We start from the raw sequence: 72,089 nt of genomic DNA on the forward strand, positions 1-72,089 counted from the left end.
ATAAATGTTGCTCCAGTAGCCTCTGTCTGGTCTGCCATATTCCCCTCACCCCAAAGTCCTTCCTTTAAGGACCCAAAAAGGGAGTCGGTGGAATAGCCCATTCTCTCGTTATTTTGTCCACCACTTAGGCCTTATAACTAGGGCCCTACCAAATGCACAGTTCACTTTGGTCAATTCCATGGCCACAGTAGTGTGTATTTGGTTGTTGTGGGGATAACCAAAAAACAGCTAAAACTGTCTGGGCTAACTCAGTGTGTGGCAATAAATGGCTTCTTTTAAGGTTTACAGCTCTCTGTGTCTCGAGTGATTTCTTCCTAAAACTGTTGCCCCCAAGGATATAACACACAGGGTCTTAAAACTGGTGAATTTCACAGTGTTGTAACCATGGGGGTCCTGATCCAAAAGGTGATGGTGGGGGGGATGGGTGTCCTAAAGCTGTTGTAGGGGGGTTGGAGGATTGCCATACTCACTTCTGTGTTGCCTTCAGAGCTGGGCTCTGAAGGCAATAGCTGTGGAGTTTCCTGCAGCTGGAAGAGGCTCCCGGAGGCAGGGCCGGCCCCAGCATTTTTGCCGCCCCAAGCGGCCAAAAAAAAAAAAAAAAAAAAGATTGGCGGCAGCTCTACCGCCTCAGTTTCATTCTTTGGCGGCAATTCAGTGGCAGGTCCTTCCCTCCGAGAGGGACTGAGGGACCCGCCACCGAATTCCGGGATGTGCTGTCCCTTTCCATTGGCCGCCCCAATCACCTGCTTGCTGCGCTGGTGCCAGCCCTGCCCAGAGGTGGAGATAGGTCCAATCTCCCCAGTGCTGCTGGGAGTGCCCCAACTGGGGGCTCCTAGCTGCTAGTCAGGACCAGTGGTGGGTTAATGCATGGGCCCATGGGGTCCATGCCCAGGGTCCCTGGACAATTTGAAAAATTGGCACCCCAGCCCTGGCAGGAGCCATGGGGGGGGGAGGGGCAGTAGTCCGGAGCTCAGCTCCGGGGCTGCTGCAGCGCACAAGTGAGGGTGTACCCCCTTACTTCTGCGCTACCTGTGGAGGTGGGTCTGATCTCTCCCCCTAACAGCCATTCAGAGGAAGGACAAGTCCTGTCCCTCCCGAGCCCGGCTGATTTTGGGAGATCAGATTTCATGGGGCAGGGCTTGGTAGGGCCCTACTTATAGCTGACACACCAATTTTGCTTCATTGATGTCTGAACCCACATTTTCTGGTTCATCAAGCATGCGTTTAAACACAATCCCTGAGTTATATCAGTAAGCCATATTGTTTGGACTACTTTAGTCTTTCTGGTTCCCTTTTGTATTTTTTCCCTATCAACATTTGTTATCTTGGTCAGTGATTCTCAGCCAGGGGTCTGGGGCCTCCGTGGGGGGGGGGGGGGAAGGCTGTGAGCAGGTTTCAGGGAGTTCTCCAAGCAGGGCTAGTGTTAGACTTGCTGGGGCCTTAGAAAGCCAAAGCCCCACCACATGGGGCTGAAGCCGGGGGCCCTGAGCCCAGCTGTCTAGGGCTGAAGCCAAAGCCTGAGCAGCTTAGCTTTAAGGGGGCCCTTGTGACATGGGGTCCCCAACAATTGCCCTGCTTGCTACCCCCTAATGCTAGCCCTGGCTTTTATATGCAGAAAACTAGTAGTTTTGGCACAGGTGTGTGTGCCACCTAATATACTTGGCTCCCACTGAGCCCGCCCATTACAACAGCCTGGGCTTTCTCACCTTCTCCTTGCTGTGCCAGGCCCTCAAGCCTTCTCTGGCATACACAGGTAAGGCCACACCCAACTGCAAACAGAGACTGAAATCAGCTCTATATGGGAGGATTCAGCTCGGGGATTACCCAGCACTCATGTGCACACCTCCTTTGGAGTGTAAGCCCAAAATAATATTGTCTTGAACTGTATAGAGAGATCTGTGCAGCACAAGCTCATAAAAATCACACCCCACACACCCCGCTCAATGCACAGCTTTTTGCCCCTCCCCTATGAATTGCACAAACTGGATTCTGAAATAAACAAAAAAAGAAGTTTAATAACTACAAAAGGTAAATTTTAAGTGATTACAAGGGATAGCAAACAGATCAAAGCAGATTACTGAGCAAATAAAATACACAAGCCATGCTTGTTACATTAAAGAAATTGGCTACAAATTTCTCATCCTAAATGTTCTTTTATGCAGGTTGCAGAGTTTCCTGAAGGTAAACTACACCACTTGCAGCTTAAATCTCCAGGTATACCCATCACAGGCTGACCTTTCTCAGTCTGGGTCCCAGTCCTTCTCCCCAGATCAGTCTTAAGTATTTCTAGCAGTCATCCTAGGCTGGGATTCAGTGAAGAACCAGTGACAATGGCAATTGCGACAAATTACAACATGGTTTTACCAAAGGCAGATCATGCCAAACCAATCTGATCTCCTTCTTTGAGAAAGTAACAGACTTATTAAATAAGGGAAATGCGGTGGACCTAATATACCTCGATTTCAGTAAAGCGTTTGATACGGTACCGCACGAGGAATTATTGGTTAAATTGGAAAAGATGGGGATCGATATGAAAATCCAGAGGTGGATAAGGAACTGATTAAAGGGGAGACTGCAGCGGGTCATACTGAAAGGTGAACTGTCAGGTTGGAGGGAGGTCACCAGTGGAGTTCCTCAAGGTTTGGTTTTGGGTCCCATTTTATTTAATCTATGTATTACTGACCTCGGAATAAAATGTAGGAGTGGGCTGATAAAGTTTGCGGATGACACAAAGTTGGGAGGAATTGCCAATTCGGAGAAGGATCGGGATATTCTGCAGGGAGACTTGGATGACCTTGTAAATTGGAGTAATAGAAATAGGATGAAATTTAATAGTGAAAAGTGTAAGGTGATGCATTTAGGGATGACTAACAAGACTTTTAGTTACAAGCTGGGGACGCATCGGTTGGAAGTAACGGAGGAGGAGAAAGACCTCGGAGTCCTGGTTGACCGCAGGATGACTATGAGTCGGCAATGTGACATGGCCGTGAAAAAAGCCAATGCGGTCTTGGGATGCATTAGGCGAGGTATATCTAGTAGAGATAAGGAGGTGCTGCTTCCGTTATACGAGGCACTGGTGAGACCTCATTTGGAGTACTGTGTGCAGTTCTGGTCTCCCATGTTTAAAAAGGATGAACTCAAACTGGAACGGGTACAGAGAAGGGCCACTAGGATGATCAGAGGAATGGAAAACCTGTCGTATGAAAGGAGACTCGAGGAGCTCGGTTTGTTTACCCTAACCAAAAGAAGGCTGAGGGGGGATATGATTGCTCTCTTTAAATATATCAGAGGGATAAATACCAGGGAGGGAGAGGAATTATTTCAGCTCAGTACTAATGTGGACATGAGAACGAATGGATATAAACTGGCTGTGGGGAAGTTTAGGCTTGAAACTAGACGAAGGTTTCTAACCATCAGAGGGGTGAAATTTTGGAACAGCCTTCCGAGGGAAACAGTGGGGGCGAAAGACCTCTCTGGCTTTAAGATTAAGCTAGATAAGTTTATGGAGGGAATGGTTTGATGGGATAACGTGATTTTAGTCAAATCAACAGCGTGCCATCACTGGTAAATAGTATCAATGGTCAATGAGGGTCTGTCTGGAGAATCTTGCCTACATGCTCGGGGTTCTACTGATCGCCATATTTGGGGTCGGGAAGGAATTTTCCTCCAGGGTAGATTGGCAGAGGCCCTGGAGGTTTTTCGCCTTCCTCCGCAGCATGGGGTGGGGGTCGCTAGCCGGAGGATTCTCTGCGACTTGAAGTCTTGAAATCACAGGATTTGGGGACTTCAACAGCTGTGTCAAAGGAAAGGGATGGGTCAGCTTTTGTGGCCTGCATCATGCGGGAGGTCCGACTAGATGATCATAATGGTCCCTTCTGACCTTAAAGTCTATGACCCTGATTAACTCACTCATCAGCCTTAAATAGAATTTACATATGGCAGGAATCTTTTGATTACCAGTCTGACCCCCTCTTAATTGAAAAACACTGAAATCCCAAGATGGGAGTCTAGTACCAAGTAACACGATCACCTGACCCTGTAGTGTCAAAGCAGCAACTCAGGAAGCTTCTCAGGAAGGTGGGAGATTAATATCTTCAAAGTCTTATTGTTCTTCCTAATGGCCTATTCACACTGATTGCCTACTGTCTGGTGGGCGTTTCCCAGATGCAAATACTTTTGCAACTGAAACAGAGATTATATTCCTAATTTCAGACACAGCAAAGATACATGCATACAAATAGGATAATCATATTTGGTTAAATCAGAATCTTTCCAAGGATATCTCACAAGACCCATCTTGCATCAAATATAACTTAGTTATGTGATATTCATATCATAAGCATATTTCTATGAAGAACATGGGGTGTAGCGTCACAGTGGGCCATGGAGTTTTTATAGCCTATTGTAGTGGGCCTCAGAAAGAAAAAGGTTGAGAACCCCTGATCTAAGTTATTTTTACTCACTTTTTATAGTTAATTTGTTAGCTCAATTATCACAACAGGCCCTATCTAGTTGCAGGCATCAGCCATCTGGGATACTTACTAACACAGCAATTAGGAGACAGAATGTGTCCCATTCTCTCTCTGGGATGATAAGCAGGGTTTTTGAATTAGAACAGATTAGAACTGGAAGTTGTAGCTGAGCCTTCAAGTGATGGATAATCTTTCAGGCAAACTGCTTCTATGGCCTCTCATGGGAGTTAGGTCAATAGTGCAGTGTGGAGCAGTCACTCCCCAGACTAGGGAAAGCCCTATCTCCACAAGGTCTGATTGATCGGGGAGGAGCCAGCCCAGATCATCAGCTGGGTAGAGGACTGAAAAGAAATCCTACACCTGACTTCCTGCTGCTGATTTTCCTGTCACTAGAAGAGGGGAATATCACTGCAAGTCCTGAGCTCTAGCCAAGTAGAGAAAGGGGGCAGACCAGCTGATGCTCATTGGAAGAGAGGCATGTAACTTCAGATCAGGAATCTGGAGATCTGGTAGACAGAGCTGTGGATGGGGAGAGAGGGGGAGAGAGAGAGAGAGAACAGGAAAGTCTGTCTCAATTCCCTGTTCTAAGCACTCATGGGAAGAAGGGATTCCGTGGGCAGCAGTGGAGGACACATGAAGGCACTGGTGGCTACTGCAGAGTCTGAGTTTGGCACTGGGGTGCAGGCCCAGAGAGCAACCTGATTTCCCCCCTCTGAGTCTGCCCCATGCTGAATGTGAGGCTCACCAAAAGCAAAGCTAATCTCCACCCAGCTGCTATGGAGGCAGATGTGCTGGTGGGAGTCTGGAGAAGGGGATGTGGCCAGTCCAGGCTACACTGTAACACCAAACCACCTCCAAGTACTGCAGATAGGAGAAGAACAGCCCAAACATCCCTCACTTTGCGGGATGCTGAGGTGACAGGAAGAGGACATTGTGGCAGAGCCCAGTGGTGAGCAGGATCCCCTTTCACTTAAACTGGTTCTACAGCTTCCCACAGGAGTTACATCAGTAGTGCTGCACAAATGAAGGTGCTGATAACCATCAAGTGGCCCCTACTCTTCTTACTGGACTGGAGAGAGCTGCTGAGAACCAGGCTGTCAATACAGGTAAACTAGTTGTAGACTTATTTGTACAGTTGGCTGTCTGGGAGCCTAATAATACATACCTCTCTCTTCTGCACTTAGGTGGTAGAGCATATCTGGGTGGGGTGTGGCTGCAGCACTTGCTGTTGAGTGGATGTCAGCTATTGGTCAGCTTTGACCAGGGAATAAGAAGCCCATTTTTACAGCTTCAGTTTTCTGTTTTCTCATTGCAAAGTCGGGATGTCACCATTATTGTTTGGTGCCATCTGCTGTTGGATATTGGAGATTTTGTTCCTCTCCCTCAATTGTGGCCCTTTTTTGCTACTGAAAACTTGTTTATAGTTCTGAAAACAGCCATAATTGTAACAACACTGGGCTTGGAATCATGTTAAAGTTACTTACAAAGTACACAAATCAGATGCAAAGCTTATGTCTAGGTCCCCAAAGATATGCTTGCACTATGTTTTCATGTGTCTCTGGCCATCTTTTGTGTGGGTGCTGTGCTGTCTCTTCACCTATCAGTGGCCTGCATCCACCCCTGCTGCTGTGAGGCTCTGAACATGCCAACAGGATTAGGTCCCGCTAGACAGATAACCATTTCCCTGACGAGTTTGAAAATCCCACTTCAGCACCTCCACAGCTTCAGCTTCAGCCAAGGCTCTTAGTTATTTGTTAGCTGGGAGGGAACTTTGTGAATGCCAACCAACAGAAACTTAGGCAGCTAGGGGATTTAGGTGCCTTGGGGGTAGGTGGTAGGCAGCAGCTGAACAGTAGTTTTGAAAAGGTCAGTGGTGCCTAAACGGTGGACTTAGCTGCCTACATATCTGTGGGGATCTGGTCATAAGCTTTGTTCCTGATTTGTATGCTTTTTAAGTAACTCTAACATGGAAATACAGTACAAGCATAAGTAGGAGAAAGTGATGAAGAGGGTTTCAACTGCTAGGGCATAGGCTACGTAAGTGGCTGACCTGGCTCAGTTTCCTAATGCCAGTAGGGGATTCACAGTTGTGCATCCTGAGTGGATGGAGACATCTTTCTTTAGCCTATCAACCAGGTGGACCAGGTCAGGCACTTAAGCACCTAAACTCCTTTTCTCTCCTTTCCTGGCCCCTCCCTAGAGCATTTCACTCCTGGCTGGCTTTGGCAGCTCGACACGCAGCTTGCTGGCTTTTGAATGTCCAGTCACCTAACTCTCCCCATGTGTTGTGTTGAGATCCTGGGGCTGAAGATTCCACTAGGTGCAGGCCAGCTAGGGTACCTGTACACTGCAGCTAGGAGCGAGTTTCCCAGCCTGGATAGACAGACTCACACTAGCAGGCAGTGTTTTCCCCAGGAATTAAAATGGTGTGTGTGTAAGAATTTACATGGTGGGGCTGAGGTCCAATGGGGGGTGAGACCATGAGGGTGAAGGTGGGATGTACGGCACCATAGTAAAAACTGAAAAAAGTGTTTCACAACCATTTTATTAGATTTAAATCATGGTTTCAAATCATCATACACATTAAAATTGGCTACTCAAGCATTTTATGAAGCATTACATCTACTCCTTCTTTGGTTTCTTACTATAATTTTTCACAACTCTGTTAATGAACTTCTTGAATGCAGGACATTCATCTTGGGTGGCCTCTCTATTCTGTCCTGATCACATGACAGCCCCATTGCTGGTAGTGCCTCACTCTACTCAATTGTTGGAATTTTATAGGACAGGCATCTGTAAAAGCTAGGCAGAAGTTGAGTAGACTCCAGAAGTTGCTGTTGTAGATTTGTAAGAATCAAGTCTGTGTACTTATTCGGCTGGCTTAAACACTTCTTGTTCTCTTCACTTAAGGATTCAATACACAGTAGAACCCCAGAGTTATGGACCTCTTGGGAATAGAGGTTGTCTGTAATTCTGAAATGTTCATAACTCAGAACAAAATGCAGCTCTGATTCCAGTAGTTCACACTCTAGGCCAGGTTCCAGAAGCAGCTAGGCAGCTTCCTTACAGGCAGCTTCTTTCCGGGGCAGGGAAAGCTTGTCCCAGTCCCAACAGAGGGGATGTGGTGAAAACAGCCTGTCCCGCTCCCAGCAGGCGGTGTGTGAAAATAGCACACACACACACATCTAGGGGAGATGGGGTGAAAACAGCACCCGCGACTTATAGGAAAGCAGCACAGACTCCAATGCTGCTCCTGCTCCAGCTGCCTTGGGCTGGCAGCGGGGGCTCACAGCTTTGCCTGCAAATCTCAGTGTCTTCAACTCCTACCTGTAAGTGGGTGCCCCACGCATAGGGGTGAGGGTGGGGGTAGGAGTGGGGGTAGGCAGCCCAGATGTGCCTACCTTTAAGATGCAATATAGGCACAGTACAATGTTTGCTTTTTTTTGGTCTCCGTTGCTGCCTGATTGGTTACTTCTGGTTTCACATGGTGTCCAATTGACTAGTCAGTCTGCAACTCTGGTGTTCTTATCTTTGAGGTTCTACCATAAGTGGCATCATTAGTCAACTTCTGGACTGAAGTCTTTGCTTCTTCCAGTATGTTTTCAATAGCTATCTCTCTGATTGATCCAAGTATAACCTCTATTGCTGAACAAAGATTTACTACTTCTGTAGCAGATGCTTGGATGGCATTGTTTAATGACCCAAGTGGTTTCAACAGTAGACTTACAAGAGAGAAAATGGCAATAGTCTTCTCTGAATGCAGTAGCAAAAGTAGTCCACCAGTCTCAGTACTTAAATCCATCCCATCTTGGTAGATACTTTCCATAGCCAATAATAATGGTTGCAGTAATTTTAAGAAAACAGTCAAAGATCACTCATGAGAACGACAGCAGGTTTTCCCAGGTTAGACTAATTTGAACTTCAGTCCCAGTGTATCTTCTATTTACCACTCAAGAAAAAGATCTTGGTGTCATTGTGGATAGTTCTCTGAAAACATCTGCTGTGCAACAGTGGTCGAAAAAGCTAACAGAATGTTAGGAACCATTAGGAAATGGATAGATAAGACAGAAAATATCATAATGACACTGTGTAAATCCATGGTACACCCACATCTTGAATACTGTGCACAGTATGTGGTTGCCCCATCTCAAAAAAGATGTATTGGAATTGGAAAAGGTACAGAGAAGGACAACTAAAATGATTAGGGGTATGCAACAGCTTCTGTATGAGGAGAGATTAATAAGGCTGGGACTTTTCAGCTTGGAAAAGAGGCGACTAAGGGGAATATGATAGAGGTCTAAAAAATCATGACTTGTGTGGAAAAAGTAAATAAGGAAGTGTTATTTACTCCTTCTCATAACACAAGAACTAGGGGTCACCCAATTAAATTAATAGGCAGCAGGTTTAAATTAAACAAAAGGAAGTACTGCGTCAGACAATGCAGAGCCAACCTGTTTAACTTTTTGTCAGGAGATGTTGTGAAGGCCAAAACTATAACAGGACTCAAAAAAGAGCTAGATAAGTTCATGGAGGATAGGGCTGGAGCACCTATGGAAAAAAATTAGTGCATGCTTAGCACACACCAGCAGCCAGCGCCTCCCACCCACTGGAGGTCCTGCCAATCAACTCCTCTTCCTCCCTCCCAGTGCCTCCTACCCGCTGCAATCAGCTGTTCCATGACGTGCAAGAGGTTCTGAGCAAAGGGGGAGCAGCAGGACCAGGGTGTGCTTGGGGGCAAGAAGAGGTGGGCCAGAGCAGGAGCTTGGGGAAGAGGTGTGGTTGGGGACTTGGGTAAGGAGCGAGGTGGGGCCTGGGGCAGAGTGAAGGCGGGGCCTAGGGTGAAGCACGGGTTGGGGTTTGGAGGAAGGGTGAATGGGGGCAGGGCCTGGGGTGGAGCAGGGGTTGAGCACCCCCGGGGGAAGGAGGAAGATGGCACATGTGGAGAAGTCAAATAGCGCTTGTGACTTAGGCAGAGCCCACACCACCAAGCAAAACAGCTGTCCCTACCCTCTCTCTCTCTACTGGGATTTGGCATCCGAACCCCCTGCTTAGCGAGTGCAGTTCAGTTGAGGGTGACCCCTCAATCAGGACAAGCTAAGCACAGTTCTGCTGCCCTTTATTCATACAGTAAGGATTACATTTTGTTACCCCTGCATTCAATACCAAAGTGATTTGTAACCAAACACCAGCCAAAATTGATCACTTGGGCAACACAGCTCTGGCTGCCAGATACCTACACACAATAGATGTGTTCATGTAAATACAGTCTGGTCTTGAAGCCTTTCCCCTCCACCCTCTGGCTCATCACTAGCTGTCAGGGGAGCATTCATTCAGACCTTGCTTACACATCATAATTCAAATTATTAGATTGGCCATCAGCACTGACATTGGCATAAAAAACACAGCTGTGTGAGGAAGCTAGTCTTTGTTCATTATTTCCATACCTATTATGCTTTTTCAGGTACAAGTATGTGATAGTGCCTTCAGTGGCTGGATGACCTAGTGACTAGATTGTTGGGGGGTGGGGTGCGGTATAATGGAATGTGGGCCCTCCCTCTGCACCAGGTCCCAACCCAGGGCCCTGTGTAGTTCAACCTCTAAACAGGGGAGATGTGTCTCCCTCCTGGCTGGGGTGAGGGGTCAATACCCATTTCCCTGGGCTACTTCCTACTAAAGTCTCTTTAGTTTGGAGCATGGCTCCACTAGTCCAGTTACCCCGCAGTTGGGTCTTATCTGCAGGTTCTCCTTGGCAGGGGAAGGCTTACTTGCCTCCAATGGCTGCACTGGCTGGCAGGTCACTGCTCTGTCCCTTCAGGCAGGCAACCAGAGCTCCTGCCTCCTCGCCAGTCAGCCCCCAACTGAGCCAGGCTCCCTTCTTTTCTCCCCCCTCCAGACCTAACATTGGCTACAGATATAATGGGGTAGGGCTAGCTGAACCCACAGGTTTTCTTTAACCCCTGCAATGCTAGGTGGCAGTTTCTCTGCTTCTTCACAAAATATTTTATCATATACTGTATATGCTTTTAAAGTGTGTATTAATGTTTCAATTTCAATTCAAATTTCCACCCAATGACTACATTGGCAACACTGCACGTAACCAGTTGACCACTGGGGGATGCTGGGGAAATTCAGGGGGCATATAGGGATCTGTTTCACCACACACCTTGTCTTGTTTGGGGGGTTTTTTGCGTCAGTGTTTTGTGCGCTATGGAAATACATTATTCCAGGGAAAGCAGAGAAATACTAGCATGAAAGAATGAGCTTATGTGAAAGCAGATATACATACAATACAAGGGAAATGTAAGAGCTATGGGAGCATATAAAAAGGCAACCACAATAAACCACAAGAAAAGTTGAAGACTTCAGGTCATACATCTCTGCAATGTTCTTATTCTAGGCCTGAATGGATAACAGCTAAATTATATATTTGGCTTTAGTCATTATCATTTAGCTGTTTGATAAAAGTCCTATCCTCACGGAAACCCTCTTTTATACATCTCAGGATATTTTCAATGTTCACCTGAGGCAGAACTAATAGGAAGAGTTTCAGTCTGGGACTGTGTCACACCAATATTTGTGCTGGTACTGGATGGCTCACTCTAAGAAAGATTACTACTATTTGAAATCTATATGACTAGTTTTGATGTCAATGGCGCTACTTGTGCTTGAAGTTAAGCACATGCTTAGATGCTTTGCTGCATTGTGGCCTCAGATCCTAGTATTTTCTGGGAAGTTTGCTTCAACAATGGTATACAATTGCCATATTCTGGCAAGAACAAGGGAGGGATGTCTCCGTTCCCTGGAGAAGGGGGGACCCTTACTTTCCTAAAAGGAAAGGACTAAAAGGGGTATAACCATAATATTATTATTTATTATTTGCTGAATTAGTCTAAGGCAGAAACGATTACCAATCATTCCTTTTATACAAAGAAGCAGAAGATTAAGTCTAGAACAATAATCTCAGGCAAAAAAAATCTCAAAACACTCCAAATTCATAATTTGAGCATCAATACTGAGATATATTCAGAAATTTAATAACATCAATATTATGTTAATTGGATGGCCAAATTAGGTGATCAAATATTCCAGCTTGCTACCCATATCCTAGTATACTGGCCCATGTGCCTGTACAGTTGAGATCACCAAGAACCTGTACAATGCAATTCACTATGTAACTCTATTATGCTAGGTGGTGCTAGTAGTTTATGAATCAGAGGCCAGGATGTGCCAGTGACAGAAGCACTGACTTCAGTTTGGCATTGTCTGTTCGCTGGCAACAGGTTCAGATATCATTAAGCAGTGGAGTTTCTTTGAGAAGTGCTTCAGGCTTCCCGTGTACAAAAGGGGGCTGGGGAAGGTCACTCTCTGTGTGAGTTCAGTTACAGTTTACAATATGTGATGTATACAAGGTTTTCTGGCAAAAATCAACCAATCATTCCTACTCCAGGTGTGGTGCACCCGCATCCTGAATGCCCTCCAATATTCCAGATCCAAGGGCATAAAATCAGAGCAGTCCCAACCACGGCCCAGTTCCTTCTAACAGACTGTGGGTGTGAGACAGAACCCCTGCATTATCCATGTCTCCGCACAGTGAGTGAATGTTTTTTCTCTCTAGTGAGTTATTAGTGTAATCATATTCCCTCTGAATTAGCTACAATGCTTCTAGATATAGAAAAAAACAATCCAGGATTTAGCCTACTCAGTAACTGTGAGATTAAAATACTGGGTGACTTTGTGGTAACTGACTAGTCAGAGTCACTCTTGCTGGCCCCTACTAGGAAGCATTTGGTCCCAGGTCCATTTATATCTATCACCTCAATGTCAGTGCAGGATACTGCAGGACCTTTCAGAACTCCAGAAAGAATGGCTCCACCTGTTGAGGAGAGATACTCTCTCTTCCTCTGCATCTGAAAGGCATGGAGCAATGTCTCTTACATATATGCCATACTCCTCTTCCCATGAGCCAGGTTACTCAGAAAGTCAATGCTGAGGACATGCCTATAAAAGGGGGCATTGGAAGTCTCAAGAGGAACCTTTATGGTATTCTCCGTGGCCCGTTACACCACACCCATATCTCATGCCTTCCTAGCCATTTTTGGCTCTATGGGGGACCCAGAAGAAAGACACCATCCACTACTCCTGCCTCTAAACTCAGGTATTTTCCCACCATAGACCTCAGCTGATCTGGTATACACCACAAAGATGATGGGCCGGAGACAGGTACAGCCTATTTCTATGGCAATTTCTTCACTCTTGCCTGATGAGGTTAGTATGCCAGCTGTCCCACCTCAGCCAGACAACTATAAGATCTGGAAGCTTCTCCAACGGATGTCTGATAACCTGGAAATTCCAGTAGAGTTTAGTTAGTTAGTAAATGGCACTAGCATTTAGGGCAGCAACGAAGCTCTTCCACGCCTGTCCATTTATGGCAAGTCTTTCAATGGCTTTCCAGCTGTGCCCCAAGTTTTTCAGTTCAGCTTCCACAGCTCTTTGCCATGTTGTTTTTAGACAGCCTTGTTTTTGCTTGCCTTCAGGTGTCTATCTTATTGCTACTTTGGTGATGGAATCAGTTTCCATCTGAAACATATGGCCAATTGATTTCCAACACCTTCTGGTAATGATGATGCTCAGATCTTCTTGGTTGCACTATGTGAATAGGTCTTGATTTTAAATTGTTCTGGACTAAAAGATATGGGGGATTTTTCTGAGGCAGGTTGTATGGAATGAAGACAGTTTGGCATGTCAGACTGTCATTCCACAGCATTCTGCACTATAAAGTAGTGTTGAAAGTACGCAGCTCTGATAAATCTTGAGTTTGATTTTTGGTGTTGTATTTTGCTGATTTCCAGACTGAATTTAAGCTCCTGAGAGCGTTCTTGGCTTTCCAGATGTCCTGACTTGTTCCACCATCCTGGCTGTTGGTGCTGCTCAAGTATGTGAATGTTTCTACATTTACCAGAACCTGGGAATGAGAGACAGGGAATGGATCACTTGATGATTACCTGTTCTGTTCATTCCCTCTGGGGCACCTGGCATTGGCCACTGTCGGAAGACAGGATACTGGGCTAGATGGACCTTTGGTCTGACCCAGTAAGGACGTTCTTATGTTCTTATGGTGAGCACATGATCCTCTATGCATACTGGTGATGGTGAGACAATATTAAAGGTCTTATTGCAGTTGATTTTCAGTCCAAATTGCTGGCTGAATGTGTTGAGTCAGGTTGTTTTTTCTTGTATATGGTGTTGGGTATGTGATAGGAGATTGAGATCATCTGTGAAGTCCAGGTCTTCAAGGAATAAGAAGGGTGTTCATCTAATGCCTCTAGGCATGTCTTCTGTTTTACACCACATTGTCCTGTCGATGATAATGTTGAAAAGGATTGCAGACATGACACACCCCTGACATACTCCTGTTTTGACTTCAAAACTGAGTTCACTGTGATCAATATTGTATGTAAAGTTGGAATAGATGCTTTTGATTATGATGATTATACGGAGAGGGATTCCATATATCTGCAGAATGCACTGTAGGCTGGTCCTGTGAATTCTGTCAAAAGCCTTCTCAAAGTCTATGAAGTTTATGTAGAGTTGCCATTGCCATTCTAAGCACTGTTCTATTATGTTTCATAGAGTGAAGATCTGGTCTGTGCATCCACGCTCTTTCAGAAAACTGGCTTGCTCTTTTCTGAGAATGCTATCAACTGCATCTTATATACATTGGACTATGATCTTACACAAAAGCTTGCTTGGCACAGATAAAAGTGTGTGATACCAGTAGAGGGTGCTGGAGAAGTGCTACTTGGTGTTTATTATTATTATAGCATTCTGTAGGTGCACACAGCAAGGAATTTGAGATAGCTAAAATTTGTAAAAGATTCATATAGCAAGTGAATGACAAGGAAGTATAGACAAGGATGCTTAAAAATGGGAGGGAAGGCTGTATGCTGCACTATAAGTGGGAAGGGGCAACATGAAATGAAGTACAAAGCCAAGTGTGGAATATAAGATAAAGAGAGTGGTTAGCAGCAGGATTTGGGAGGAGACTAGGAGTTTGGGATGTAGCAGTATAAGGAAATGTCATAACCTGAGAAGAAGTTATAATTTGTAAGACTGAGAATAAGGAGCTTCACTTTGTCTCTTTGAAGAAAAAGAGATCAAGTTAAAGAAGGGCTTTAAACAGGGGTGCAGTGGTTGACATGGTCACAGCAGCAGGAGAGCAGAGGCTGCCAATTGGAAGGGACAAGTTTTGAATGTGGGGGTCAGGGAGCTTGCAGCTGTCAACGTGGTGGGTAGCTGTGTGATATTTCACTTCTTCGATGTGTTCACTAAAGGCAATAGGATTTTCTTTTAATTGAAAGTGAGGATTAGAGAGGTGTGTGTGCATTCACATAGTTTAGTGTCATGATAGTAGTAAACTACTAGCAGTTTGGAGATTGGTATTGTGTTGAGCATATGTATTGATTTCTTTCAATCTTATTGTTTTCATTCTTGGGAGGAAATACAACTTGAGCAATGCAAAGTTAATGATTTTGTGTGTATACAATTAGAGAGGAATAAGTGACACTCCTTACAAAGCTTAGGTGTGAGGGGAGAGAAGCTGAATACAGTCCTGGAAGATGGACAAGCGTGGGGAGGCCTCACAGTCATAGGGAAGTGAGGCAGAGGAGTTTGGAGAAAAGGCAAATGTTATTACAAACTAAGGGCCTAGTGCTTCTTTAGGTGTTAGATGGCTTTTAAAAATCTTTATGGAAGTTTCCAACAATCCTTAGAGCTGGGAAGTGAGATATTAATCACATCCTCTGACCAGGAGTGCTGCCAGCTTTTCCGCCGCCCTAGGCGGTGGAAGGTCCCGCCCCGAAATGCCGCCCCCCACAAAGGCAGCGGAACGTCCCGCCGCCGAAATACTTGTTGCTTTTTAATTACTATAATTACTGCTTAGTACATCTACCTTTAGTCTTAGTGAAGTTCGCTGGTTTGAAAAAACAACTAGTTTAATTATTAAAACATGTTTATAGGCTAAAGAGTAGCAAAGATAACTTACTGCTTTTAAGTTACAGGAATAATTTGACATTCTCTGAACAATTGACTGGTATGAGAATCAGGGTATTTTATTCCACCATATCTTTACAGAATCTTCCTTAAGAAAATCAAATCCCTCTGCATGCATTAGTAAAATATTATAATACAGTTAAAGATGTTTCATTAGGGAAGTTTCTGGGGGCAAAGCCTAGCAGTAACCAAAGCACTATATCACAGAAGGTCTAGCTTTGGAGCACAGAATTCACTAGATTTCCTGTAAAAATTCAAAGCCCTTCTTTTCCCAAGAGACAAAAATAGTAATTTTCTCCCTGTTTCCACCAGTAAGAAATTGGAGGGGGAACAAATTGGAAATAATGTTATATCTGCATGGTTGACATCTTCAAACCACAAACCCTGAAACTACAGTAGGCAGGTGTTCATGAGCATCTATTAAGCCACATTGCTTATACAACAACCACCCTCTTTTCAGACCCGGGACTACTTCTAAATTTCAAAAAGTCAAATCTCTACCCAACTCACATAATTTTATTCATGGGGTCCATAGTGGATGGGATAGCAAGGAAAAACTTCCTACCAAAGAACAGATTTTTAAAAATAGTGCAATATTTTTTAAACATTCAAATATGTTAAACTCAGAAAATAATTTTCTTCCTGGATCTCATGGTGGTGACTACTAATATGACTCCATTTGTGCATCTCAAAATGAGGTCAATGCATCTTAGAATGTCTCCGGTCTACAGACCAAAACTGGACAATCTTCCTGAGTTAATCAGCATACCTTCAGGCATTCAGATTGTTGATGTGGAGGTCAGTCAAAGCAGTTTTCCTCTGTGGAGTTCAATTCAATCCCCCTTCATCATCAGTGCAGGGAACTTCAGATGCATCAAATAATGGGGGGAGGGGTCATAGCTGAGTCAGTTTACAGTTGACAGATCTACCGACCAGACACCCAAAGTCCAATTACTGTGGAGGTGGGAAGGCACCAGGTCATCACATGCGCCAGTCCTTACTCAGCGTGAGCTGACTCTTACCTGCATTGGGCAGCTGCAGTTTCCAGCTGCGGCTCCAGGCGAGACCCGCCCAACCCAGGCGGGGGGAGGAGAGGAGAAAAGCAGTGACTGACAGGCTTGGGGGGGGAGAAGAGGAGCAGATGGAGGCGGGACCTTGGGGGAAGAGGCGAGGCAAGGCCGGGGGCGGGGGGGGGGGGAATCTAACACTCTTGCTGGAGTGTCCGATTTTTAAATATTACCAAATTGGCAACCCTATCCTGCACTCTTTCAAAAGCTCTTATTGAGATTCTTTTTTTGTTTCAAAGTTTGAATATTCTGAATCCACGTGGGCCTCTCTACTCTTTCTTTTCCTCCTGTTCTTTCTTTTCTACGTATATTTCTCCTGGTAAATGGTAGAAATTAAAAATATTTTAACTGGCCAAAAATTTAACTCCATTCAAGTTGATGTAGAAAGCCAAACAGATGTTGTTTTCCGATAGCATTACATAAGGGTCAAAGCCATGGCTTCTTGTGCAAGTTGATATGATCACATATCAGTTTATAATTCATTGTTCATTGCTTCTATGGAACACACACAATCTGTTTTAGAACTAGAGTTATAACAGATTCCATCCATTTTCTGTCAGTGAATCAGATTCAGATTATAATCCAATTAATTTTACTATATTATTCAGTTTTAGAGTCGTCATCACTGTCTTACAAGGATTTGCTCACTATGGCTAGGTCTACACTACCCGCCTGAATCGGCGGGTAGAAATCGACCTCTCGGGGATCGATTTATCGCGTCCCAACGGGACGCGACAATCGATCCCCGAATCGACGCTCTTACTCCACCAGCGGAGGTGGGAGTAAGCGCCGTCGACAGAAAGCCGCAGAAGTCGATTTTGCCGCCGTCCTCACAGCGGGGTAAGTCGGCTGCGATATGTTGAATTCAGCTACGCTATTCACGTAGCTGAATTTGCGTATCTTAAATCGACTCCCCCCTGTAGTGTAGATGTAGCCTATATTGTTTAAAAGAGAGAAAATTGATAGTGTACATTTGTCTCTCTCCCCTTTCAGGTGTAACATGTGGAGCTCCATCTGAAATTACCAATGCTGATATTGTAAATAATGAGGAGAGAAAGTATCTGCCTAATGCGAGAGTGCAGTATAAATGTCATGAAGGTTTTCAAAGTATGGGATTGAATTATGTAACCTGTCATGGTAGCGAATGGTCACAACCACCAATTTGCAAAGGTAGAAGTTTGTATTTTAATTAATATAGGTAAGACCGAGTGCATGTTGGTGAGCTGGGAACATAGAATCATAAAAATTTAGGGCTGGAAGCAAACTTGAGAGGCAATCTAGTCCATCTGCACTGAGGGAGGATTAAGTATACCTAGCTAATCTCTGTTAGGGAACCTCTTCTTAAAACCTCCAATGATGCAGATTCCACAGCCTCACAAAGTAACCTGTTTTGGGACTTAACTTTCCCTATTGTTAGAAAGTAGTTAGGGTGGAACATTTACCTTTACAAGGTCCAGACTCCAACTATTCCTGCCACACAAATTGTGGTACTGGCATCCTTCTTGGCACTGACATGTTCAGTGTCGCTGGGAACTGAGCCTTTGTCAGTAGTGCCAGAGTCTTGAATCTCTATTTTCCAGCAAGTCCCTTCATCAGAAAAGCCTCAGTGCTTCCTCTGGTACTGTCCATCTTATGTTGGTCCACGTCCTGCAGTTTATCTTCTCCACCTTGGCATTCCAATGCTGGCTCTTCTTTAGACTAGAAGTCAGATCCTGCATATTGGAATCCCCTTACAGGAGATCTGAAGCATCTCAGGATTCCTTATTGGTACTGTGCAAGTTAACGTGCTGGCACCATGACTCTTACATGAGCAGATCTAGACATAGCTTCCTTTGGAGTTGGGCCATGGTACTGCATCAATCCAGGAAGTATTTCTCTAGTCTCCATGTGATCTTCACATAGTCAGCACTCTGCTAGGTCTCTATCAGGGTGCCATTCTCTAACTGGCACCGTTTTGTGTACCAGAACCATTACACTGCAGCTGAAAGAGGTTCTTTTTCCAGTTTCTGGTCCTCCAGCTATGGATGTCCATCAGACAGTGGAGAAGATGGAATATTTAATGCTTTCACTCAACACTTACTCATTATTGCCAGATGAGGCTGCTGTTTCAGAATCATCTTTCCCTGTTCCAGACGATTACAAAAAGTATGAGAAATTTTTGAAAAAGGTAATTACCTCTCTGGGATAGAAACTGAGTTGGTCCAGGATAATCCACACCAACTAGTGGCTATTTTGCATTTTTCAGGACCTGAGCACTCAGGAAGTAAATGCTACTTTTACTTAGTGAGGATGTGTTCTGCTGTTCCTTATGCTTCACTCCCTGGAATCTCTGGACCTATTGAGTGGGCAGCTACAGGTCTTTGTGCTCTCTCTCTCCTTCTGGGAGTGTTTACCTCTCTAGAACTGCTGAGGAACAGTTGAATAAAAACAGCTGTTGTTTGATATTTGGCTGACCCAGCCATAATAGATTCATCACATCCCTACTGTCCAACTTTCCCATATTAACTAAGCAGCATTTGCTTTTGTCTGCCAACTTGTGGCCATAACTGAGAGCAGACTTAACTGTGAAAGTTACTAGTGACCCCCCCTTTAACAGCTAGTAGCCTTATGTCAACCAGTGGCCATTAGGGGGAAGCAGATACCTTAGTACACAGTAGCCTGAACTTTTGAACTGTCTTCTCTCATTTGCCTTGAGGCAGAGGGAACTAGCTCCAAGCCGGTTTTCACTGACCAGATAGCAGAAGCACGGGTCTGGCAACCACCAATCAAGTATTAACATGGCAAGGGCCTTTGTCTGAATGTGTATAAAGGATCTGTAAAATGTGTGTAAGACAGAGTTTTTGTACCAAGGTGCAAAGCTCTCCTTTCTTCGGCAGAATAAAGCAACTCTTCCTTATTCCTGTCTAGCTGTTATTGGCTCTCAGCTAGGTGAACCTGATATTTTGGTGACATAACCAATGAGTGTAGACCCCATCTGGTGTCTGAACTCCCTGAGTATGCTTCCTGAACTTTGTCTTTCCTGGAACTCATACTGCTGGGACATTGACAGCCATTTTACCAGCTAAGCCAAGCCATTAAGAGCTGTAGTGAGCTGATTCAGATTAATGTTGCTCTTTGTATTTTACATTTTCCTCCCCTTTGGGGAGTTTCATGCAGGAGCCAGTCCCCCACATCACCAGGACTCAAGATGGGGCTGGGGAAGTGGTGGTAATCTCTTAATCTCTACCTCCTTGGTATACCAAAGTGAGATGTTACTCACAGGAGATCCTGCAGATGATCAAAACATGATTGCCTCACAGTGTGGTTCTCGTATACCTTTGGGCAGGGCTGGGTTAAGGCACAGGTACAAATAGGAACCTACTCTCTGGCTCCCAGAGTCCTATGTTGACATCAGAATTTCAACTTTTATTTAAAAAAATATTGGTTCTAGTCCACATGGTTTTGAAAAAGAGCTCGAAAGTGAACAACTGAGCATAACCGATTTTGTGATGTCTGCATGAGTCTGCAGCAAGAGCCATTAGAGGCACAGACCAGGCCCTTTGGGTAGTAGATTGAAGAGGGAGAAAGTACTGGCTAACTCCCAAATGCCATCCAGTCTCTGTTGATTGTGGAGTTCTGTAATCCTCATTTTTGTTATTGTACATGCTTTGATCAGCAGTGAAATAGTTGGGCATCTGAGCCAACACTGTTTAGCTTCACAAGACATTCATACCTCAGAAATATTGTTTCAGGCCAAGTGCAGAATCAGCCAGACATATTGGCATCACCAATAGAATAAAGTTTGGTTAGTCAAACATGAAACGTTTTGAGGAAACTTGATGATGATGACAAATCCCCACCATTGTTTGACTTTTATTTTCATTCCATTCATCTTAACCCAAAACAATTCACCAGAGGCTAGCACTATTGTCACCTCCCTGAAATTTAAAGTGTTCTGCTAAACAGGCCTGGTAAAAATTAGAGGATTTGTACACAACTAATAGAATACCATAGGTGATATAGTTAACCTGAGGTCCTTCATGGGAATGCGTAAGTGTTCCTGTATCTCTTTTCAGATATGAGATGTGCACCCTCACATAATCTAGCATAAAACAGGAGTAATTCTACTGATGTTGATGGAGTTAATTTGGTGTTAAACCAATACAAGTGACTTCAGAATTGGGCCCATAATAAGAAAAACACCACAGTTGTATAACTCATCACAGTTTTTTCTTATTATAATTTTTTGTATCCACCTAAGCAAACTGGCAGGTCTGTCCATTGGCCAGACTCCCAGCTAACAAATGCAGATCCCTTCATTAGATTAAAACTTTTGAATTTGTATTTTCACTCTTGACCCTGATTCAGATTCGGGTTGTGAAAAGGCCACGGTGTTTCCATTATCATTAGCATGTGTGGGCCCACACTTTGCAGCAGCCTCTAAAATTAAGTACAGAAAGGGATAATATATGCATTAATATATACTTACAGTAAAATAACAATTTTTACATATCAGCACTATCAATGAATTGTGATGAAGCAGGACAAAATCTATATAGGCTTTCATTCCTTTGTTCTGAATATTTATTTCCCTTAATAGACTCTTGTGAAGAACCTTGCTGAGAACTTTCCAAACATCCAAGCAAATTCTACCTTCTGGTTCCATTTATACTGTGTTACCAACTCTTTCTAATAATCATAAATGAACAGAGAATCACATCTGCTGGATTCATAAGCCCAGAGGTGGGAATCTTGTATTTGCAAGAGGACCTAATTTAACCATAAATACATCTAATTTGACTTCTCCATTAAAGGCTAATTATTTTCTAATGTGCTGTGTTCTTCTTCTAGCACAGGGGTTGGCAACCTTTCAGAAGTGGTGTGCCGAGTCTTCATTTATTCACTCTAATTTAAGGTTTCACGTGCCAATAATACATTTTAAGGTTTTTAGAAGGTTTCTTTCTATAAGTCTATAATATATAACTAAACTATTGTTGTATGTAAAGTAAATAAGGTTTTTAAAATGTTTAAGCAACTTATTTAAAATTAAATTAAAATGCAGAGCCCCCTGGACCCATGGCTAGGACCAGAGGAATGTGAGTGACACTGACAATCAGATCTCGTGCCGCCTTCGGTATGCGTGCCATAGGTTGCCTACCCCTGTTCTAGCATGACAAATAAGGCAACAGCTATCTACCCTGATCTATTAAATCATTGTTTTCTGAGGACTAAAATAATGAAACTCTGTTAAAATACAAGGTAATTCATTTCAAAGGTGTCAGCTGTACAATGCACACTTTTTATAGTTATTTTTTTCTGTATTTACCAAATATAAGCCTTTGAAGTATTGATCTTCTGTTTCAAGTTTGCTCGTGTCAGGGCTGGATCCCCACTTTGAACTTTAGGGTACAAATGTAGGGGCCTGCATGAAAACTTCTAAGCTTAACTACCAGCTTAGCTCTGGTTCGGCTGCCACCATTTCAATGGATTCCCTTCCTGGGAAGTCTTGAAAAACCTTCACCAAATCCCTGGTGAAAACAAATCCAAAACCCCTTGGATCTTAAAACAAGGAGAAATTAACCATTCCCCTCCTTCCTCCCACCAACTCCTGGTGAATCAAGATCCAAAACCCCCTTGGATCTAAAACAAGGAAAAATCAATCAGGTTCTTAAAAAGAAGGTTTTTAATTAAAGAAAAAGGTAAAAATCATCTCTGTAAAATCAGTATGGAAATTAACCTTACAGGGTAATCAAACTTAAAGAGCTCAGAGGACTCCCCTCTAGTCTCAGGTTCAAAGTACAGCAAACAAATATAAACACTCTAGTAAAAGGTACATTTACAAGTTGAGAAAAACAAAGGAAAACTAACACGCCTTGCCTGGCTATTTACTTACAAGTTTGAAATAGGAGAGACTTGCTTAGAAAGATGTGGAGAACCTGGATTGATGTCTGGTCCCTCTCAGTCCCGAGAAAGAACACACTCTCAAACAAAGAACACAAACAACAGCCTTCCCCCCCCCAAGATTTGAAAGTATCTTGTCCCCTTATTGGTCCTTTAGGTCAGATGCCAGCCAGGTTACCTGAGCTTCTTAACCCTTTACAGGGAAAAGGATTTTGGAGTCTCTGGCCAGGAGGGGTTTTATAGTACTGTACACAGGACAGCTATTACCCTTCCCTTTATAGTTATGACAGCTCGTTTTTCTCCGAGCTCAGAATATCCCAAAGAATAGTAATTTAATTAAGTAAAACATACCTTTATTAAACTTGGGATATACCATATTACCTGAATTACAAAAGCGGTGGGATTCTGGCGGGATTTGAAGGAGGGAAGTTGTTCTAGGACTAGGAAAAGAAGGTGACTCCACATTCATTATGTCAATATCTACATTGAGAGAGAAACCACTGAACCCATTACTTAGTATAGAATCATAAGACTGGAAGGGACCTCGAGAAATCATCTAGTCCAGGCCCCTGCACTCATGGCAGGAGTAAGTATTATCCTAGACCATCCCTAACAGTATTTGTCTAATCTGCTCTTAAAAATCTCCAGTGACAGAATTTCCACAACCTCCCTATGCAATTTATTCCAGTGCTTAAGTATCCTGAGAGTTAGGAAGTTTTTTCCTAAACTGTCCTTCCTGCAGTTTAAGCTTATTGCTTCTTGTCCTATCCTCAGATTAAAAAGAACATTTTTTCTCCCTCCTCCTTGTAACAACTTTTTATGTACTTGAAAACTGTTATCATGTCTTCTCTTTTCCAGACAACACAAATCCAATTTTTCAACCTTCCCTCATAGGTCGTGTTTTCTAGATCTTAAATAATTTTTGTTGCTCTTCTTTGCACTTTCTCCAGTTTGTCCACATCGTTCCTGAAACGTGACACTCAGAACTGGACACAATACTCCAGCTGAGGCCTAATCAGCGCGATGTAGAGTGGAAGAATTACTTCTCATGTCTTACTTACAACACTCCTGCCAATACACTAGGGCTTTATAAGTCTGTGTGTCACATAAAGTGGCTGAGCCAATGTAGTTGCCTTCATGTATGGTGATGGGAAAACAACAGGTGGGAAAAATGCAATTCTGTGGAAAAATAATCTAAATACAGATAATAGGAAGGGATAGTGACCCTTGCCCATTATTTCCAGGATCCAATGGTCTGGAGTTAACCAGTTTCAGGCCTCCTAAAAGCAAAACGTATGGTTCCCGAGGAGAAGGAGAAGAAGGTAGATTGTGCAGTTCCAAGGGGCTCTCAACTGCACCATCAAAACTGCCGATGCCAGGTCAAAGCATGGTTGTGGTGGAGGAGGAAGGGGCAGAAGGTGTCCCTCAGCTTTGCTGGCTGTAATAATAAAAGGAAGCTTGTCTCTGCCTGGAATAATTGAGGCTTATATATTACTTTCTCCAGGTGGCCAGGGTATATATCTATAAGGAACACAACATGGCCATTGAATAGTTTAAAGTGTTCAAGGCATCATCTTTGTGCTTTTTGAAGAGGTTGCAGTCTTCCAAAGGTATTGTCATGACTAGGATCTGGACCGTCTGACCAAGTGGTCAGAGCAGGAGTCAACTTTGATCCGATACCAGGAGGCCAGGGTCTGAGGGCAAATGAAGAGTCAAGTGCTAACAGATGGGGTAGGTAGGATTACTAGGAGATCCACAACAGATATCACAAGGGAAGCAGTCTAAAGCAGGAGGAACTTGTTGCACAGACTACTTTCTGTTCCTGTGCTTGGATTATTTCTGGCATTCTGGAAGGTCCTGCAGTGGCATTAAGAAGATGGATAGAAAGGAACTGGGGCCAAAAGCTTCCTTGTAGAGGCCAGCAATGGGGACTCCAGCTGGTCAGATACCACAAAGTCACTCAGTATTTTGATTCTCAGGGCTACTGAGTAGATTGGGGCTAAGATTGTTTCTTCCACCTCTGGAAGCATGGTAGAGACCACAGAAGAAATCTGATTACACTAATAACTATAACACTAAACTAACTAGAGCGCAAAGAATCCATTCACTGACTGTGCAGAGACATGGGCGCTGCAGGGGTTCTGTCTCACACCCACAGGCTGAAAGAAGGAACTAGAGTGTGGTTGAGACTGCTCTGGTTTTATGCCCTTGGCTACAGGACATTGGAGAGCATCCAGGATGCAGGCGCACCCAACTTGGAATACATGTGATTAGCTGATTTTTCCCAGATAACCTTGTATACATTCTGTACTGTAAACTGTAATTGAACTCAGCGAGAGAGTGACCCCCCCCCCCCCCCCCCCGCCCATTTGGTAAATGCTCTCTAGAAGCTTGAATTGCTTCTCAAAAAAACCTCACTGCTTAATGATATCTGACCCTCTGACCAGTGAATAGCCAGTGCTAAACTACATGGGTGCTTCTGCCATTGGCAGATCCTGGCCCTTGATTCATAAGCTGCTAGCACCACCTATCAGAATAGGGTTACATAGTGAACTGCATTGTACAGGTGCTTTGTGAGCCAGTGGATCCCAATTGTATGGGGATGTGGGCCAGGACACTAGGCTATCAGTAAAACATTAGCCCATGTGATCACCCAACTTGGCCATCAAATTAACATAACGTGGATGTTATTAAATTCAAAGACTGCAGTATTGCTCCTCAAAATGAGAGTTTTTAGTGTTTTGAGATTTTTTTTGCCTTAGATTATTATTCTAGACTTTATCTTCTGCTTCTTTCCATAAATTGAAAATGTGATAATTTCTGTCTTAGATTAATTCAGCAAGTTATAATGTACTCAATACCCTCTTTTAGTCTTTTCCTTTTAGGGAAGTAAGGTTCCCCCCTTCTCCAGGGAATGGAGACATCCCTCCCTTCTTCTTGCCAAAGTATGCTTCAGTTTCAGCAAGGGAAGACAATTGCCAAACTTCTCAGAAAATGCTTGGCCACACTCCAGCAAAGTGTATAAGCATGCACTTAACTTTAAGCACAGGTAGAGCCATTGCCATCAAAACTAGCCATGTAGATTTCAAGTAGTAATAATCTTTCTTAGTGAGCCACTCAACAGTAGCAGCAATATCAGTGGGACACTGTCCCAGACTGAAACTCTTCCTCTTAACTCTGCCACAGATGAACGCTGAAAATATCCTGACATGTAAAAAAGAGGGTTTCCATGAGGACACAACATTTATCAAAAAGCTAAAACACAACCTTGCCTGTTGAAGCCATTCCGTTTTCTATTAAACAGTCAGGGGACTACAGCACCATTGAGAATGATTCTATGGCCCAGTGGTTAGCAATTCACCTGATATATATGAGTCTCAAGTCCCTGTGCTAATGAGCATTTTAATTACTTAATTTGTTAGACAAAGTGGAACAGCTGAATAGGAGAGCTTGAGAAAGACATATGCTAATATGCCATTGTCCTGTAGGGCAATCAACGGGGGCAACCTGAGTTTAAGTCCCTCCTCCACATCAGTATTTGGACTTAAGGCTCCTCCTACAGAATGAATGCACGCCTGGGTATAATGGCATCACCACCTAGTGGTGTGAGCTTTACAAAAAAGAGCTGACCTGACTTGGGTGCCTAACTCCAGGAGAGAGTTCACCCCTGTCAATCCTGTGTGGAGAAAGGTGCCCAACTCCCACTGAGGAGCAAGGCTTAGGCCACACCCTTGTCCTTGGCATTCCCCACTGGCTGGTTTAGGTGCCTCCTTGTTCAACATGCTGGCTTTTGTGAATCCCAGTCTAAGGGTATGTCTACATTTGAGCTGGGAGCTGTACCCATGGTAGAGCTGCCCAACCTAGCACCTAAAAGTAGCAGTGTGCAGCAGCAGCACCAGCAATAGCTTGGGTTAGCCAGCCGACTAGGTAGCTGAAGGTCTGGCAGAGTCGGGGAAACAAGGCTACGCTAGTGCCTGTGTGGTGATAGTTTGAGCAGAGCTAGGGCAGATATGGCTATGCAAGCTGGGAATCACACCTCCAAGCTCAAATGCAGCCCTACTGTTAGGTGCCTGACTCTCCCCAGCCCTTGGATAGGAAGCCTGGGTATTTAAGTTAGAAGTAGGGAATCCACGAGGGAGATCAGTAACATTACCACTGCAATAATGTGAACATTTGCAGCCATCACACAATTTTGGGGAAATGTGTGTGTCTGTGGGGGGAGGGGGGCGTTGGCATTATTCAGCTTTAGCTGCCCCGGGTCTAGAGTGTGGTTTAGACACATAGTATCCCATCAATGTTCACTGTCTCTTTATTAATTTGTCATTCTCACGTATATGGATTCTGATAAATTCATCTCTATCACACCACTGGTCTAGTTTGTTGCATACAGTAAAAGGTAAGAATAGTCAGTTTGTTCACACACTACCCAATGCATGCATCATGTTGCTGTTTAATGGGCTGCAGGCTTTCATCTTTGTCTCCCTTTCAACAAATCCTAAAATTCCCTCTCACTTTTCTTCAGGTTGGGTTGTTAGTAAAAAACACACTCAAACAACAGATTTTTTTTTTAAATTGCTAAATGAAATATACAACTCTTTAATTTTAAAAAAGAAATAAGACACCATAAGTTTAAATTGTCATCAGAGAAGTGAATATTTTCTATACAACTGTGTTAGATGTCTGGATAATATTTTGGTTGCATGGACTAAAACATTTAAAAGAACGATGACCAACTGCTCATAGGGATGGGCGGAACTCAAAACGGTCTCAATCCATAAATAAACCTCTGGATGTAGCAATTGGGCTACAAGCCTCCCAAGATAAAGGTTCCTTGTAAGACTTCTAGGAGTTCCTGATTTGGGCCAGAGAGAAATATTGTTACTTTCTGTTTCAGCAAGCAGGAAGTGTGTAATTCAGGACGTGCGGCCAAGTGTACAATTTCCCTTAAAGCTTCCTCTTCCAATTTTCATAAAATAGCCGTAGTTTGGAACTTTTTGCCAATCTGTTGTTACTATTTTATGATTAGTTTAATATACATTGTGACAAAAGAAGTAATTACATGTATCAGTTCAGACAATCTAGGTTAAAATACTGACAAAGAGCATAATGGGTGAACATTACAAATAACTGGTTAATGACTTCTGCTCCTCAGATCTGGGTTAAAATTATTTGTTTGATGCTTCTTTTTATTCATTCTGAAGTACCTGTCAGAGAGAGAACAAATACCGGAAAATTAATTTAGTACGTCAATTTTTTTGAAACAATATTACATACAGATCCCCTATGGGTTTCTCACAGGAACAGACTATTGATTTCAGCACAACGCCTTAACATTCACCCTGGGTAATTTTAGCCATCCTTGGAAACTAAATGGAAACAAACTTAATCAAATGTAATTGCAGTAACTCCTGAACTGCAATGGATCAACTACTGTTCATATTAAAAGCAAATATTTTATGTTATGTGGAACTTAAAAGCAGGATAGAAAACCATGCGTTGATTTAATACATATTACTGTATTTTATCAGCATCCATTGTGTAGCTACTAGCATTGGAAATTGATGGAATTTTTGAAGCAGAGATCTTCATTCTGTTTCATCCTATGACTCCTTATCAGCTTCTTCCAGCCAGCCCTCTTCATATATATGCACGAATGATTTGCTTTGTCCCCAGTGCTATAAAGGGGGCATCATTTCTCAAAACACTTTATCAGAGGTGGTGTGGGAATTATCACAATAATATAGGAGCAAGCCTATTATGGGAGGAAGATCAGCAATTACACCTCTTCTATAGCAGAAGACAGGATAACTAGAATGAGGTAAGACAAAATAGATCATTCCATTAATAGATTTTTGATAGTATTGTTGTATTGGAGGTTGGTTAGCTCACAGTAAGTGTGTCTTTAATCTATAGATAGTCACAGACCTCAGTGGGTATCTCTACACAGCAATGTACGCTAAGGTTAGTGAGACTCGAATCAGCTGACCCGTGTCAGGGAACCCTCGGCTTGAGCATCTACACTGCATTTTAACTCTAGGTTAAGGATTTTCTGACCTGTGCTTGAACTAGGACTTTGGCATCCACACCATAGTACACAGATCCAAGTCAAAATAACCCTATCCCAGAGTGTCTAGCACCTCCTCCCCCCTGTCCCCTGCCCTCTGTTGACACTCTAGCCTTATGAATATGTTGCACTGTGAGAAAACTCTACTACAAACCCAGTTTCCTAACTGTGATGGTGCTATTGAAGGGCGTCCAGGAAGTCTGCACCAAAATCTGGCTGTGGTCTTGTGATCAGGAAGCAGCTCTCTTTGCAAAAAGCTTCTTCTGATCTGCGGGGTACTGCAGGGGACAGAACCCCAAGAGAAAGGACACTAGGGTCTGGGAGGGTCACCAGGGCTAGTGGCAAGTGAGACACCCGCCTGCAGAGGGCGCTCCACTGAAAACCATGCAGGATATCTGGTAGTGTGATTTCAGACTGATGTTCAGCAGACAATGGGTTAATGCTGAACTGAGCTGCTGCCATTTTCAAAGGCAGGTGTGGATTACATTTGCAATAGGGTGCAATAGACTGCATCAGAGATTATAGGCATCCAGAGGACTGAGGAAGATGCCCCAAGGAACTCTGGGATACATCCAGAGGACTTCCAGAACCTGAGTCAAGCTGGGGCCATATGCACACAAGAAAGCAATAGGGCTTGATTCCTGAGTCTGAGCATAGCAAGGGCCCAAACTGTCTAGCACTGCAGGGTCCTGCACCTTAAGTATGAGATCTTGGTTAACACAATTGCTGTGTGGATGCAAAAGGGGGTTAGGCTTGAGCCAGAAAGCTGCAGAGAGCCAGCAGACAGCAAGAGAAGTATTAGTAGCATGGCCTGATAGAAATCCAAAAGAGACCTCCTTGATCAGAATGGTGAATGTAAAGGTAGGCTTGTATTGTGAGCAAGGAAACAGCCTGCTGTTGTCTGATCCAACTGTTCAGAGAAACAGGACTTTGTGTACATTCTTTGTAAACAACAAGGATTGTGTCATGAAAATACCTGTCTCTACCTCCATTTTTCCTCCTCACACAAAAACAAGGCAGAAGACCCTATTGGCTAAACGCTTAGGCCAAAAGGGCAAAGTCCAAGATGGGCAAAATAAATTAAAACAGGAGATGGAGATTTTGCAAAAGGTATTGAAGTAGCAGAGGGAGGTTTCCTATGAAGGTATGAGAGATGACTCGCAGTCTGAGTTAAAATATTTGTTGGGCCAGCAGATATGAAGTCTCCGGGCAGCTTGAGAATCCCGGCTGTGACACTCCCAGTCTGAAATAGAAAGGCAGATTGTAGCGGGGCAGTAACCCCGTTCCTGCCCTGAAGGGCTTAAAACAATCCTGTGAGAGGGCTATGGCAGGGAATCAATAAGCTAGGCTGATTGGGGAGGCAGCCACAGCTGGGGCCATGCCCCAGTCAGGCCACAGCTGGCCCTATAAAAGGCCAGTGAGCCAGGAGCTGGCAGAGTCTCTCTAGCTGTTGAGAGGGATGGGTTTGGCTGTGGGGAGCTGAGCAGGGTACCTAGACTGGAGTAGGGCTGGGGAAAGGCCAGAGGAGCTGGGGAGCTCCGGCCTGGAAAACCCCCAGGCTGCAGGTCTTGCTAAAGGATGGAAAAGGTACTGGGGTTGCAGAGGGCAGCCCAAGGGTAGGCAGAGGCAGCAGGTCCAAACCCTCCTTGCCGATGATGAGTGGCAAGTATACTGCAGTCTGCCCCAGTGAGCAGGGGCTAGACGGTGACTGGCAGTAGCCAAAGACTGAGGCGAGGTGTGGATAGGGGGTTGGGGGATCCCCGGGGAGGGGAAACCCAGAGAGACTGCAGGGTACTGCAGGGGGCAGAACCCCAAGAGAAAGGACACTAGAGTCCGGGAGGGTCACCAGGGCCAGCGGCAAGTGAGACACCGGCCTGCTGAGGGCACTCCTGAGTGGACAGAGCAAATTCCCTGGACGACCAGCAGGAGGCGCCGCACCAGTGAGTCATTGCCCCGTTACACAGATAAATAAGGTGACCAATAAATTGACTCTTGTGGATAGAAGGTTTCAAAGGAACTATGCAACATCAGTAAAGTTTTCCCCAATATGGAACGTGTTAGCAGCTATGAACTCCAGCAAGGAATTAAAGAGCTAAAAAAAAAATCAGCATAAGAGGAAAATCAAAGAAGTGTAGACCACAATGGAAGTCAGCTGCCCGGAACTGGGCGGCCAGAGAATTTGGGTAAGACAGGAAACTTACAAAACTTTTCTGCTCTGTTGGTAACCGAAAGAGACCCAGATGTCAGCGGGAGATTATCCCAGCTCAAGTAATAGAGCTCACAAACAAAGTAACCAGTGTATCTCTTTAACCGACCATTTGTCTTCAATATTTAGATTGCAAGCTGTCTGGGTCAGGAACCATGATTTCCCACATGTTTTTATGGCACCCATCACAATGGTGCCATTGCATTTTTTTAAACCTGAGAAAATCTTGGTAAAAATTTTAACAAATGTTTTAGTCAGATGATTCACCAGAATTGTAGCTTACTTGGAGATCACTTACCTCTTCTCTTACATTTAGGATATGCCAATTTTCCCTCCACACACTGTACTCTAAATGCAGAAGATGTTGGATCCCTCACATATCCATTTTTACATTCAAATTCAACAAAGTTTCCACTTTCTAAATTAAGCTGTGTTTTCAAGCTCCATTTCAGCCCAATATTGTTTTTCTCCATATCTTCTGGGGATGTTGTACATGGCTCTGGAAATAGAAAAATATAATTTCAGTATGTACATGTGGATGTATCAATGGACATTTGATTCACTAATTGTATAGTGACTCCATGCTGAAGGATACTCTGTTGCTTGAGAAGGAATTGAGGGCAGTTTCCCCATGCAGTGCTAGATAACTACAGTGTAGTGCACAAAACTGAGCAGGATGTATGTGCAGGCTGAACAGAGACTGCTATGTAAAATCTCCGATCAAAGGTGCAAGGGGCGCAAGGGCATCTAGAGTATAGCACCCATTGGGACACTATTCGAAGAAGAACAAGAAGGAATTCAACAGAAGGAGCTTTCAAAACAAAGTAGGCATAGTTGTTGGCATTTCTCAGGTCTTCCAGAATGTTCTCATTATAACAAATTTGAAGAAAAAGGTTTTGGAGCTTATCTACAGTTCTTCACCTCCACACTTGTAGACTTAAGCTGGTAAGCGGTCTGGTCCTGCTGGCTTGTTGTTCTTGGTTTGCATGATTGTTGGTGTTACTTCTTTGAGTGTGGAAGGTTCAGCAAGAGATTCTTTTTCATGTCACTGAAGTATGGATTGTTCCAATTTTTAAGAAAGGAGACCAGTCAGAGTGTGGAAGTTATCAAGGCATTGCCTTGCTATCCCACCTGTATCCTCTTAAACCAATTACTTCCCCTTGTTGAGGAAATATTGCCAGAATCTCAGTGTGGTTTCAGACCATCCTGTGGGACAACCAACATGATCTTCATTCCCCACCAAATCTAGGAAAAGTCTCGGGGACAAAATCAGGATCAGCACATGGCCTTCATCGATTTGTTGAAGGCCTTCAACTCTATCAATTGTGAAGACCTGTGGAAGAGGCTGGCCAGATTTGACTGCCCTCCAAAATTTATTAGGGTCCTAAGGCTTCTTCATGATCAGACAACTGCCACCATTCGCTGTACTGACTTAGAGACGGACCCTTTCATCATCAAAACTGTGGTTAAGCAAGGATGCGATATTACCCCAATCCTGCTCTCCAGCTATTTAGCAGTCATTCTGGTTCTCGTTAAAGACCACCTCCCCACTGGAATTGAAATTCAATACAGAATGGATGGGCGGCTTTTTAATCTTTGATGTCTCTGCTCAAAGTCTGAAGTCCTCCAGGCATCTATTATTGATCATTAGTATGCTGATGACTATGCCATTCTTGCACATACTGAGAATGACCTTAAGTCCACACAACATTTTGTTGCACAAGCATACTGAACCCTAGGACTCTCACTTAATATCAAGAAGACTAAATGCGCCATCAGTCTGCTTCAGGCCTTGCACATGATCCACCACAAATCACCATTGAGGGACAGACTTCGGAGACAGTTGAGCACTTCTGCTACCTTGGTAGCCAACACTCTCTAAATGCAAAAATGACAGTGAGATCCAGCACAGGATCCAGTGTGCAAATGCTTCCTTTGGGAAACTGCTCTGATGCATTTTCACAGATCGTGACCTATGGAAGGACACCAAGATTCAGGTCTATAAGACAGTTGTCATCCCTACACTCCTTTTTGGATGCGAAACCTGGGTTATCGACAGCACCTCAAGAGTTTGCAGAGGAACCACCAACGATGCCTCCTGAAAATCCTTCATATCAAGTGGGAAGATCACCGCACTAATGCCAGCATCCTCAATCAAGCCAATGTCACCAGCATTGAAGCAACGATCCTTATCCACCAATTCTGCTGGGCTGTACGTTGTGTGTGGATGCCAGATTCTCACCTCTCAAAATAATCCCTCTACTCTCAGCTCACGTATGGTCATAGATCCTGTGGTGGTCAGAGGAACTGCTACAAAGAAACACTAGAAGTGTATCTCGAGAAAACTGATATGGACATCACAACCAACCATACTACAATGGTGCCACATCTTCCATCAGGCAGTGGCCCGCTTCGAGGAGAAGTGCCTTGCCCTCAAATTGAAGAGAGAGACAGAAGAAAGAACGGTCTCTCAGCCAGGGCTGTCCCTAGCTATTCTGGGGCCCTATGCAGCCCTCCCCATGTAGGGGGATGGGGGGGCCCAGGCCTCCATGGGGGGGGGCAGGACTGGCTTGGGGGATGGGGGGGGGAGAACCTCCCCCAGCACTCACCAGTGCCGGTGAGTGCAGGCCCAGCCTTGCTGCAGTCCTCAAGGGAGTGGGGGAGAGGCTGGGGTGAAGCAGGGGCAGAGGCTTGGGGAAGGGGTGGGGCTTGGGGCAGAGCAGGGCAAGGGCTTGGGGAAGGGGTGGAGTGGGGGTGGGGTTAGGGTGGAGCAAGGGCAGGGGCCATGGGGAAGAGGTGTAGCAGGGGCTGGAGAAGCACGCAGCTGCTCAAGGCACCAGGAAATTTGGGGCACCAAATTTCCTGGTGCCCTACGCAGCTGCATATTTTGTGTATGGGTAAGGACGGCCCTGCTTCCAGCACACAGCTGACCTGCCAGGAAATGTCTGTACCTACTGCGGGCAGATCTGTGGTTCCAGTCCTCTCAGGACCCATATGTAAATCCATGGTAGCGATCATCCTCGAATCGAGGAATCACCCATGATAATGAATCATATTGTGTAAAGGAACAGTCTGTTGGAAGCTGGGACCAGATGAGCACAGGCAGATCCACACATTTTGGTTATATTTTACAATCTGGCCCCTCTGTGTCACTCAGCTGATGCAAGAAGTTTGCCGAGTTATAGGCTGTGAAGCTGAGAGCAGGGGGACCAGGGTTGCGGCCCGATTGCTTTTTGACTTGGTGAAACCTGATCATCACTGTTATCCTGTGTGCCAGGCCACAATTCCAGTGGCTCAGTTTTGGAGAGGATGGGGCTAAGGGCTCATGGGCCAAGGCATTAGGCTGCTTGTGGTTGTGTTGCTGGTGGAGTATCTAGGAAGAGGAGAGTCATGAGGGAGGCAAATCTATGGCCCACACACACATACCTTAAATACCGTTGCACAGCTCCTGCCCTTAGCAATGGATAAACACAGGAGCTGGGGATTAATTGGTGGAGCTGTGTGTCTCTGAGTCAGAAGCTGCCAGAAAGTCAGGGGACAGTAAGAGAAATCTTGGAAGAGGGGCCCTGAGGAAAGGCTGAGAGAGCATTTTTTGGACAGAGTGCTGAATGTGAAGCAGGCTTAGAACTGTGAGCAAAGAAACTTCCTCCTGATGTTCATTTTGCATTCAGAAAAACAGGACTTTGTGTACACTCTTTGTAAATTAAACTGCTTCATAGAAAACCTGACTCTATCCCCAATTTCTCTTCCAAACACAAAAAATGAGGTAGAAGACCCTGAGTATTGGCTAACCACTCAGACCAAAAAGGTAAAAAGAAGATAAAAAGAAATTAAAACAAGACCTGAAACAGGAGTGGGAGACTTCACAAAAGAAACTGAAGCAATATTTGGTAGTTTCCCAGAAAGGTATCAGAGATGACTCACAGTCTGAGAGAAAATATTTGTTGTGGCAGCAACTACAAAGTCTCTAGGCAGATTGAGAAGCCAGCTGCAAAATTCCCAGTCTAGAATGGCAAGACAGATAAAGGAAGTGACCAACAAAGGTTTCCCAGTAACTAGAGGAGATCAGGAAAGCTTTTCCCAATATAGTTCTTGTTAACAGTGATGAGCTCCAGCAATAACTAAAGGAGGTTTAAAAAAAAAAAATCAGCTTCAGAGCAAATGAGTGCAGACCACAATGGAAGTCAGCGATCTGAATGAGGAATTGGCCAGCCAGAGAACTTGGGTAAGACAAGAACACGTACAAAACTTTTCAGCTCTGTTGGTATCCCATAGAAGCCCAGATGTCAAAGGGAGATTGTTCCAGCTCAAATCATACAGAGGTTACTTTGCTTGTTAGCTCTCTCTCTTTAACCCACCATTTCTCTTAAAAAAAAAAAAAACCCCTTAGAATTCCTCAGTAAAAATATTTTAATTTCACTGGAGATTACTTACCTCTTTTCTTACACTTAGGATATGCCAATTTCCCCTCCACACACTGTACTCTAAATTCAGAAGATGTTGGATCTCTCACATATCCATTTTTACAGTCAAATTCAACAAAGTCTCCACTTTCTAAATTCACTCTTGTTTCCGAGCTCCATTTCAGCCCAATATTGTTTTTCTCCATATCTTCTGGGAATGTTGTACATAACTCTGGAAATGGAAAAATATAATTTAAGCATGTACATGTGGATCTATCATTGGAAATTTGATTCACTAACTGTATTGAGACCTACCCCATCACCAAATGGTTTACTTAGCTAAATAAAACAGAAATATTTACAGATAAGATTTATAAAGTAAAAGAGAGATGGTAAGGTTGAGAGAACAAGAAGGAATTATCAAGAAACAGGCTTTCACACAAATCCAGGTGATACTGTGGGAAGGAACAGAGAAGTGACCGGGGCTAGATGAATAGCGAGGGAGACAAGGTTAGAGTCTATTTTACAATCTGGCCCATTTGTGTCACTCAGGCCTGGTCTACACTACGGGTTTAGGTCGACTTTAGCAGCGTTAAATCGAATTAAGCCTGGACACGTCCACACAACGAAGCCCTTTCTTTCGACTTAAAGGGTCCTTTAAACCGGTTTCTTTACACCACCTCCGACGAGGGGATTAGCGATAAAACCGGCCTTTGCGGGTCGGAATTGGGGTAGTGTGGACAGAATTCGAGGTTATTGGCCTCCGGGAGCTATCCCACAGTGCTTCATTGTGACCGCTCTGGACAGCACTCTCAACTCAGATGCACTGACCAGGTAGACAGGAAAAGACCCGCGAATGTTTGAATTTCATTTCCTGTTTGCTCAGCGTGGAGAGCACAGGTGACCACGCAGAGCTCATCAGCACAGGTAACCGTGATGGAGTCCCAGGATCGCAAAAGAGCTCCAGCATGGACCGAACGGGAGGTACAGGATCTGCTCGCCATATGGGGAGATGAATCAGTGCTAGCTGAACTCCGTAGCAGTAAAAGAAATGGCAAAGTATTAGAAAAGGTCTCCAAGGCCATGAAGGATCGAGGCCATAACAGGGACACACAGCAGTGCCGCGTGAAAATTAAGGAGCTACGGCAAGCTTACCACAAAGCCAGAGAAGCAAATGGAAGGTCCGGGGCAGAGCCGCAAACTTGCCACATCTATGCGGAGCTGCATGCCATTCTAGGGGGTGCAGCCACCACTACCCCAACCGTGTGCTATGACTCTCTCACTGGAGAAACACACAGGGAAGACGGTTCGGGGAACGAGGAAGATGAGGATGGAGGTACTGTAGGTAGCTCACAGCAGCAAGGAAGCGGAGAAACCGGTTTCCCCAACAGCCAGGATCTGTTTGTTACCCTGGACCTGGAACCAGTAACCCCCGAACTCACCCAAGACCCTCAGGGCACACAGGAGACCTCTGGTGAGTGTACCTTTGTAAATATTTGTAAACATTACACATGGTTTAAAAGCAAGCGTGTTTAATGATTAATTTGCCCTGGCAATCGCGGTCAGTACATCTACTGGAAAAGTCTGTTAACGTGTATGGGGATGGAGCGGAAATCCTCCAGGGACATCTCCAGAAAGCTCTCCTTTATGTACTCCCAAAGCCTTTGCAAAAGGTTTCTGGGGAGGGCTGCCTTATCCCGTCCGCCATGGTAGGACACTTTACCACGCCAGGCCAGTAGCACGTAGTCTGGAATCATTGCATAACAAAGCATGGCAGCGTATGGTCCCGGTGTTTGCTGGCATGCAGACAATATCCATTCCTTATCTCTCTTTGTTATCCTCAGGAGAGTGATATCATTCACGGTCACCCGGTTGAAATGGGGTGATTTTATTAAGGGGACATTCAGAGGCGCCCGTTCCTGCTCTTCTGAACAGAAATGTTTGCCCGCTGTTAACTACGCGGTGGAGGGGAGGGGTGAAGTGATCATCCCAGAGAATCGTGTGTGTGTGTGTGGGGGGGTGGTTTACTTGGGTTTGTGCCGCATGTTAACCGGGAAACCGCAGCCCCTCCTTTTACATTGAAAACCCATTTTAAATGGACAACCCAATTCATCCTTGATATGGGAAATGCGCTGCTGTTTGAAACCTTTCCCGCATGTTAAGAAGGTTAAAAAAGCCAAAACACTGTGGCCTACCATGGCTGCCTGCAAGCCGAAATATGCGACCTTGTAATGAAAGAGTGTACCCATTGTTCTCTAAAATGTGTCTTTTTTAACCACCTCTCCCTTCTCCTCCACCAGCTGCAAATGTTTCTCCTTCACAGAGGCTAGTTAACATTAGAAAGAGAAAATGTAGGACGAGGGACGATATATTCACGGAGCTGCAGATGTCCTCCCACGCTGATAGAGCACAGCAGAATGCGTGGAGGCAGTCAATATTGGACATGAGAAAAGCACAATATGAACGAGAGGAGAGGTGGCGGGCTGAATGGCGGGATGAAAAGAGCAAGTGGCGGGCTGGAGACGATAGGTGGCGTCAGCTTGCAGACAGACGGCAAGAGTCAATGCTCCGTCTGCTGGAGCATCAAACTGATATGCTCGAGCGTATGGTTGAGCTGCAGGAAAGGCAGCAGGAGCAGAGACCGCCGCTACAGCCCCTGTTTAACCAACAGCCCTCCTCCCCAAGTTCCATAGCCTCCTCACCAAGACGCCCAAGAACACGGTGGGGGGGCCTCCGTCCACCCAGTCACTCCACCCCAGATGATCGCCCAAGCATCAGAAGGCTGGCCTTCAATAAGACTTAAAGTTTTAAAATGCAGTGTGTCCTTTTTCATCCCTCCTCCCCCACCCATCCCAGGCTACCTTGGCAATTATCCCCCTACTTCTGTGAGGAACTAATAAAGAATGCATGAATGTGAAAAAACAATGACTTTATTGCCTCTGCAAGCGGTGCTCGAATTGGGGAGGGTGGGGTGGGGTGGTTAGTTTACAGGGAAGTAGAGTGAACCGGGTCGGGGGCGGGGGGTTTGGAGGGTTCATCAAGGAGAAACAAACAGAAGTTTCACACAGTAGCCTGGCCAGTCACAAAACTCGTTTTCAAAGCTTCTCTGATGCGCACCGCGCCCTGCTGTGCTCTTCTAACCGCCCTGGTGTCTGGCTGCGCGTAATCACCGGCCAGGCGAGTTGCCTCAACCTCCCACCCCACCATAAATGTCTCCCCCTTACTCTCACAGATATTGTGGAGCGCACAGCAAGCAGCAATAACAATGGGGATATTCTTTTCGCTGAGGTCTGAGCGAGTCAGTAAGCTGCGCCAGCGCGCTTTTAAACGTCCAAATGCACATTCCACCACCATTCGGCACTTGCTCAGCCTGTAGTTGAACAGGTCCTGACTCCTGTCCAGGCTGCCTGTGTACGGCTTCATGAGCCATGGCATTAAGGGGTAGGCTGGGTCCCCAAGGATCACGATAGGCATTTCAACATCCCCAACGGTTACTTTCTGGTCCAGGAAGAAAGTCCCTTCCTCCAGCTTTCGAAACAGACCAGAGTTCCTGAAGACGCGAGCATCATGTACCTTTCCCGGCCATCCCACGTTGATGTTGGTGAAACGTCCCTTGTGATCCACCAGGGCTTGCAGCAGCATTGAAAAGTACCCCTTGCGGTTTACGTAGTCGGTGGCTTGGTGCTCCGGTGCCAAGATAGGGATATGGGTTCCGTCTATGGCCCCGCCACAGTTTGGGAATCCCATTTCAGCAAAACCATCCACTATTGACTGCACGTTGCCCAGAGTCACTACCCTTGATATCACCAGGTCTTTCATTGCCCTGGCAAATTGGATCACAGCAGCCCCCACCGTAGATTTGCCCACTCCAAATTGATTCCCGACTGACCGGTAGCTGTCTGGCGTTGCAAGCTTCCACAGGGCTATCGCCACTCGCTTCTCAACTGTGAGGGCTGCTCTCATCTTGGTATCCTGGCGTTTCAGGGCAGGGGAAAGCAAGTCACAAAGTTCCATGAAAGTGGCCTTACGCATGCGAAAGTTTCGCAGCCACTGGGAATCATCCCATACCTGCAGCACAATGCGGTCCCACCAGTCTGTGCTTGTTTTCCGGGCCCAGAATCGGCGTTCCACGGCATGAACCTGCCCCAGTGACACCATGATTTCCACATTGCTGGGGCCTGTGCCTTGTGAGAGGTCTATTCCATGTCAATTTCCTCATCACTCTCTTCGCCGCGCTGCAATCGCCTCCTCGGCTGGTCCGGGTTTCGCCTTGGCATGTCCTGGCTCTGCATATACTCCAGGACAATGCGCGTGGTGTTCATAGTGCTCATAATTGCCGCGGTGATCTGAGCAGGCTCCATGATCCCAGTGCTAGCTATGGCGCCTGGTCAGAAAAAAGGTGCGAAACTAGTATCTGATGGACCAGGAGAAGGAGGGAGGGCGGGAGGGAGGGAGGGCCGAGTGACGACATGGCGTACAGGTACAGGAACAGGGAATTAAAATCAAGAAAGGTGGCTGTGCATCAGGGAGAAACACAAACAACTGTCACACAGAATGGTCCCCCCAAAGATTAAACTGAAAACCCTGGGCTTAGCAGGCTGTTGATTTCACGGAGGAAGGGGAAGCAAATGAATACAGAACAAATCTATTTTTTACATCTTAAGCTGGCAGCCGACGGTGCAGCATGAGTGATAGCCTCTGCAGTACGATGACGACGGTTACCAATCGTAATATACCATCGTCTACCAAAAGGCAAGGGGCTGCTGCTGTGTAGCAATGCAGCCCCACATCTGCCAGCCCCACGTCCGCCAGCACCCAGCATCGCCCTCGGCCTCTTCTGGGTGCTTAGCAGACAATACTGGGCAATTGGCAGAAAATAGTATACTACGACTGGTAGCCATCATCATCGAGACAGTAGCATGTCTGCCCAGGTGCCCATGATTGACAGCCACTCCAATACGACGACGACGGATACCAGTCATAATATACCATCGCCTACCAAAGGGCAAGGGGCTGGTGCAATGCAGCCCTACAGCTGCCAGCCCCACGGCTATTACTCATGCTACACCGTCTACCGCCAAAAGGCAGTTAGCAGCTGCTGCTGTGTAGCAATGCAGTCCCACGTCTGCCCAGAGGACATATGGTGACGGTGAGCTCAGCTGAGCTGAGCGGGCTCCATGCTTGCCGTGGTATGTTGTCTGCACAGGTAACCCAGGTAAAAAGGTGCGAATCTATTGTCTGCCGTTGCTGTGACGGGGGGGGAGGGGCCTGACGACAGGTACCCAGAACCTCCCGCGACACTGTTTTGCATCATCCGGGCATTGGGATCTCAACCCAGAATTAAAAAAAAAGGCGCGAAAGTAGTATCTGACGGACTAGGGGAAGGAGGGAGGGCGGGCCGAGTGACGACATGGCGTACAGGAACAGGGAATTAAAATCAAGAAAGGTGGCTGTGCATCAGGGAGAAACACAAACAACTGTCACACAGAATGGTCCCCCCAAAGATTAAACTGAAAACCCTGGGTTTAGCAGGCCGTTGATTTGACGGAGGGAGGGAGAAGCAAATGAATACAGAGCAAATCTATTTTTTACATCTTAAGACGACGGTGCAGTGTGACTGATAGCCCTCGGCATCTTTCTGGGTGCTTGGCAGCAAATACTGGGCACTTGGCAGTTAGTGTATTACGATGGCCTTCAGGCCTATTGCACGATCTGCTGCTTAGGGAAGACTCTGCTAATGTGCGATGAGCCAACTTGTAATAGGACGCTTACCAGTCGTAATACACCATCTACTGCCAAAAGGCAAGGGGCTGGTGCAATGCAGCCCCACGGCTGCCAGCACCCAGATCGCCGATGAAGGCTACCAGTCTACTGCACCGTCTACCGCCAAAAGGCAGTTAGCAGCAGCTGCTGCTGTGTAGCAATGCAGTCCGACGTCTGCCGGCACCCAGAGGACATATGGTGACGGTGAGCTGAGCGGGCTCCATGCTTGCCGTGGTATGTTGTCTGCACAGGTAAGCCAGGTAAAAAGGCGCGAATCTATTGTTTGCTGTTGCTGTGACGGGGGGGGAGGGGCCTGACGACATGTACCCAGAACCTCCCGCGACACTGTTTTGCATCATCCAGGCATTGGGATCTCAACCCAGAATTCCAAGGGGCGGCGGAGACTGCGGGAACTGTGGGATAGCTGTGGGATAGCTACCCATAGTGCAATGCTCCGGAAGTCGACGCTAGCCTTGTACTGTGGACGCGGTCCGCCGACTAGAGCACTTAGAGCATTTTATGTGGGGACACACACAATCGGCTGTATACAACCGATTTCTATAAAACCGGCTTCTATAAATTCGAACTAATTTCGTAGTGTAGACATACCCTCAGCTCATGCAAATGGGCCAGAATCTAGCCATAGCTGGCCAACAGACTACTCCCCATGCAGAATGATACTCTCTCTGAGGCCTGAAAAGGAATTCAGGGCAGTTCACCCTCATAGTGCTAGATAACTACAGTGTGGTGCACGAGACACAGCAGGATGCATGCGCAGGCTGAACAGACACTACTACATGAAATCTCCAATCAAAGGTGCAGGGGACGCAAGTGCACCTAGAATGGAGCACCCATTGGGACACTACTCAAAGAAGAGCGAGAAGGAATTCGAGAGAAGGAGGCTTTCAAAACAACGGTAATCATACTGTATAAAGGAACAGTCTGTTGGAGGTTGGGACCAGATGAGCAGAGAGAGGCACACACACCATGACTCGATTTTACAATCTGGCCCCTCTGTGTCACTCAACTGATACAAGGGGCTTTACTAGGTATAGGCTATGAAGCCAGGGTGGGGGGAACCTGGACTGTGGTCTGATTGTTTTTTGACTGGGCCAGACCTGATCTGCACTGTGATCCTGTGTGCCAGGTCACAACACCAGGCATTGATTTGGAGTGGATGGGATTAGGAGTTTATGGGCCAGCACACTTAAACTGCTGGTTGTGGTGGTGTTGGTGCCTGCATGAGAAAGGAAGAGGACAGTCAGGAAGAAGGCAAATCTGTGTTCCACTCACACACATCTTAATTTTTGCTGCATTGCCCATGTCTGTAGTGATGAATAAACACAGGAGCTGAGGATTAATTGATGAAGCTGTTTATGTCTGAGATAGAAGTTGCCAGAAAGCCAGTGGACAGCAAGAAAAGCCCTGGAAGAGTAGCCCCACAGAAAAGCTGTGAAAGCATTTTTTGGACAGAGTGCTGAATGTGAAGAGATGACTCGCAGTCTGAGAGAAAATATTTGTTGGGTCAGCAACTACAAAGTCTCTAGGCAGATTGAGAAGCCCAGCTGCAACAGTCCCAGTGTAAAATGGCAAGACAGATAATTGAGGGGACCAGCAAACTGACCCTCATGGATAGAAGGTTTCCCAGTAACTTGAGACAATCATGAAATCTTTCCCCAATATGGAGCTTCCTAACAGTGATGAGGTCCAGCAAGGACTTGACTTAAGGAGCTAAAAAAATCAGCTTCAGAGGGGAAGCAAATGAGTGCAGACCACAATAGAAGTCAGCTATCTGAATGAGGAATTGGGCCAGCTAGAGAACTTGGGGTAAGACAAGAACACTTACAAAACTTTTCTGCTCTGTTGGTAACTTAAAGAGGCCCAGATGTCAGAGGAATTATGTCCCAGCTCAAGTAATAGAGCTCACAAGCAAAGTAACCCATGAATCTCTTTAATCCACCATTTGTGTTCTCTATTTAGATTGTAAGCTGTCTGGGTCAGGAAGCATGATTTCCCACATGTTTCTATGGTACCCATCACAATGGTGCCATAATATTTTTTAAACCTGATAATTCCCTAGTAAAAATTAAGACAGGTAATTCACCAATATTGTAGTTTCACTGGAGATTTACCTTTTCTCTTACATTTAGGATATGCCAATTTCCCCTCCACACACTGTACTCTAAATGCAGAAGATGCTGGATCCTTCACATATCCATTTTTACAGTCAAATTCAACAAAGTTTCCACTTTCTAAATACAATCTTGTTTTCGAGCTCCATTTCAGCCCAATATTGTTTTTCTCCATATCTTCTGGGGATGTTGTACATGGCTCTGGAAATAGAAAAATATAATTTCAGTATGTACATGTCTCATTGAACATTTGATTCACTAGCTGTATTAAGACTGACCCTGTCCCAAAATGCTTTACATAGCTAAATAAAGCAGGGAAATATTTTCAGATAAGATTTGAACAGAAAAAGGAGAGTCGGTATGGTTGAGAGAACAAGGAGCTCTAGAGAAGGAGACTTTCACACAAACTGGTCCAGGCTTTTGCTAGAGTAGGCATCCCTAAGGAGATCCTGACTGAACAAAGGACTCCCTTCATGTCAAGAGTAATAAAAGACTTATGTACCCTGCTCTGAATCCAGGCCTTGAGGACCTCTGTCTATCATCCCCAAACAGATGGTCTGGTTGAGCGATTTACTCAAGAGCATGATCCGAAAGGTGGTGGCACAAGACAGAAAAGACTGGGATTACCCTCCTTTCATACCGGATGTTTGTGATACGAGAAGTTTCCCAAGCATCTACTGGATTCTCCATCACAAGGGTGAACCGCCGCCCAAGTAGGTAGTACCATAGAATCTCCATGGCCCATTTAACCGTTAGGCATTCCTTTTCTACTACGGCATACCATTGCTCCTTGGAGGGGGGAGGGCTAGCTCAGTGGTTTGAGCATTGGCCTGCTAAACCCACAGTTGTGAGTTCAATCCTTGAGGGGGCCACTTAGGGATTTGGGACAAAATCAGTACTTGGTCCTGCTAGTGAAGGCAGGGGGCTGGACTCGATGACCTTTCAAGGTCCCTTCCAGCTCTAGGGGATAGGATAGGATAGGAAGTCATTGCGGAGAAACTAAATGGATTCTTTGCTTCAGGTTTCACGGCTGAGGATGTTAGGGAGATTCCCAAACCTGAGTCAGCTTTTGTAGGTGACAAATCTGAGGAACTGTCACAGATTAAAGTGTCACTAGAGGAGGTTTTGGAATTAATTGATAAACTTAACAGTAACAAGTCACCGGGACCAGATGGCATTCACCCAAGAGTTCTGAAAGAACTCAAATGTGAAGTTGCGGAACTATTAACTATGGTTTGTAACCTGTCCTTTAAATCAGCTTCTGTACCCAATGACTGGAAGATTGCTAATGTAACGCCAATATTTAAAAAGGGCTCTAGAGGTGATCCCGGCAATTACAGACCGGTAAGTCTAACATCAGTACAGGGCAAATTAGTTGAAACAATAGAAAAGAATAAATTTGTCAGACACATAGAACATAAATTGTTGGACAAAAGGTTTCTGTAAAGGGAAATCATGTCTTACTAATCTATTAGAGTTCTTTGAAGGGGTCAACAAACATGTGGACAAGGGGGATCCAGTGGACATAGTATAGATTTCCAGAAAGCCTTTAACAAGGTCCTTCACCAAAGGCTCTTACGTAAATTAAGTTGTTATGGGATAAAAGGGAAGGTCCTTTCATGTATTGAGAACTGCTTAAAAGACAGGGAACAAAGGGTAGGAATAAATGGTAAATGTTCAGAATGGAGAGGGGTAACTAGTGGTGTTCCCCAAGGCAAGGGCGGATTAACAAATTTGCCGCCCCTAGGCCATCAAAAAATTGCCACCCCGCGCCCCCCCCCGCCAGCTCACTCCGCTCCCCCCCGCGGCAAGCTGGGGAGGGAGGGGGAGAAGGGGAGTTGCGGCGCGCTCGGGGGATGGCGGCGGCAGTGGAGCAGAGGTGAGCTGGGGCGGGCCGGGGAGTGGTTCCCGGCCCCCCGTTACTCCCCATGCCCGCGGGCCCTAGCTCACCTCTGCTCCGCCTCTTCCGAGCACGCTNAGAACTGGATAAATTCATGGACATTAAGTCCATTAATGGCTATTAGCCAGGATGGGTAAAAAATGGTGTCCCTAGCCTCTGTTTGTCAGAGAGTGGAGATGGATGGCAGGAGAGAGATCACTTGATCATTACCTGTTAGGTTCACTCCCTCTGGGGCACCTGGCATTGGCCACTGTTGGTAGACAGGATACTGGGCTAGATGGACTTTTGGTCTGACCCAGTATGGCCATTCTTATGTTCTTGGCCCGGCTCAGTTGGTCTTGCCCCACTAACTTCCCTGAGACCAGAGTGACAGCACTCCCAGAGTCCACTCTGGTCTGGATATTGTTCATCTTTACTGGCCTGGTGTACTCATGTGGGGTCGTTGCAACCCCCACCAGGCTGATTAGGCCACATTGGTCCCTGCGATCCCCCAGATTGCCTTGCATGGGCTCCTCTCTGTTGGGGCACTGGGCTGCTATATGCCCCAACTCCCCACACTTGTGACAATGATATCTCATCCGGAGGTTGCCCTCTGTCTTGGGCTTTCTGACCCATTTGCCCAGCCCTCCTGCCCCAGACCCCTAGGTTCCTTCAGGGCCGTGGGCCGCTCCTTGGTGCCTGTTCTTTCAACTATGGCTTTCTTGGAGTTCTCAATAATCCAGGGCCTCTGGGTCAGGACTGGCTTCCTGGAACACCGTATTTCACCTCCTCGGGTTTCAAACAGTTCACGGGCTGCCAGTTGTCTCTCCACGAGGGTGACCAGTTCATCATAGATGGAGGGTCATTCTGGCCTACCCAGGTTCGAGGATAGTCCCCTCATATAGCGGTTCAGCACCAGGAGCTCCATCATTTTCTCAGAGCGGAGGGCCTCTTGGCGTAACCATGTCCGGGCTAGGTGGATTAGGTCAAACAGTTGTGACCGCAGTGTCTTGTCTTCACAATACTGCCATTCATGGAACTTCTGGGCTCGCAAGGCCATCGTTACCTTGGACCTGGCCAGGATCTCTGCCATCAGCAGGGGGTAATCTGCCGCCTCCTCTGCGGTCATATCATTTTGTGCCTTCCCGCACAAAAATGGGGCAAGGATGCCCGACCACTGGTCTTGGGGCCAGGCCTCCTGTAGGGCTCTCCTCTCGAAGGCCAGGAGGTATGCCTCCACATCATCCTCCTGGGTCATTTTCTGCAGACAGTAGCTGGCCCATGTAGTTCACGTCCCACCATACCCGCGGCTCAGCTCTGTAAGGGCCTTCACCTGGTTCACGAGTTCCTGCAGCATGGCCCGATCTTGGGTGGCCTGATTCATCAGCAGGTGATTAGTCTCCTGCTGCAGCCGCATGGCCTCCTGATGGGTGGCTGCCTGGACCCGGGTAGCTTCCTGCTGGGCAGCGGTGGCTTACACCAGTGCTTTGACCACGTCCTCCATCTTGGGGATGGGGTGGTCATGACCCAATCTGGGTTACATTCACGGGACAGAAATCTCACTCCAGATACCATGTGTGGCAAAATGGCCGATGTTGATATGGTGGGTCCCGCACTTTTCTTGGCAGGGGGAAAGTACGCCACTCTTTGCCCCTGCTCTTGGGGTGCCAAGGGCCCCTCTAATGGCTCGGGAAGGTGGTAGAGGAGAGAAAGGGAGGAGGGGTCTGGGTTTGCTCCTCACTCTGAGCCCCAGCCACTCTCAACACCTTCAAGTTTCTAACCATCTTCCCTCCTTGGGTAGGGTTACCCTTGGTCCTGGATGCTGGGGGAGGGAGTCTCCCTGTCCTCCAGTTCTCTGGTCTTTCAATTCTTCAGCAACACACTTCCAAACTCCAGTCTTCTCTTCTTCCTTACACCACACTGTCTGCCTGAAGCAGGGTTTTTTAATTAAGTTCCTGACAGGGCCTTAATTGACTACAGGTGCTCCAATTAACCTATAGTAACCTACCCTCGTCTATAGGGAACCACACCTTAATTAGCCTAGGGCTTATATATCTCCCCTCGACCACTCTCCCACTTCTCCCTAGCCCTGCTGTAGCACAATAGCTAAATAAAGCAGGGAAATATTTTCAGATAAGATTGAACAGAAAAGGAGAGATGGTACGGTTGAGAGAACAAGAAGGAGCTCTAGAGAAGGAGGCTTTCATACTAACCAGGGCCATATTGTGGGAAGGAACAGAGAAGAGACTGGGGCTGGCTGAATAGAGAGAGAGACAGCATTATACTCTATTTTACAATCTGGCCCCTTTGTGCCACTCAGCTGGTGCAAGTGGGCCAGAATCTAGCTATATCAGGCCAACAAAATACAATTCATGTGGAAGGATACTTACTTTTTGATGATATGAAGCTGGCAGATCGGGCTTCCCGTTGTCCTCTTCCCCCCACCCCGACCTTTGAGTAAGTGACATGGCAGAAGACAAAGGGGATGTGGTGGGCTACATGATCAGTTTATCATAAATTTAAGAACCACACAGAGGTAGCTGCATAGCTGGGGATCACTGCACCACAGTGTACTCCAGCCACCCCCTCCCCTCTCACTCTCAACATATGGAGGTTGGAGAGAGCAGACTATATTGGTTTTATGCCAGTTAGAGTTCCCCCTGGGTAAAAGTGGAATCCCCTGCTGCTCATGCCAGCATCGTGTCTACTCCAAGTACTGAAGAGCAGTGACCAATATTCCTCCTGGTCTTCCATAAGTTATTGAATTGTATTTCACAGCATCTGCTATAGTTGAAATCTTTTCAACTAAAATATATATTTGAATATATTTTTTCATGTACAGTAAATGGTAGTTTCATTGTAATGGTTGTTGCAGGTTTTAACTAAGATATATTTTGGGGGGTTCATTCTAAATATTTATAATGGTGTGGGTGTTTGCTATTTGCCAATCTTTTCCTTTTGAAAAATCTGCACTGATGTCCCTATAAAGAATGTGAGTCTCCCCCACACTTGCTCCGGTATAAATCAGGGGTAACTCAATTCAGATGTATGGAATTAATCTGGTGTTACACCAGTACAGGTGACTTCAGAACTGGGCCCATAATATGAAAAATACCACAACTCATCACATTCTTTTTTATATCGTAGATAGTTGTACCTACCTAAGCAAACTGGTGGGTCTGTCCATTGGCCAGACTCACAGCTAACAAAGGCAGATCCCTTCATTCTATGAAAACTTTGGCACTTGTATTCCACTCTTGAACCTGAGTCATATTCTTTCTGTAGGAAGGCCATGACGTCTCCATTATCAATAGCAGGTGGGTGCCCACACTTTCTAGCAGCCTCTAAAATTAATGTAGAAATAAAAAACATGCACATCAGAGATTATTTACAATAAATGCTGTAAGATCACATATATTACAGAATAGTGCTATCAAATGTACTGTGATAGAGCAGGAAAGATTCCAAAGAAAATTTTAAAAAATCCTCTTGGTATTGGAACTGAACACAAAATACTACAAGATATATCTTTAAAGTTGACACAGCATGATACTTCCATACTAGCAGTATGGAACTGATGGCAAAATAGGTAACTAGCTACTCTAGCTTTGTCAAAATCTGATTCTGGTTGCTTTTCAAACAAGTTAATTTGGAAGCCTTTGGGTTAATCATCTCTGCCCAACTAATCTCACCATTCTGTCTTGAGCACTGACTAGCACAGAAACAGAAAGTAAGAGGCTTTGACCCAACTCCTCCCCTCCCAAGGCTCATGTGGATCAATCAACTGAGATGTGCATCCATGTGAAGTACCTACTCTCTCCAGGACCATATTACCATGTAGGGTATTTGATGCACCCAGCACTTGTCTCAGAGTATTGTGAATTACCATGGTATCTGCATATTGAAAGACTGGGGGTAAAATAATGGTAAGAGGATACAAGCTAAATAGAAGTTGGGACAATACGGGCCAAAGGAGTGGAATATGAAACATAGAATAATGCTAGAGAGATAAATGAGTGTAAATCATACAAAGGGATCGGTGGTGGGAAGCTGCAGCCAGCACATCCCTCGGCCTGCACCGCTTCCCACAGCCCCCATTGGCCTGGAGCGGCGAACCGCGGCCAGTGGGAGCTGTGATCGGCCAAACCTGAGGACGCGGCAGGTAAACAAACCGGCCCAACCCACCAGGGTGCTTACCCTGGTGAGCTGCATGCCAAGGGTTGCCAATCCCTGTCATACAAGAAAGAAGTACCACACAAATGGAGGGGAAAAGGAAAGAAAGAATCCCAGGACACAAAAACCTCCTGATGTCCCTATAACTGATAAAATCATAGATGTGGCTAAGCTGTGCCCTTTAGAAAGAACCCTTCACTGGGTGGATTTTAAAAATAATTCATAGAGAAGCCAAAGTCATCATCTGAAATTTACTCTCTAATACAAACTGCCTTTTCCTCTCTCTCTGCTCCTCTTCTCACAGAAAGGGAAGTGAGATTGGGATAAACAAGATAAAGTTTTGAAAATGGTAAGGCTAAAAATTAACATGAGTAATAAAATACTATACCTTTACTCAACATAACTTAACATGTGTCTCTGCCCTCTTTCTGCTTTATGGCCCGCCCCTTTTGCCTTATGGCCCATCCCTAGGTCTCACTTTTGAAATGTGGATTTCTGGCACTGGTTGCCATTTTGGAAAAAAAAAATCCTTTCTATTTAATTTATTCTTATCAGATGCATTAGAAATAGAAAAGAAATATATGTTTCTTGCTCTTTCCTCATTTTAACAAGAGAAAATGTTTTATATTTTTAATGCAATATTAAATAAAGTCTAGTAAACAGGTGTACAATGTTGTAATAACCGAAGAATAAAGAAAGGCTAACGTGCATCTTTTCTGTGGGGAAAAACAGTTGTGACAAAAAATGTTAGTAATGGCAGAATCAAGTGTTCCTATATATATATATATATACACACACACACATACACACACACGTATAAAAATCACATTTTTAGAGAAAAATATTATTTTATGCATTTACTGTATTTTTAAATAAAGAAATTAAATAATTGTACCACGTCTAAATAACAGAGAATAAAGAAGTTTTATATATGCACACCATGCATTTTTCTTATTTTTAGATAAAATATTTTTATATATTTAGTACTTATTTAAATAGTAATTAATTATACAAAGTCTCAAGGTAGAGACATAAAAGAGAACTGTTAATACATACTGTATATAGAATTATGCATTTTTATAAGAAAATATATATTTCATGAAGTTAATGCCTTTCTAAATAGTCACTAAATAATACTTTGTGACCTTTGTGGAACTGTTTAATCAACTTCATTTAGAATTGTAATATCTGCATAATTTTTTTTCTAAAAGTGCATAATTCTCTCTATATGTATATATTAATACTTCTCCTTTATTCCTTTGTCATTAATACTTTCTATAATTATTTAATGATTTTATTCAGAAATATGCTAACTGAATTAAAAATATGTTCCTATAAAAATGAGGAAAATGCATATTAACGTCATAACATTTCTCTATTCTGCTGTTACTAAGCTCTTTTATGCAATGACTTCATTTAGAAATGTACTAACTTAATTTTCTCTACAAATGTATGATTTTATGTAACACTCCTTTATTTCTCTATCATTCACTTTGTATAATTATTTAATGAGCTAGAACTGTTCTAGATGCACAAAAATATTTGTCTCTCAAAATGCATGATTCTGTATATGTATTAAGACTTCTCCTTTATTCCTCTGACCATAATGCTCTATTTAGAAGTGAACTAGCTGCATTTAATTTTTTTCTTAAATGATAGAAGGGATGCTAATATATATGTGTTAACACTTTGTTCTGCCATGACTAAGATTTTTGTAAATGAGTACACTCCTAAATAATTATTTAAAAACTGTCTTAAAATTATTTTTTTCTAAAACATGCATGTTAACTTTTTTGTATTGTTCTGTCATTAAGACTTTGTACACCAGATTACTAGACTTTATTTAAAATTGCACTAAATGCATAAAAACATATTTTCTTCTTAATGAGGAAAGGGCCACAAAGCTTCATTCAGTTCTACTACTTCCAGAAAGGAGAAATGGAATCAGAAATTTTAAAACTTCCATCCTTTTTTCAAGACGGCTGCCAGCACCAAAAATGCACATGTCAAAAATGAGACTTAGGGGAGGGACATAAGGCAAAAAGGATGGGTCATAAAGCAAAAGAGGGGCATGGGAACATACCAAAAATCACATGATGAGTGAAGCTATAGCTTTTTTTATGACTAACATATTGAATTTCCCTGGAAATAGAGGATAAAGGCAGCAAGAAAGTGAGAAGAAAAATTATCACAGAGCTACACAGCTATTGGCTTTCTACATATCACTTAGCCTTCTGTATCTAATAGCTAAACTTTAAGAAACTGTTTGGGGTAGCATGAGGCTCTCCACCTCAGGGATAGCTCCAAAACCATTGCATCTCCATTCAAACCAATGGTTTAGCTTGGTGCTTTATGGTGTGATCAGGGTGAGTTGCATGCTCCACTACAGTTTAGAGGGGGATGAGTTTTATGCTCCCCTTTGTGGTTGGCTAGCTCTTCTGCCAAGGCCCTGCTTCCCTCTGCTCCTTATGTGGTGAGTAGCATCCCACTGAGAGCAGCACTAGTAAAAACATTTGGGTTAGGATGCATAGAAAGAAAGGCAAACAACTATGAAGATTTATCAAAATCATCATGTTTCTGCAAAAAGTTTGAATCAGTGTTTTATCAGTAGGAAAATTTCTGATGAGCTCTATCCACATCATACTGTGTTCTTCCTCCCCAACTCACAGAAACTCTTCTGTGGGTTCTCCCTTGGAGTTTATGCTCTGTGCCTGAGGTGGATATGCCAACTAGTCTCTGCCAGATTGTCTCCCCCCCCACCAAAAAAAAAAAAACAAGAGCAAAGTCATCTTTCTTTTTCATATCACAAGGATAATTTTGTATGTACCTGAGCATACTGGTGGGGCTGTCCATTTTCCTAAGCGACATGTGATTATTTTGGATCCTGTCATTCCATGAAAACTTCGACATTTGTATTCCACTGAAGAGCCTGCTGCATATACTGGCAATAGGTCAGAAATGATGTCTCCATTTTGAATAGAAGGTGGGGGGCCACACCTTCCTAACACATCTAAAAAAACACAGAGCGTTGAAACACAGAGTAATTGCACTATATTAGGGTACTAGTTACGTAAAGTGGAAGTTCTAGTAGCACTATTCCCTGCCCTAACTATACCTGTAAAATCTGAGCCTTCAATAGAGTAAAAGATCAATCTTGCTATTTTTTTAAATTAATGTTTAACTTGCCTCATATTTTTCTTTTCTTCCAGGTCTCTCTTAGTTCCTGATTCCAAGTAGTTACCTCTCACTGTACAGACAACATGGAAGGAAGGGTGGTAAGGCTAGAATATTGGAATTACTCTTCTGGAGAAGTTTTAATCTACCATGAGATCCATGCTCTATGAAGGCTCAGTAATGTTCATGCATCTTGGGTAGACTATTTCTATGTGCTCTGTATTGGACTAAGAAGGTGGAGAAGTGCTTACATCTGTCTAGTGAGGTTACCAGTGTGAGATGTGATAGTGGTTATTGTGATATAAGCACTTCTCCACTGACCTACTTAATATACATTAAAGAGCAATTTAATATCATAGTCTGGACGAGTCTAGGAGAAATTCCAGCATAATTAAACATTTGTGTCCCTCATTTGGGGTCCTTGTTATACATTGTGCCCTGCATTTGGGCATGGCATGTTGAGAAGCTTGTCCTGAGTTGACTTAAGTTCTTGCCACTCTAAATTGTCATTAAATAAACTCTAGAGGCCACATCCTTGACCCCAGTTAAGGTCTTTTCACACCGTTGGAGTGACATGAAAAAACTTTTAAACTATCTCTAACTGGGAATGGTGAAGATTCCCCCTGTATGATGGAGTGGTTTGTCATGGGCAGCCCCACCCAGTCCTCAGCTGGTAGAAGGTTCCCTATGGGACTTCTCTTGTCAGCACAACTTAGAACAGTCCTTGTGCTGCTTACAGTTATGGCAGGAGCTGTTTCTCCCCCACTATCCACTTATGGCCCCAAATGTGGAGAAAGAGCAAGGTGTCTGAATGCTGTTCTATTCTCTCAAACCCACTAAGCATTACCCCAAGTTTCCCATTGCCTGGTAAGTTTCTAACTTATATAAAATTGTATTCTTTACTCTGAGTATTTGTGTCCTTTAATAGATTGTCGTGAAGGACCTTGTTAAGAACACGAAAAAAAACCACCCAAGGAAATTCTGTCTTCTGGTCCCATGTATCCACTGTCTTACCAACTCTTTCCAATAATGATAAATGAATAGAGAAGCACCTCTGCTAGGTTCATAAACCCACACCTGTATTTGCAAGGGAGCTAATTTAACCATAAATGCATCTAATTTGATTTCTCCTTTAAAGGCTAATTATTTTCCAATGTGTGCTGTTCTATTTCCAGTATGACAAATAAGGCAACAGGACACTTAATGCTGCTATCTACCCTGATCTATTAAATCTTTGTTTTCTAACAACTAAATCAGTGAAGCCCTCCTAAATAAAAACAAGTAAATTCATTCCATAAGTGTCATCTGTACATTCCACACTTTTGATAGTGGTGTCATTTTTTCTGTATTTATCAAATATAAGCCTATGAAGTACTGGTCTTTTGTTTCAAGTTTGCTCATTTTCCTCCCAGCTCAGAATATCCCAAGGAATAGTAATTTAATTAAGGAACACATACCTTTATTGCACTGGGGATACACAATATTGCCTGAATGACACCACACAGTGAAATCAGGAGATAAAAATGCCTGGGGTACATGTCCTGATTTGCACTTAAACACAACAAAATCATCATGTTGTATGTATTGTTTTCCATTGTATGCCTCAGTCAGCTCTATGCCACGGTTTTGCATTTCTTCCTGAGAGATAACACATGGCTCTAGAATGAGAAAAGCAGAAATCTAATGATGTACATATAGTTATCATGGTTGAGGTCTAGGTGGACTGATTCGGGGGAACCGATAGAAGAAAAGTATCTGGATTGTCAGGAACAAACACTGAACAAGATATTACCTGGCTTTTCCAATAATCACAAATTTGTTTTGATGTTAGCAATAGAAAAATGGTATGGTCAAGAACCTGGGATTCCCAGATTAGATCTCAGCCAGTGGCCTGTACCAGATGTATCAGAGGAAGGTGTAAGAACCCTGAGGCAGGCAGAGATGGGATAATTTGCTCCCCACCCCCTAATATTAGATCTCAGCTTGATCTCTAATAATTACAGACTGATTTAACCCTGAAACAGGAGTGTGAATATTGTTTCCACATTTTTTATCATTATTAATCATGATAATTCTGGATATTCTTGTAGGCCTTATAAACACTGAATTCCTTTTTGAGTCTTGCTAACTTCTTGGCCTCAATCACTTCCTATGGCAATGAGTTCCATCATCTAATTACGTGTTCTGTGAAAAAGTATTTACTTTTGTCAATTTCAAATTTTCCACCCTGAAATTTCATTGAATGTTCCTTTAAAAGGACTTCATTGAAATTGTAAAGAAAATACATTTTCCAATAACTTCTAAAAGAACCTCAGGAGATTTTGAACTTTCATCAGAAATATTTAGATTTCTAACAGTAAAGTCTCTATATTACAAAGTTCAAAATATTGGTACAAAATAATGTAACAAAAATGATATTTGAACTGTGAAGCACTTTTACCTACTACCAGATATATAAACATCATCTTACCCTCACAAATTGGTGTTTCTGTCCAGTTTCCATTGTTACAGAAAGATTTATTTTGCCCTTTCACTGAATAAAACTTTTGGCATTTGTATTCCACAGAAGAGCCTGAGGCATACTCTTTTTGCAAAAAAGTAGTTATATCTCCATTAACAACAATAGGTGGACGTCCACATTTCTTTCCTGTCGCTAAGCAAAAACAAACAAAACAAAATGATACTGCATGCCCAGTCATTACTTGTTCACCCATAAGGCTACTTGGGATGAGATTTTCTTCGTTATCTTCCCCTCATTTCATGTGAGTTATAGACAGTGTCTGCAAATTATCATACCTACCAGAGATACACAGTGGAAAATCTATGTGTCCATCAACACACTTCCTGGCTGAAGGTTCTGTGGGGTTATATCCTTCACTGCAGGAAAATTCCACTATTTGATCATTTACAACCATTATTGTACGTCTACGGCCACTGGACAGAAGCAGTTTTTTGTCCTCCAGTTGCTGTTTTGTGATGGTACATGGTGCTAAATGAAAACAGGAAAAAATTAGAACAATGTATTATTCACCACAAAGCTTTAAGTTAATCAGTTCCAAAACTCTAAATCAGATTACACACAATTAAAGCTATTGCTTTATTTTAATCTTTCACCATAATAACAATCTCTTCTATGATCTGGCCGCAGAAAGTGATTATGGCAAATATCAAAAATAATTTATTAATTAAATCTCATAATAAATTTCATGAGTCTGCATTAGATATGGGGCCTAAAACTGCTCCCATTGGGTGATTGGGCTCAGAGTCTAATTGCATTTTGATTGCAAATTAAACTTGTCAAGGAATGGTGAAAGGGAGATGGTTGCTGATTGGATAGTTGGAACTGGAGTCACCAGAGAAGTCACTGAAGAGAATAGAAAACTAAATTCAAATTACCTCTCCAAAGCAACCACCTTTATTATTATTTTATCAGTCCCTCAATGGATCACTTTTGATAGGTTTCATTGTACTAGTGAAAATGTAGCACACGAGTTAAAGTTGTGACTAAGCATATTACTTTTAGGGGCTCAGTGTGGTATTCACAATACAGGGGGAAAGGGTTAAATTTCTTGGGAGATGTATGGGGTGAGGCAAGCAGGGGTTTAAAGTTAGCCATTTTACATTAACCTCTTAGGCTTTCTAATATTTCTTAAATTGCCAAATGTTTAAAATTACTATTTATAAATTGTCCTCTTGGGAGCTGGAATAAGGAATGCCTGAGCATAGATTTCAGGGAGCAAGGAAAGTCAAGCCACAAGAGGTGGGTTTTGTGGAGGGATTTGAAGGAGGAAAGCTGTTCCAGGAATAAGGAAAGAAGGTGACTCCACAGTCATTATAATGTCAACATCTACATTGAAGGAGAACGCATTGAACCCACTAGAAAAACAATGCTATAAAATCCAGTGATGGAAATTTAATATAATACTTGTTTTCTCCCTGGTCAAATACCTGCATGAGAATGCACCCTAACTTCACAACATGGAGACACGGTGATAGCAACCAACCGCTTTCCTGCAATAGTGGAATAATGAAGGATTCTTCTCACCTATGGTCTCTGATCAACTACCGAGTTCTACATACATCTGCATTTATTAACAAAAATTCACCAAGACTTAAGCTGTGGGGAATAAAATAGATTCAAATTTCCCTTTACCCAAACATTTTGGCGCTGGCATCCAGTTTCTCCCATAACACGTTATCCGTTCAGATCCTGCCAGTGTGTATCCAGGATAGCAGCCGTACTGCACAGAGTCACTCTCCACATATTGCGATTTCTCACCACTAATAATATTGCCAAAATCAACATCAGGCGGCTGTTCACATACTGGCACTACACAAACCAAACACACAGTGTTATTCATTATAGGTGCAGATTGGGTAACTGAGCATCTGAAAAAGCATTTCAGACTATTTTGTCAGCTTGCAGTGCAGAGCTCAGGTAAATTTTAGATTGTATAAATATTTCCAAAAGACTGACTTGAGCTAAAATATAGCACTTTTATCTCTCCCTCTTTCTCTACTTTATATAAACAAACCATCACTGAAAGAAAAAAAATCATTTTGCAGGCAGGTTAGACTTTCATGTTTTGTTACTTAGAAACCTATTCCATGTTGGTGACATTATCACTGAAATGATAAACAGTGAAGAACTGTGTAATCTTATCACGTCCACACTGGTCAACGCATTCAAGTCTAAAATATGGCATGGGGCTCTGGGAGAGGGGGAGGGAGTCCTACAGAGAGAAGTGGGCAAAGGCTAGTGTTCAAATCAGATATCATTCAGATTTGGAGGATCTGAATATTGTCCAAATATCAGAACCCTCCCTGCCCAAATCTGAATAAAACTTCTGAGTCTGAATGGAAAACAATTCTGTCTAATCTAAACTAGTCTACCTAAGCATTTATAATGAGCCCATCATGGCAGAATCTACTTCAGTGTTGTCAATTAAGAGTGAACATGCCCTCTCGATTATTATATATATAATGCTACTAATAGCTACATAATCTGGTTTATTTTTAAAGATTTCTATATTTTATTTTAGATACATTAGGCCCATAAAACCTGCACATGTACTTGGAGTCTAGAGGTCAATTCACCAGTGTTCCCAACTACCATTTTGTTTAGTCTTTTAGAAAAAGAAATCCCTCCATTATACTGGATCCAACACCCATAAATTCTGGGAAATCTAGATCCAATGAATGAAAAATGCTGAGGTCTGGAGAAATGTTAACTAATCAGATTATGGCAAAGATGTTCAAAGATGCCTAGAAGATGAAGGAGAAATACTATTATTTTCAATGACAATTGTGTATCTAAATTCTTAAGGGACTTTGACAATCTCAGCCCATATATATAAAGTTTTTTTTTTTAAAATCATGTAAACTTAGGATGTGTGAATCACTCACCTAAGCCACTAAATGATGATGCTGTTGTCACCTTTGTCCTCTCCTACTTGTATTTGTCACCCCATCTGTTACTCCTCTTAATTAAAAGCCTGTCTAGCACCCTCACTCATGTGAGTAATCTCTGCTCATAAAATCATCCCTTTGTGTGGGTCTGCTCACAGGAGCAAGGCCTGCACCTTTAGCCATCTGCTTTGACCCTTTGAATGTAAAGAAAACTGTTACAAATAAAAAATCAATGACCATAAAGCAGAGATTGCCATATAGTGATTCAAGTATTCAGAATTCTTGGAACAGCTTATGCTTTTTCCTGAATTAACGTATCAAATCATATCAGGATTTATTGTTTGTCAATGCTAATATTTCTCTTTGAACACAAACATTTTAATGTTCATGTAAAGAAAACTCAGTATTAATTTAGTGTAGCACCTCCTCACCAATGCCAGGGTTATGGCTGAGACAATTCTTTCATTCGAAGCATTTACCGGTGCTGAAGTTTCTCATGTTCTTTGTCAGTCCAAAAGTAAATGTTTGGGGGGAACTTTGACCAATGTCTGATCAACCATTTTTCATTACTCAAGAAAAAAGAAGTTACTTCATTAACAAATTTAAGATTTTGATAAAACCAGTTCAGATCTAAAACCTCAAGCTCTACAAACTCTTGAGTCTTACTGAGGAATTAATGTCAGCTAATGTACAAAACAATTAACCGAGACAATGAAACAACTGATAGCACAGTATACTGGCACCTCATGTCATTTTCTGTGCAGAGTTTGGTGTACGTGGAATCCAGTTATTCAGATATGCCTGCCTGAGGAAGTGCATATCTTCCAGAATGTAATACATTGAACTACTGAGTAGCTCAATTAACATGGATTATTTGAGCAAAAACAGCCTGTCCTACATTAACAGTTATGATTCAAATTACTTCTTTGGTGTACTTAACTGCTTGGAACCCTCCCAGTCTCTTGGAAAGTCATCCCTCTAAGTCCTAGTTCACTGAATGATGTGATGGGGAAGGACTCAGAAGGTCTAGTGTCAAAGATAAAAATGCCCCCTTCTCTATAGAGCTCAACGGACTATCTAGAGCTATTTCTAAGGCATCTTTCCCTATATTATCTATATATCAGGCCCATATACCAGAAACTTTTCTACAATCAGCACAGTATTACTCTTGGAGTGATATGAAATAAAAACAATTGCTAAACAAACATAAATCCTGTTGAATTCATAATTCATTTAATGTGGCAAAAATAACTATGGAGATGAACAGGAAACAGATATGTGAGTACCTTAGTAAATTTCACCAGCTGTCAGGATTACAGCAATAATGCATACAGAGCTACTAGGAACACTCACATACTTTGGCACTCTGAATCCCTCTGAAGTATTTTGTTTCATTAGCCTTGTTTCATTAGGCAGTAGACACATGGGAATAGTCTCTAGAATAACACAAAAGTAAGGCTCCATAACTAACCCTCCATCTGCAAAGGTTCTCACGCACTCTCCTCCATTTGTCACTAAACCCCCTATTTACCATGTTCCATGAGTCATTGTTTTACCCTTGCAAAATGGAGCTGAGGATCTTTTAATTCATTTTGCATCTTACCTTGTCCCTTAGCATAGAAAGCCCAGAGTATCTGAATGATGATACCTCTCAGCAAAGTCATGCTGGTGCTTGATAAAGTACACCCAGCACTTGTAATAGCTGACATGGAGTTCTGCTCTTCTCTGGATCCTGTCCTCAGCAAATGAAGACTGACCTTCCTTTATAACCCCTCTCTGTTGCACCCCCGACCTCTTCTCTTGCAACATCTAATTCCAGAAATAACAGATATAAACTCCACCAGGAACACAAAACAAGTTGTTTGTTTGTTTCCCAATGCTCCTCTTTCATGACATAGGACCTGCACATCCACTAATGTGATATATGCCATCATGTGCCAGCAACGCCCCTCTGCCATGTACATTGGCCAAACTGGACAGTCCCTCTGCAAAAGAATAAATGGACACAAATCGGACATCAGGAATGGTAACATACATAAGCCAGTAAGTGAACACTTCAATCTCCCTGGTCATTCTATTACAGATTTAAAAGTCACTATCATTGAACAAAAATTTTCAGAAACAGACTTCAGAGAGAAACAGCAGAACTAAAATTCATTTGCAAATTCAACACCATTAATCTGGGCTTGAATAGGGACTGGGAGTGGCTGGCTCATTACAGAAGCAGCTTTTCCTCTCCTGGAATTGACACCTCCTCATCTATTATTGGGAGTGGATTACATCCACCCTGATTGAATTGGCCCTGTCAACACTGGTTCTCCACTTGCGAAGTAACTCCCTGCTCTCCATGTGTCAGTATATAATGCCTGCATCTGTAACTTTCACTCTATGCACCCGAAGAAGTGAGGTTTTTACTCACGAAAGCTTATGCCCAAATAAATCTGTTAGTCTTTAAGGTGTCACCAGACTCCTTGTTGTTTTTATGACATTCCCCTCACATCATTTCCTGACTCTTTTACTCTATGACCAACCCACTCTTTTGCATATGTCACAATTTTTGATTATCTAGTTGCTGGGTCACCCGCTTTCTGAAGGTGGCAGGATCTTCGGGGTGAATGTACATGGCCCTAGTCCTCTTCCCTCCTCAAAAGCAGCACCAGAAGGAGGCAGCTGGGCTGGCAGGTGCAGTGGACAGAACACTGAGGTTATATCTATGCTAGAGGTTTACTCCAGGTTGCTCAATTCAGTAAACCAGGAGCCTGGAACAAACATTTGGGCAGTGTTTACATTACCCTTTATGTCTGTGTCAACTACCTCATATTAACTGGCAGCCAGTTAGGATGTGGCAAAAAACTTGAGTGAAGCCCCAGGCCTGAAAGATAGCATTTGCCAGTGGAAACTAGTATTGTGCAAGCCTGACTGTTTATCAGTCATTGATCAGGACATACAGACACTTTGAATTTTGGAGTGAGGTAGAGCTTATTCTGGTAAATCATGTTTTGGGGGAACTTCCCAGCAAAGGTTAAAGACTATTAGCGCTATTCACATTTACTTATGTTATCAGACTGTAGCTCATCCTCCAAGTCCTTTTGTCCCTCTGGGGAGTATCGTAGATGTGGATAATTGCTTTTGTGGAGACATCCAAAACACCATGAGGCAGGGACACTTACAAATACAGGATAATCTTTAGTGCATCACACTACATTGTACGGGATAGGCATCAACATTCACTGAAAGAAACTGAAAAAGTTTTGGGAGCAGAAAACCCTTGCTACCAAATAACCGTAAAGTTATGTTCTCTTATTTTGCAACTGTGGTTCCAATCTCACAGTTCTACACTCACTGTTAAGGAAACACCAGACTGTGGAGAATAAGTTCCCAAGCCATGTTATAGGAAAACATTTACAAGTATTTTATCTGTGGGCTGTTGGTGAAAAATAAATGCAATTACCCTAAAACACCTGCATATTATCTTTTTGATTTAGGGATAAACAACCCACACAAATATCCATTGCATGAATATTTTTCTTATGATGCTTTAAACAGAGTAGGAAGACAGCATATTTGCAAACATTTTAATTTCTTTTTCATAGGCTAGAATGAAGGAAAGACCTACATGGTCCCCTAGGATCCGTCCAAGCTAATGTAAAGTTATTCACCATAGTACATGTTCTAGTATTCTCTCCAGTCTAGTTGCTTAACAACAACAACAAGAAAGAAAGAAAACAATATTCACCTATGAGTGGGACTCCATGACACTCCTTATAATACTTTAAAAAAATCACAGTGCCTACATGCTCAGTAGAGACTTCTTTGAATTTGACAACTAAATTCATCAAAGATTCTGTCTGCACTGGGCAATCACCATTCTGGGGCTGCAGAAGTTTTCCAACCATTGCTCTGCCCTAATGTCAGAGATCACTGTGGCATTGGGTACAGAAACTGAGAGGAGGGAGACTATGTCTCATGTACTATCAGTGCCCCCCTGGCTGGCATCTAGGTAGCCTAAGGAGAATTAGGAATCAGCCTAATTTGAATAAAGAGGGATGAGGAATGGTGTTTAGTGGGAGAGAGCCGGGACAGAATAGCAGCAAGGAGGGAAGGAGGTTGTGGGAGCCAGAGAATGGGGGGAGCAGAGTTTGTGGAGTGAGTCTAAGGGGCTTATAGGCACAAAGTCGGATGAGGCAGGAGCTAAGGCATTGTGAGTGGTAACAGGAATTAATGGACTGTAACTAAAAGAATGTATCATAATTCATACACACAGGGAAGATTAATTCAAGATGCACAGCAACCTTAATTCTGTCATTTCCTAATTTTTGAGTGCTTGATTTTTGCAATTTCAAGTTTCTTAATAATTGGAACAACCCTCTCCCTGCCCTTAGAATCATAAAACACAGCTCCCAGGATTGCTAGCGATCATACAAATGTGTTCATTGGTCAGAAATATTCTTCAAAAGAGTCAGTTTCCCACCCCAAAGCAGGATTTAAAGAAACTGGCAGTCTAGTGGAATGGTGCTGACAGTCTTTTTGGTTCATGTGTCCCTCCTGCTGTTGTGCCGCTGCTAACTTTGCCCTATGAGTGCCTATGTGGACAAGGGCAAAGTTAAAAACTAAGGGAAGTGAAGTTGTGACAGCAGCCTTAACCAGGGAGCGAAATGGGGACCTCCAGTGCTAAAGGTGGGAGATGCTGTGCCATAGCAGTGACTCTATATTTCTTAAGTGTAGTGAAATTAAAAGCTTAATGTGTCATTAATTTACTTTTTGGGGGGGGGGAAGGAGGGCATACCAAGATACTGAAACTTTTCCCTGTAATTAAAATTTCTCCACCCGCCTTTAGATCATGCTTTCTGTGACTAATTTTTTGTACACACTCCCACCTACTTTAAAGGGCTTTGAACCTGGCACAGAAAGACAGTTATTGGGCTAAATTCCCAAAGACAAATAGAGAGGTACTTTATGTAGACACCAGATGACCTTAGCAGAGCCCAGGATCTGCCCCAATCAGTGCTGAGCACCATAGAGAAATCTAGTATCATGTAATAAATGTTTTTACATACTAAGAAAACTGGTAATTCTGTCCACTGGCCAACGTGAGAACCCTTTACCGCATGTAAACGTTTGGATTTGTATTCTATTGTTGAACCTGTTACATATTCTGGCAGTGGGAAGGAAGTTATTGCACCATTACCAATAGTAAGTGAGTGCGAACACTTTCCAACAATATAGAAATAAAGAATAAAACTATTAGGCAGCATTTCATTACAGTAAATTTTATATGAACAAACTAAAATCAAAACAAGAAATCAAACTAAAAAGTGAAAAATACATACATTAATATTAGAGCTGGAACCAAACTATTAAAAACCATATCCATATCAATAACCCATTAGGGTAGGATGACAGGAATGAAAAATAAAAGGCAAAAAATATCTGCTACAAACCACCAGGATTGGCAGAATGTGAGAATAAGTAAGTTCCTGAACCAACTCTTGTGGTGTGTGGAAGCATGTCATGTTACAGTCTTTGGCGGGAGAGCTGACTGAGAATCATAGAATCATAGAGTATCAGAGTTCGAAGGGACCTCAGGCGGTCATCTAGTCCAAACCCCTGCTCAAAGCAGGACCAATTCCCAACTAAATCATCCTGGCCAGGGCTTTGTCAAGCCTGATCTTAAAAACCTCTAAGGAAGGAGATTCCACCACCTCCCTAGGTAACCCATTCCAGTGCTTCACCACCCTCCTAGTGAAAAAGTTTTTCTTAATATCCAACCTAAACCTCCCGCACTGCAACTTGAGACTATTACTCCTTGTTCTGTCATCTGCTACCACTGGGAACAGTCTAGATCCATCCTCTTTGGAACCCCCTTTCAGGTAGTTGAAAGCAGCTATCAAATCCCCCCTCATTCTTCTCTTCTGCAGACTAAATAATCCCAGTTCCCTCAGCCTCTCTTTATAAGTCATGTGCTCCTGCCCCCTAATCATTTTTGTTGCCCTCCGCTGGACTCTTTGCAATTTTTCCACATCCTTCTTGTAGTGTGGGGCCCAAAATTGGACACAGTACTCCAGATGAGGCTTCACCAATGCCGAATGATCACATCCCTTGATCTGCTGGCAATGCCCCTAATTATACAGCCCAAAATGCCATTAGCCTTCTTGGCAACAAGGGCACACTGATGACTCATATCCAGCTTCTCATCCACTGTAACCCCTAGATCCTTTTCTGCAGAACTTGCTGCCTAGCCACTTGGTCCCTAGTCTGTAGCAATGCATGGGATTCTTCCGTCCTAAATGCAGGACTCTGCACTTGTCCTTGTTGAACCTCATCAGATTTATTTTGGCCCAATCTTCTAATTTGTCTAGGTCCCTCTGTATCCTATCCCTACCTTCCAGCATATCTACCACTCCTCCCAGTTTAGTGTCATCTGCAAGCTTGCTGAGGGTGCAATCCACACTATGCTCCAGATCATTAATGAAGATATTGAACAATGGGAGAACACTAGGGGAACTTGGAACCAGTGACCGTGAGTTGCTACAGTGGGCACAGTAAAGAGTGGGATCCTAAAAATCACCTGGACAAGGGTATTCAATTTCTTAATTCCTCAACATTTACTTTGTTGAAATCATGCCCCCTGCTCCCCTCCACCTCTCTGAGGGGGTGTGGAAGGGGAGCATGCCTTCCTCACAACATCCTGCCTCTTAAACTACTCTACTCCTTTAATCAGGGGCCAAGCACATTCTTTGTGTTCCCCTGAGTGTTAGGGCTCTGCAAGTCTAGGTGTTACATAAAACATTAGACGGCTAGAAGTGGGCAAGACTGGGCCAATGCAGTTGGCTTCTTGTATGTTGGTGGAATATAACAGGTGGGAAAAATGTAATTCTGTGGGAAAATAAACTAAATCTAAACACAGTTAATAGGAAGGAATAGTGACCATTGTCCATTATTTCCAGAATCCAATGGTTTAGAGTTAGCCAGTTCCAGGCCTCCTAAAAGCAAAATGGATGGTTCCCAAAGAGGGGAGAAGAAGAAGGTAGATCCTAGAGTTCCAAGGGGCTCTTTGCCGCAGCATCAAAGCTGCTGATGTGAGGTTGAAGCAAGGTTGTGGTGGAGGAGGAAGGGGAAGGTGGTGTCCCTCTGCCTCAGAGGCTCTGATGACCTTTGTTGGCTGTAATAATAAAAGGAAGGTTGTCTCTGTCTAGAATAATTCTGAGGCCTACATATTACTTTCTCCACGTGGCTGGGGTATGTATCTCAAAGTAACCTAACATGGCCCTTGAGTCCTTTAAAGCATCCAAGGCTTCATCCTTGTGCTTATTGAAGAGGTTGCAGCCTTCAAAGGATAGAGTCATGACCGGGGTATTGGCAGTCTGAACTAGTGGTCAGAGCAGGAGTTGGGAGTAAGCCTGGGTCCAATACCAGGAGGTTAGAGTCTGAGACAGGCAAGAGGGCAAACCGAGAGTCAGGTGTCAGGAGGCAGGCACTGTCAGGTTAAGAGGAGATCTGCAGCAGGTATGAGGAGCAGATATCACAGGAGAAGCAATGCAAAGCAGGGAGAACCTAGTTACATGGACTACTTCCTGTTCCTGTATTTGGGTTATATAGAGGCTGGGGACCAATCAGGACCCCCAGGGTTCCACCAATCAGATCTTGGGACAGGAGTTCTCTGCTAGAGTTCAAAGCTGCTATCCTAGAATCTGGCAGCAGGTCCCTGGGTGGCAGGTTGGGACTTCCCACTTCTTAGGTGTCCCGTGTACCAAGGTTCAAAACCTATAGCTCCCAGGTGGGCCTTCAGTGGGCCTGACTGGTATATAAGGGCAGTCAGCAGCGAACCAGCTGAGCGGCGAACAGCAGAGGCTAACAGCGGGAGTTTGCCTGGGAGTTCGCTTGGGGAGAGCGCACTGAGGCTTTCATCTGCAGGTTTCTCTGAGTAGTTCCTGCAACAGTTGAGGAAGCTCTTAAGAGGACGGTGATATGGAAGGTGAGCGATCAGCTGTTGTAACCTGCTGTGCCATGTTTGTCTTTCTTCCACAGGACAGAAGCGACTTTGTCTGTACAAAGTGCAAGCTGGTCTCCATATTGGAAGAGAAGGTTCGAGGCCTGGAGAAACGAGTATCGACTCTGCGTTGCATAAGGGAAAATGAAGATTTCCTGGACAGACGTCAGGAGATGCTTCTACAGCCACAATGTTCTGAAGATTCAGAGCAGACGCAGCAGGGACAGAAGGATTGTGAAGAGGTTTGGCAGCATGTGACCTCCAGAAGGAGAAAGAGGAGCGTCCATGCACCAGCAATGGAGATACAGGTGAGCAATCGTTTCCATGTTCTCTCTACAGGTACTAATGCGGAGAGTGGACTAGATGACCCATCTGAGGGAAGGGAGCAGAAGGAGACTCGACCGATTGGAAGGCAAAAGATGCACTGTCCTAGGGATGGGGGTTCCACGACCACCACTCCCAAGAGGAGGAGGAGGGTGGTGGTGGTCGGGGACTCCCTCCTCAGGGGGACTGAGTCATCTATTTGCCGCCCCGACCTGGAAAACCGAGAGGTCTGCTGCTTGCCAGGAGCTAGGATACACGATGTGACGGAGAGACTGCCGAGACTCATCAAGCCCTCGGATCGCTACCCCTTCCTGCTTCTCCACGTGGGCACCAATGATACTGCCAAGAATGACCTTGAGCGGATCACTGCAGACTACGTGGCTCTGGGAAGAAGGATAAAGGAGTTTGAGGCGCAAGTGGTGTTCTCGTCCATCCTCCCTGTGCAAGGAAAAGGTCGGGGTAGAGACCGTCGAATCGTGGAAGTCAACGAATGGCTACGCAGGTGGTGTCGGAGAGAAGGCTTTGGATTCTTCGACCATGGGATGGTGTTCCAAGAAGGAGGAGTGCTAGGCAGAGACGGGCTCCACCTAACGAAGAGAGGGAAGAGCATCTTCGCCAGCAGGCTTGCTAACCTAGTGAGGAGGGCTTTAAACTAGGTTCACCGGGGGAAGGAGACCAAAGCCCTGAGGTAAGTGGGGAAATGGGATCCTGGGAGGAAGCACAAGCAGGAGAGCGCAAGAGGGGAGGACTCCTGTCTCATGCTGAGAAAGAGGGACGATCGATGAGGTATCTTAAGTGCCTATACACAAATGCAAGAAGCCTGGGAAACAAGCAGGGAGAACTGGAAGTCCTGGCACAGTCAGGGAACTATGATTTGATTGGAATAACAGAGACTTGGTGGGATAACTCACATGACTGGAGTACTGTCATGGATGGATATAAACTGTTCAGGAAGGACAGGCAGGGCAGAAAAGGTGGGGGAGTTGCGTTGTATGTAAGAGAGGAGTATGACTGCTCAGAGCTCCGGTATGAAACTGCAGAAAAACCTGAGAGTCTCTGGATAAAGCTGAGAAGTGTGAGCAACAAGGGTGATGTCGTGGTTGGAGTCTGCTATAGACCACCAGACCAGGAGGATGAGGTGGACGAGGCTTTCTTCTGGCAACTAGCGGAAGTTGCTAGATCGCAGGCCCTGGTTCTCATGGAAGACTTTAATCACCCTGATATCTGCTGGGAGAGCAATACAGTGGTGCACAGACAATCCAGGAAAGTTTTGGAAAGTGTAGGGGACAATTTCCTGCTGCAAGTGCTGGAGGAACCAACTAGGGGCAGAGCTTTTCTTGACCTGCTGCTCATAAACAGGGAAGAATTAGTAGGGGAAGCAAAAGTGGAGGGGAACCTGGGAGGCAGTGACCATGAGATGGTCGAGTTCAGGATCCTGACACAAGGAAGAAAGGAGAGCAGTAGAATACGGACCCTGGACTTCAGAAAAGCAGACTTTGACTCCCTCAGGGAACAGATGGGCAGAATCCCCTGGGAGAATAACATGAAGGGCAAAGGGGTCCAGGAGAGCTGGCTGTATTTTAAAGAATCCTTATTGAGGTTGCAGGAACAAACCATCCCGATGTGTAGAAAAAATAGTAAATATGGCAGGCGACCAGCTTGGCTAAACAGTGAAATCCTTGCTGATCTTAAACTCAAAAAAGAAGCTTACAAGAAGTGGAAGATTGGACAAATGACCAGGAAGGAGTATAAAAATATTGCTCAGGCATGCAGGAGTGAAATCAGGAAGGCCAAATCACACTTGGAGTTTCAGTTAGCAAGAGATGTTAAGAGTAACAAGAAGGGTTTCTACAGGTATGTTAGCAAGAAGAAGAAAATCAAGGAAAGTGTGGGCCCCTTACTGAATGAGGGAGGCAACCTAGTGACCGAGGATGTGGAAAAAGCTAATGTACTCAATGATATTTTTGCCTCTGTCTTCACGCACAAGGTCAGCTCCCAGATTGCTGCACTGGGCAGTACAGCATGGGGAGAAGGTGACCAGCCCTCTGTAGAGAAAGAAGTGGTTCGGGACTATTTAGAAAAACTGGACGTGCACAAGTCCATGGGGCCGGATGCGGTGCATCCAAGGGTGCTAAAGGAGTTGGCGGGTGAGATTGCAGAGCCATTAGCCATTATTTTTGAAAACTCCTGGCGATCGGGGGAGGTCCCAGATGACTGGAAAAAGGCTAATGTAGTGCCCATCTTTAAAAAAGGGAAGAAGGAGGATCCGGGAAACTACAGGCCAGTCAGCCTCACCTCAGTCCCTGGAAAAATCATGGAGCAGGTCCTCAAGGAATCAATTATGAAACATTTAGAGGAGAGGAAAGTGATCAGGAACAGTCAGCATGGATTCACGAAGGGGAAGTCGTGCCTGACTAACCTAATTGCCTTCTATGATGAAATAACTGGCTCTGTGGATGAGGGGAAAGCAGTGGATGTGTTATTCCTTGACTTTAGCAAAGCTTTTGATACAGTCTCCCACAGTATTCTTGCCGCCAAGTTAAAGAAGTATGGGCTGGATGAATGGACTGTAAGGTGGATAGAAAGCTGGCTAGATCGTCGGGCTCAACGGGTAGTGATCAATGGCTCCATGTCTAGTTGGCAGCCGGTTTCAAGCGGAGTGCCCCAAGGGTCGGTCCTGGGGCCGGTTTTGTTTAATATCTTTATTAATGATCTGGAGGATGGTGTGGACTGCACTCTCAGCAAGTTTGCAGATGACACTAAACTAGGAGGCGTGGTAGATACACTAGAGGGTAGGGATCGGATACAGAGGGACCTAGACAAATTAGAGGATTGGGACGAAAAAAACCTGATGAGGTTCAACAAGGACAAGTGCAGAGTCCTGCACTTAGGACGGAAGAATACCATGCACTGCTACAGACTAGGGACCGAATGGCTAGGTAGCAGTTCTGCAGAAAAGGACCTAGGGGTCACAGTGGATGAGAAGCTGGATATGAGTCAACAGTGTGCTCTTGTTGCCAAGAAGGCTAACGGCATTTTGGGCTGTATAAGTAGGGGCATTGCCAGGAGATTGAGGAACGTGATCGTTCCCCTTTATTCGACATTGGTGAGGCCTCATCTGGAATACTGTGTCCAGTTTTGGTCCCCACACTACAAAAAGGATGTGAAAAAATTGGAAAGAGTCCAGCAGAGGGCAACAAAAATAATTAGGGGCCTGGAGCACATGACTTATGAGGAGAGGCTGAGGGAACTGGGATTGTTTAGTCTCCAGAAGAGAAGAATGAGGGGGGATTTGATAGCAGCCTTCAACTACCTGAAGGGGGGTTCCAAAGAGGATGGAGCTCGGCTGTTCTCAGTGGTGGCAGATGACAGAACAAGGAGCAATGGTCTCAAGTTGCAGTGGGGGAGGTCCAGGTTGGATATCAGGAAAAACTATTTCACTAGGAGGGTGGTGAAACACTGGAATGCGTTACCTAGGGAGGTGGTGGAGTCTCCTTCCTTGGAGGTTTTTAAGGCCCGGCTTGACAAAGCCCTGGCTGGGATGATTTAGCTGGGAATTGGTCCTGCTTTGAGCAGGGGGTTGGACTAGATGACCTCTTGAGGTCCCTTCCAGCTCTGATATTCTATGATTCTATGGTCATTTGGCCCTCCTTCATATCCCCCAAGAGCACAGCTAACAAGCCCTGTGCATCATGACACAGTAGCCATGTCTGAGGGAGCAAGGGCTGCCTGTAAGGAGGTACATGCAACAGTTGTGCTGCTAGCTCTAATAATAATATGGGGATTTAATTTATTTTTATTTAATGTTATTAATATTAATAATAATAAACTATTAATATTAATTAGTATGGTTCTTAGGCTCGCCAATCTGTTTGATCAAAAGATAAAAGTTCTTGTCCTGAATCAGGCTCCACAGAATTTACAAAGGACCCTCGAGGGTATGTCAGGAAGCTCACACTGAGACAGATATAACCTTAAAGACTTCTTATTAAAATCAATAATAGTAAGTAAATGGTAAAATATCCAGAGTTACAAAGTTACAATTGCATTACTGCTATTCAAAAAATGCATATAATTCTATATTATCATATGTAACAAAGCTTTGGTTAACATACTCACACCCTTTCTTGATAACCTGGTAGTAAGAGACACAGGACCAGCCTTGCAGTTCAGGTTTCTCAATTCTTGAGTGAGGGATGCAGTACTTAGAAAATGCTAAGAGCTATCAAAGCTGACTAGGGTTTACTTGACTAACTTAAACTTAAATCAAAACCTAATCAACTAAGAATATAACTTAGGGAAACCAAGCTTAGCCTAGTTCCCTTGAAACTTTAAGTTTAAGAAGAACAAGTACAACCTACTAATAGTAGCAGTCATTGTAGATAGAGAGAATAGATAGAATGGAGGAAGTAAGTAAGAATAGAGCAAAGTGAGAAATGGAGTACTCTATTGAGGTGGGTTACCTCTTTTATAGGGCAAATGCCAGAAATCTTTCCTCTTATGTCCAAATTTAATTCATTCACTCAGAAGTGTTAGGGTACACTTACCCCATAGGCTAGTATGTATGTGCGTATTGATGACAGTTATGTACGCACATCAGTCTCTTGTGGTGTACTTGTTAAGTTTGTGGGTACAACATTGAAAACCTCCCTATGCCATTCTCCATTGTCTATTGGTCTAAATAAAAGGTCATAGACATAAGCGTAGGTACTTTATCTATTTGGGTATAGCATAAACAAGATAAAGGTCAACTTTGCTTTCTGAGTATATAGATATGCTAACTTTGCTTTAGCTTACCATACAGGATATGGCCTGTAGGTCTCTTGTATTACAGCCAAACTTATTTTTAATATACATTTATAAACCTATTTCAATAAACCAAATACTTAAACTATAAGAAAAAAATATATATATATATATATACACACACAAGCAAACAGCTTGTAGCCTATAGGCTACAGCCTCCTCCATTGGGGGGAAGCTCCCTGAAGATTGGATAGGCATCTGTCTGAGCTAGGACAGCTGGCACACCAGCCTCATTAGGCAAAAATGAAGAAATTGCCATAGAAATAGTTTCTTCACATCATCCCACTCCATATCTTGGTCTTGGTGGTGTGAGATATGCTGGACCACCTGAGATCTATGGTGGGAAGGAAACCTGGATTTAGCAGCAGGAGCAGTGGCTGGACCCCTTCTCTTGAGTATCTCATGGAGCTCAGAATGGACAGGATGGCATGAGATAAAGATAAGGTGCAATAGACCATAGAGAATACCATGAAGGATGCTCCTCTTGAAACTCCCAATGCCTCCTTTTCTAGGAATGTTCTCAACACTGCCTGTCTGAGTAACCTGGCTCACAGAAGAGGAGTATTGCAGATATGTACGATACATCACTGCACTCCTTTCAGATGCAGAGGAAGAAAAAGAGTTTCTCTCCTCTGTAGATGGAGCTATTGTTTCTGGAGTTCTGGAAGGTCCTGCAGTATACTGCACGGCATTGAGGTGACAGATATAAATGGACTAGAGCCAAAACCTTTTTAGTAGAGGCCAGCAATGGTCCCTCTGGCTGGTCAGTTACCACAAAGTCACTCAGTATTTGAATCTCACAGGTACAGAGTAGGCTGAGTCCAGGATTGTTTCTTCCATCTCTGGAAGCATGGAAGATACCAAAGAGGAAATCTAGTTACACTAATAACTATAACACTAAACTCACAGCTAATTAGAGGGATAAAAACGTTAACACACTGTACAGAGACATGAACGCTCCAGGGATTCTGTCTCACACCCACGGGCTGTAAGACAGAACTAGAGCATGGTTGGTGCTGCTCTGATTTTATGCCCGTGGCTACAGAAATTGGAAAGCATCCAGAGTGCAGGCGCATCAGATGTGAAATATGTGTGATTGGTTGATCTTTCCCAGAGAACCTAGTATACATTGTATATAGTAAACTGTAATTGAATTCAGAGTGATGCCACATTTTCTAGCTGCCCTCTGGAAGCCTGAAGCACTTCTCAAAGAAACCCCCCTACTTAATGATATCTAACCCTGTCACAGTGAACAGACAATGCCAAACTAAAGTCAGTGCTACTATCACTGGCAGATC

General features: G+C 44.1%; 1 protein-coding gene across 2 annotated transcripts; it reads right to left on the reverse strand.

Moving 5' to 3' along the window:
- Positions 1-27,640: 27,640 nt before the first annotated feature.
- On the reverse strand, positions 27,641-59,433 carry LOC117881257 (coagulation factor XIII B chain-like). 2 transcript variants are annotated; one of them, XM_034778262.1, is made up of 11 exons: positions 59,275-59,433; positions 56,416-56,592; positions 55,063-55,251; positions 54,733-54,915; positions 53,720-53,920; positions 51,916-52,098; positions 48,077-48,259; positions 43,037-43,237; positions 35,173-35,373; positions 31,037-31,237; positions 27,641-27,672 (listed from the first exon to the last, which is right to left on the reverse strand). In XM_034778262.1, the coding sequence occupies exons 1-11, from the start codon at positions 59,378-59,380 to the stop codon at positions 27,659-27,661; spliced, it is 1,839 nt and encodes a 612-aa protein (XP_034634153.1). In that variant the 5' UTR covers positions 59,381-59,433; the 3' UTR covers positions 27,641-27,658. The 2 variants fall into 2 exon arrangements, with proteins under 2 accessions (XP_034634153.1, XP_034634155.1); XM_034778264.1 differs by lacking the exon at positions 43,037-43,237.
- Positions 59,434-72,089: the final 12,656 nt, after the last annotated feature.

The sequence above is a fragment of the Trachemys scripta genome, chromosome 8 (assembly GCF_013100865.1).
Source record: "Trachemys scripta elegans isolate TJP31775 chromosome 8, CAS_Tse_1.0, whole genome shotgun sequence".
NCBI lineage: Eukaryota > Metazoa > Chordata > Testudines > Emydidae > Trachemys > Trachemys scripta.

What these genes read in the sequence shown, in the direction of transcription:
- LOC117881257 (XM_034778262.1), bottom strand. Translation starts at nt 59,380, where the DNA reads ATGTCAGCTATTACAAGTGCTGGGTGTACTTTATCAAGCACCAGCATG. An exon ending in TTTCTATGCTAAGGGACAAG is followed by an intron (nt 56,593 to 59,274) that starts GTAAGATGCAAA and finishes TGGTTTGTGTAG; the next exon opens with TGCCAGTATGTGAACAGCCG. An exon ending in GCCAGCGCCAAAATGTTTGG is followed by an intron (nt 55,252 to 56,415) that starts GTAAAGGGAAAT and finishes GTTTTCATTTAG; the next exon opens with CACCATGTACCATCACAAAA.